Raw genomic sequence first — 71123 nt, 5'->3', positions numbered from 1 at the left:
AGTAGTAAATTTTTGGCAAGTTTTTACTTAAATTGCAATTAGTTAACATACAGCGTAATATTAGTTTCAGGTGTAGAATTTAGTGATTTGTCACTTCCATACAACACCTAGTGCTCATCACAAGTGCCCTCCTTAATACGCATCACCCATTTAACCCTCAAGTAGTAAATGTTTAAAGCACCATGATAGGTCAAGAAAGAAACCACCAAAAAAAAAAGAAACATTTTGGCCATTCTTGGCCATTCTTTTTAGAGCATACCCACACACAACAGACACACACACACACACACACACACACACACACACACTGCAACCAATTTTTGTTAAGCCTACAAGTGAGATGTGCTTGGGCACCCCTTGGACTCTGATAGGAACTACTTTGCTTGATATCTTCTCTGTGGGTTTCCATTACTGGACACCATCCTAGAGATTCAAGGGCTTGTCTGGTCCCCAAATCCTGGGAACCTTGCCAACACAAGGGTCAACTCTCTTCAACACCTGTGACTCCCGTGTAGTTATATTTCATTGCAATTTCCCATGTGTGTGTCTACCTTGTGTGATTCATTTTATTGAATGAATGAATGAATGAATAGAGTGATCAACAAATCAAAGAATGAAAGAATCAAAGAAAGAGTATTGAGCCAGCGTAATGACTGCTGAGTTTTCTCCCCCTGCAGCGGGGCCTGGTAGGAGTGCCAATCTGCCGGTATTGAATCAGACTGTGTTGCACCATGCCGAGCTGGGACAGGTAGCCAGACCAATCGTGTCAAGATCCATCTTTTCAGAGACTGTTGGATGGATGCGTAAGAGCATGGGCTTTAGAGCCAGACAGACAGGGTTCAAATCCCAGCAGCCCTGCCACTTTCTGTGACTTTGGGCAAATCACATGTCCCTTCTAACACTCAGCATATCCATAAAATGGGAGTGGGAAATACCTTGTGGGATTTTTAAAAATTATTTTATATAATGTGTATTTTAAAGTTGGCAATTCCTGGCAGCCATTGCTAGTCTTGTTTTCATCCCTAGACACACACAGAAATCGTAAGGCAGCCACTACGGGAGGAAATAGCTTTCAAGGTCATAAGAGCTTTCATCTGTGCTACTTGGCCCATGAGATGTTTTTCATGTACTGGCTTGTGTGGTTAACTGATGGGAAAGAAGTAGAACAACGGGCAGAACATTCAATAAACATTTACTGAACTGAACGGAATCCAGGTCCCTCCCCTGCTCCCTGTTTCCATTCAAGGCAAAGACGTCCCCACTTCCCAGCCCCTTGCCCACCCACCCATCTCCCCCATTCTATACCATCAGCTATGTGTCCTGCTGGTTTTGTCTTCTATTTTGGATTTGGTCGCCAAACACTGACTGAGCTACAGCATGGCTGGCACGGTGCTGGTCACTGTGTCTCATAGGGAGCAAGCTAGAAGAGGGTGCTGCCCTTACAAAACTCATAGTCTGGTGAAAGAAAATAGACCCAAATAAATACATACCAAATACACACATTTCATTGCATACTAGGGTCAGGGTTCCAGCAGGACAAGACGGGGCAGGAGATGCATCAACAATGTATTGGAGGAGACAAGACTCTCCTGAGAAAAGGGTTGAGACATGCAGTATGAAGAGGAGCTGGCCAGGCAACAAAAGCATGAGAAGGGCTTTGACAGCAACAGAAACAGCACATACAAAGGCCCTGAGGTAGAAAAGAATTCCTTGGGTGTGGCAGGAATAGGGTGAACAAGGCAGACGTGGCCTAACAGCACCTCACATTTACTGAGCACTTAGGATGTGCCAGACACCATGAGGGATTGACTCAATCCTCATAACAATCTTACAAGAAAGGGTTTTTTTTTTTTCTTTTCGCCATCATTTTATAGGTAAAGAAGCTGAGATCCAGAGAGAGAGAGGCAAATCCAGACTTAGGTGACTGGCCCAAGACCACCCAGACAGTCAGCAGTGGAGCCTGGTTTCTGTCTCAGTAGCCTTGCTGCAGAGCTCTGTCTAACCTGGAGCTGCCTCCCACAGAGGCTGCAGCAGTGTCCCAGGGAACCCTCCATACCATGTTAGGGAGCCTATGTTTTCTTTGTTCCTTATATTTGAACCCTCATTCTTCTACTTGCCAAGTGGGTGGTTTTAGACAAGGTACTCAACCAACTTTATATCATTTCACAAGTATTTTTGTATACATACCATGTGCCAGGCATAGCGGTGAGGGTGGGAGAAGGGACATAGAGGTGAGCAAAAGCAGGTACGGATCCTGCCATCAAAGTACTCACTTGAGGAAAAGAGGTTAATCACATAGTCAAATGAAGACAAGGACTCTGAAGGCAAGAGGCACAGTTCTGGGAGGAGCTACAATAAGGGGTTCACTGGGTCCAGCAAGGAATCTACTTGAGCTGAGACTGGCAGGACACATAGAAAATACCCAAGGAAAGTAAGAAGGTTGAAGTCAAAACAGGGTTGCCAGATAAAATACAGGGTACCCAGTTACATTTGAATTTCACATAAACAACCAATGTTGCATGGTGCGTACTTACACTAAAATTTTTTTCATTGTTTATCTGATATTCAAATTTAGCTGCACTTTTTGTTTTTGTTTCGTTTTGTTTTGTTTGAGTGTCTGGCAGCTCGAGGTACAAAGGGTATTCAGGACAGCATGTGCAAAGCCATGGTTGCAGGAGGAAGTACAGTATCAGCAAGAAACATTGGGAAGACCAGAATGACTGGGCATAGAGAGCCTCTGCTTTCTCATCCATAAAATGTGGTTGTAATAGTACATAAATCACAGAATTGTTAATATGTAAGTGCTTAGCATGGTGTCTGGAGCATAGTTAGCACACATTAAAGGTCATGTGCTCTCATGCTACCTTCTTCTCCTCCTTTCCCTCCTCTTCCCCTTCCTTCTTTCTCTTCTTTACCATCATTGTCTCAATCTCTTTTTCTACCACCTCCAACCACTTCTAGATCCCCATCACTGGACTCTGGCAGTTGCCTCCTAACTGTCTTTATTTAAGAAAGATAGTGATTAGATTCTAATAAAAATTCTGATTAGAAAACCTTGGAAGTGATGGGGTAACTGGTGAAGGGCACTAAGGAGAGCGCTTGATAGGATGAGCATTGAGTGTTATGCTATATGTTGGCAAATTGAATTTAAATAGAAAAAAGACGAAGAAAGAGAGTGAAGAAAGCTAAAAAAAGAAAGAAAGAAAAAGAAAACTCTGGAAGTGAATATTTTGTTTAGTGTCAGCTTAAGCTATTCCATGACAATGTCCATGCTAGTAGGTATAATCATATTTGCAAATATTGGAAGACAATGGTTCATGACCAAAAATAGCTGTTATAGAAAGGCCACATATGGTGCCTGGGTGGCTCAGTCAGCTAGGTGTCCAACTCTTGATCTCAACTCAGGTCTTGATCTCAGGATCATTAGGCTCAAGCTCCTTGTTGTATTTCATGCTGAGTGTGGAGCCTACTTTAAAAAAAAAGTTGGGGATCCCTGGGTGGCTCAGCAGGGAGCTCCCTGGTTGGCTTAGCAGTTTGGCGCCTGCCTTTGGCCCAGGGTGCAGTCCTGGAGTTTCAGGATTGAGTCCCAGGTCGGGTTCCTGGCATGGAGCCTGCTTCTCCTTCCTCCTGTGTCTCTGCCTCTCTCTCTCTCTCTCTCTCTCTGTCTATCATAAATAAATAACTAAACAAATCTTTTAAAAAAAAGTCATGTATGATCAGGATATGGATTCAGCTACTATAGCAGAGCCCCAGGATAAACATCTGTTTCTCCCTCATGTATGTAGACTAGAAGGCAGCTGCCATGGTGCAAGCTTCTCTCATTCTGTCTGTCATCTCTCTGATGTTGCTATATAGTCTGTCCCTAATCATTCCAATATCTGATGTTTCTGTGGGTCTATTTCTATGATCTGTTATTTCTGCAAATTATCCCTCATGGAGTCTTGTTTCCTTGTTTGCTTGATTATGTTAGTTAAATGAATAAGCAAATGCTCCTAGGGAGTCCACCAACATTTGTATTCCAACCAGCAGGAAGGGAAGAAAGGGTGCCAGGGAGGGCACAGCCCTCCACCTAGGGGCACAACTCAGAGTTTACACAAGTCACATTCATACCTTCATCAAATTGACACAGCTAGTTGCAAGGAATGCTGAGAAATGTAGTCTTCACTTTGGCGGTGGCGTGTGCTCAGCCAAAACGTCAGGCTTCTATCACCACAGAAAGAGAAGAGTAGCGGATATAAGAACACACCAGCTGTCTGCCAACAGCCAAGATTCAGAAGTCACTCAAAATAGACTCAGCTGGCACATCCTTCCGCTTGGGCTCTGCTCTAGCTATGAGGAATGAGGACGCTGGACCCAGAGTGGCTGGGAAGGCAGAGATGCTGGGGAGTAGCAAAACATAGAAACAAATCTTAGGATAATTAGGACAAGCAGCTAAATGTGATATTCAATGCCAGCCATAATGAAAGAGCAAGTTTTCCACTGCACTTGATCGTAAATTCAAAACAGCTTCAATGAAGGAGAAACAGCTTGAAAAACTTCTGTGAATATAAATATATTCATAGAAGATATGTACACAGAGAGAGAGAAAAGAGAGAGATTGAGAGCGAGAGGCTTCAGCTTAGCCTAGCCCTGAAAGAACATCAGAATTGGATTATGTCACATAACAAGGGACACAGTTGATTCTAATGAGAAAAGTTACCACATTGTACTGATGTGTTTGTAGTTCTCTTAAAACTGATCCTTATTTTATGTCTGTATTTATGTCTGCCAGTTACTGAGTAGTTGAACATTTGTGTTGCTATTTAAATGAAAGCAAGCCCATGTGTAATCTTTTCTCTCCTTTGCTCCATGAAGTTTTAATGAGTGCCCCCTCTCCCCTGGGTACAGCTCCGGGCAGGCCAGGCAAGGACGTAGACTTGGCAAGGATGTTGCAGACTCAGCTTTCTCCCCCCAGGATGTGTGTACCGTCCCCACAAGGTGTAATCACTACAACTACCTCCTCATTTGTAGCAGCAAATGGACTTATAAGAAAAACACGGGGGATCCCTGGGTGGCGCAGTGGTTTGGCGCCTGCCTTTGGCCCAGGGCGCGATCCTGGAGACCTGGGATCGAATCCCACATCGGGCTCCCGGTGCATGGAGCCTGCTTCTCCCTCTGCCTGTGTCTCTGCCTCTCTCTCTCTCTGTGACTATCATAAATAAAAAAAATTTAAAAAAAAAATTAAAAAAAAAAAAAAGAAAAACACGGATTCTGGAGAAAGGCAGGCTGGGGTTCTAATTCTTCCTCCCCAGCTTCCTATTTGTGTAGCCTTGGGTAAGGAGCTTGTCACTTTGCATGTGAAGATTTCAAGAGACCTGGAAGCCAGCAGATGGCATGGTGTAGACAATGAGAGCAACAGGCTTGGAGACCAGGTGGACCTAGTGTTCTGATACCACTAGGGTGACCAACCACTCTGGTTTGCCCAGAAATGAAGGTTTCTAGGGCTGCAGAAATCTTCATGCTAAACCCAGGATAGCCCCAGGCAAATGGACAGTTGGTGACCTGCCTACTGGGTGATTCTGGGCAGGGCAAGTTACACAATGCCTCTGAACCTCGATTTCCTCAAATATGAAAATGGTAATAAAAATGTCAACCTTGCAGGAAATAGAAAAAGTGCCTTGTGCAGAGTAACCACCATCATGATTACTAATAGTGTTAACATCCCCTCTTCCGGTGCTCCTATGACCAACACCCTAAGCTTACCAAGACAGTTCGGACAACCCTGCCAGCCCATTTTAAAGGAGCCACAGTGATGCGCCTTCTCCCTTATGCATTGTTTCTCCAGCGAGAGGGCTGGGGAGGCTCACAGTTCCAGGAGTCCCCCAAATCAGGGGCCTGAGTCCTGATGTCCCCCTTGCACAGCTCAGCCCTCAGGTCAGTTATAGACTTTACCTCCAGCTCCTTGTTTGTTCCAGACATTGCTGGGCTCTGCAGCTCCAAGACAACCCCAAGGACGACCTTGTCCAACCTCATCTTAATTGAATTCAAAAGTCCTTCCTAAAATTAATTACCAAGAAAAAGGAGGCCAGATACAGCTAGTGTTTCTTTGTCAAAGGAAAAATAATTCACCATTCATTCCAAGTAAAATTGCTTCATAACCCAATGATTTCATCTGGCCTCCCAGGCTCCCAGAAGACACTGGAAGTCCTTAGGATACCACGAAGTGCAGCGCCCCTATCCTGCCTCAGAGAGGTGTGAATTTGCAGGAATGTGGAAGCCTCTCCAACCTTCTCGGTTCTGTCACAGATTGCCTTCCTTCTTTCCAGACCCAACCTCCAGACTTTAGAATGGGAAACATGCACATTGATTGCAAATTTGATCCATTTGTGGAGACAGAGAGGGTGGTTCTAAAGGAAAAAATGCCAGAGAAGCCTTTGTTTTTTTTTTTCTTAAAGAAGGAAATACATGCATATTGACTCTATAGGAAGCCTATCTTGGAGTTGAACCTATGCTCTGATTCCCCACCTGAAGAAAGTTTTACATGTCAGACTGGAGCCACCTTCTAGAAGTTACCAGAATATTGCCCCTGCCCTAGCTGATGCCACCTGAACTGTAACAAGATGGCAGCCACAGCCCCAGGAGAGAGTCCAGGCAGAGGGACACACTTCCAGGAGACCCTCTTTCTGGGTCTCTCTTAGGAGGAGGCTGTCTCCCACTTGTGTCTCATGGACCAGGAAGACCTCCTAGGTCCATGTCTAAACCAATCATGGACAAGAGGCTCAAAGCAGTATGATCAATTTTGATCAATCAAGATCCCAGCCTTGTGGTTTGGCTGGAGGCAGCCTCTCTAGAAGTCCATGGCTGTAAAAAAAAAGGTTCTATTGGGTTTCTGTTGGGAAAGCAGAAGTTAGGTGTTAGATATTAATAAGAGAGCACAGTCCTCCAGGGCTTGCCATGTGCCAGACTCTTTTTTTCTCACACAGCCTATAGGTGGCACAGTAGTCATGCTCAACACCTGATCCCCACCCCCTTATCCAGCCCTGGAGTCCCCATGCATCCATGGCTTGCTGCATTTCTCTCCTGAAGGTGTTCTCTGGTCCACACACCAGGCAAGCAGGTAGTTCTGGGCATTAACACCTGGAGTTGGAGGATAAATCCCCCAGCTTCTTGCCCAACATGGGACAACTCTAGTGTGTGTTCTGTACACTCTCTTAAAGACCGTATAAGGTCTGACTCCTGGGTGGGTCAGCAGTTGAGCGTCTGCCTTTGGCTCAGGGTGTGACCCTGGGGTCCAGGATCACAGAAGCAGCAGAAGTGAGACTTGAACCCAGGCCTCTGGTTATCCTGCATACCAGCCTCATGAACCTGGGCACCCAGGTGGAGCCTCAGAAGATGCCACCTCAACCCACATGAAACAGTTCATGGTGGTACCCAGCACAAAAGAGATGCTTCCAAGGGCTCGGCCAAGGACTTGAGTCTGGAGAAGACCTAAAGACATCACCCCTGCTTGTTTTCCCTGAACTCAGGCCCTATACCCCCGAAAGGGACAATGCAACAAGAAGACTCGGCCGAGGGACACTTGGGTGGCTCAGCGGTTGAGCATCCACCTTTGGCTTAAGGCGTGATCCTGGCTACAGAGTCCTGCATCCGGCTCCCTGCATGAGCCTATTTCTCCCTCTGTTTGTGTCTCTGCCTCTCTCTCTCTCTCTTTCATAAATAAATAAATATCTTTAATTTAAAAAAAGATCATATAAATTATTTGAATCAAATCTATGTGTGAGGGGGTCTGCTTTGGGAAAACCAACCTAGTTATTGGACAACTTTATTACTGTCCCCACTGTGTGAATGGGCCTGCCAGATATGGAGGCCACCAGATTTGGGGATCCACCATGAACCCAGTGGTGATAAGTGGCAGTAGAGCTGGACCCTCACTACTCTGTTCTTCCACTGCATCATATTAGGGAATTTTGCCCATCAACCGTCATAATGTGGTACTAACACTGCTAAATGACCACAACAAAGAAATGTCATCCCCTGCACATGGATCCACAGTTCTACACAAATCATAAAGCCCTTGCCCACCCATTATCTCCTCTGAGCCTCACACCATTCTATGACACAGGCATAGACATTTATTTCCTACCATTCTGCCCATGGGGACCTAGAGACCTTGGGATGTCAGGTGAGTTCTCCAAGGCTGTGCAGGTAGGAAGAGGTAGAACTGGGACTGGAATGCAAGTCCCCAACTTCATCATGATTGACCAGAGGCTTTAGGTGGCACTGGCGTGAGAGCCCATTGTTATGAGAAACTAATCCTGGATAAAATTTTCCCAGGAATAGGGAGCCCCACCCATGGAGAGTCAACAGTGGTGAGTGACTTTCATAAACATGAGTCAGTGTCAGAGAAGGAGTCCTCTCTCCTGAGGTCTTCCTTCAACTGGCCAAGTCAGAAGGACCAGCCCTGTTGCCAGGGAAGCCACGCCAGGTCAGATTCTCTAGCATGCCTGGGAAATTGGGAGCCCATAGTCTCAGCGGCGTGGTTCATTAGGCAGAGGGAGTCTTGGCCTCCCAGTGGATCCTGAGCCAGTATTCTGTGTCTGCATCCTTCTGGGAGAACCTTGAATCAAATCTGATAGGAGTCCCTGCCCCAAAGGGACTGTTAAGTCAGGAAACAGTAGGATGTGCAGGCCTGTGGAGGGCTGGAGCTGGCAGGGTGTTTGCAATCAGCAGGGCCAACACTCTTAGTCACAGATCAGGAAAATGGGGCCCAGAGAGGCCAAGTGAGTTACTCAAGGACCCATCACTCTGTGAATTAGAGAAAGCCAGGAGTCAAATCTGCACATCCTGGCTCCCAACACAACTGCCTTCTCTCTACTCACGATTTTGCATTTAAAAGGAAAATAGTTATTTCTCAGGCTTGAGCCATTTTGTCTTCACAGCATTCCTGTAAGGATGGTAGGGAAGGGACTCTGCCCCTGTTTCCTAAGAGAGGAAACTGCAAACCAGAGTCACTTTGCTGGGATCACTCACAGACCATCAGCCCCTGGTGGCAACAATGGATGCCAGCATGATGGGAAGACGAGGGAAGAGAGAAATAGAGACTGGCCACGGCGTGAGTCCCTAACTTTCACTGACCTGGCCAGGGCTTCCAGCAGTCTCCCAGAGTCCCAAAGGTCGGCCAACATTTTAGGAAGAAGACCAATCTTCTTCCAATCAGCCATTTAGTGTCCAGGTTCCAAGGAACTAAACCTGTCCCACTTCCAGAAACCTAATCTTTTGGGTAGCTAATCTTAAAGAATCTTAGAAGCTGTTCATCAGCACATCCCACCATCTCCTGACGTTTCTGCCCACCTCACCCCCCTCCTACAAATGTACCTGCAATATGGGGCCAAAGAGAAGAGCTGTCCAAAGATCTTCCCTGCTGAGACATCACTGAGATTTCCCCCAGTGTCTCCCCCATTCTGTCTCTAGCTCGTGTCCCTCCATGACAACCCATATGGCAAGGATGCCATGTTCCATGTTCTGTGATGGCCCAAGGTTTTCAGCTGGTGGCTGGGAAACACTTGGTTTGGGTTCTCAGAGATCCGAGATCCTCAAATGGAAACTGAGGCCTGATTGTGTCTGGGCGAGAAACTGGGAAGCAAGGGGTGGAAGTCTGCTCCCTTCCCAGGGGATGCCAGCCCTGCCCCATCTCTGTTAGTCCTCCATTCAATCACTCAAAGAATATCTGCGGTTGCCCCCTGCAGACCCTCCCGGGTGGTGCAGGAATGCGTCCTGTTCTCTGAGGTAAAGAAGTTCACAGCTAGAAAGGAAAGAAGACACAGGACACGGGCCCAGAGCAGTGAGGAGGGGGCCCTGGCCGAGATATATGCTTGCATCTCCTAAGTCCACTTGGGAGCTGGCAAGGTCAGGGAGGGCTTCTCAGTAGAAGTGATCTGAGCCGAAGAACATCACTCTTGTGTGTTGACGAAGTAGGAACAGGAGTGGAGCAAAATCTCATCCTACCACCTCCTATCCGAAGAGGAAGAAGAGGAGTCAGAAGGGGAAGAAGATAGGGAAGGATGTGAAGGATTTGAACAAAGTAGCAAAAGTACAGAGGGGTGCTCTCTTCTGGAGTCTAGAGTGTTCTAGAGTACTAGAGCCTAGAATGTTCTAGAACCCAGAAAATTGAAGAAATCTTGGTAAGGGGGTGGGGCTGGAAAAGATGGCAGGAACCAGGTGGGGTCTACTGAGGAACGTGGATGTCCTCCAAGGGGGTGGCAGCGGAGGCCGGCAGGTGGAGAAGGGGTCAGGGTTGGAGTCAATGAGGCCCCAGGGGCATCCGGTCTTCCAGGGCACCTCCTCTGGGCTGTTCGAGGTCCCTGCATGTATGTTCTCACTCTGTCCTCCCACGGGCCTGGGAGGCAGAGCCCACTGTTGTCCCCATTCTATAGATGTCGAAGCTGGCGCTTAGAGAAGCCCGTTAATGTGCCCAGCACTGGGAGCAGACAGCCCAGAGCCCACCCCCTGGAGGAGCACCCGATGCCCTGCAGGCCTTCACCTCAGGCCGACCCTGCCCTGCAGCCCAGTTTCAACCTGGCCCCGAACAAACACTTCCTCACTTGCTTCCCAAACTCCCATCAGCATCTGACAACAACAGTAAGAGAAAGGCCCAGAGGATCTGATGCACGCTTCGAGGGATGCCAAGATCTTAATGTTACCCAGCTGTGCAGAGGGCCTGGCCGGGGACCCAGCCCGGGCAACCGGAGGCCCATGACTCAGATGGGTGGGTGGGAGCAGCTGAGTCAGGGCCCGTGACAGCGAGCTGCCATGTGCCCAGGAGCTCCCTGCGGGAAGGAGCGGGTGCCAGGAAGTGCTCGGGCACCCCGGATGTGCTGGGCTGCCTCTGCCATGCCTCACTGCCTTTTGCTAACCCCCTCGCTTGAACACTGATCCTTTCTACCCTCCAAGAGCTTCCTGTCTTGGGTGTCCCCCGCGAATCTCTGGGCAGCCCTGAGTGGCAGCTGGCAGGCACAACTCTGACCAAGACCTCCTTGTTGCTGCCAAGGAAGTAAATCCAGAAGGAGCTGCTCAGGAAGCTGGATCCTCAAGGACATTTGTCTCTCAAGACCTCTGGGACACCAGGGCTTAATTCAAAAAGTCATCTTCTTTAGCAAGACGGTCTCCTGAGAACCTCCAAGGTAATCAGATAAAGGGAGTATATCCGAGCCCTCTGCCCAGTCTCTTTCCTTCTTTTCCACCAGTTTTCTGGCCACTGGATGCTTTGTGCATCATTTAAACTATAGCTCGGGACATCTGGGTGGCTCAGTGGTTGAGTGTCTGCCTTCGGCTCAGGGTGTGATCCCAGGGTCTTGGGATCGAGTCCCACATCAGGTTCCCAGCCTGCTTCTCCCTCTGCCTATGTCTCTGCCTCTTTCTCTGTGTCTCTCATGAATAAATACATAAAATATATTTAAAAAAAAATAAAATAAACTGTGGCTCAAGTTGGTTCCCTTTGTCTGGGTCCCCCAAAGCACAGGAACCAGGCAGATGTACATCAGGAGAGAAGAGACATATCCCAGTCTGCACACTATACCTCAGTTCCAGAGAGCTGCTCTGCAGACACACACTCCAGGTCACAGATCTCCCCAGGCCCTGCCCTGAGCCCCTCAGAAGGTTCCTAGCCTGATGGGTTCAGAGGCCCAGGGAAGTATGTGGGGGCAGAGGCAGTGAGAGCCCAGGACACCTGAGAGTGGAGAAGTGGACACTTGGGAGTTTGCTTGATTTGAGGCAGGATCTGTAGGGCCGGGCATGTGTAGCCACGGGGTGGGGTTGGCAGCAGCTGCAGAGGTAGGAGCAGAGGGCACCCAGACTCCAGGACAGGGTGGGGAGGTGGGCCAGGGCTGCAGACCCGTATCCAAGCAGAGACCTCTGTGTCAACCAGCCCCTCTTCCACCCTCTTCCACCTCACAGGGGTGGTCGTGGGATCTCCCTGCCTGTCTAGTGCCTGACCTCATCAGCCAAAGTGACACATCCAAGGAGGGTCCTTGAGACCTATCTGAGCCGGCCACAGTCCTCCTCAGGATTTATCAGATGAGAGTGGGAGGCAGGAGACCACGTCCTCTGGATCTCAGAGCTCCAGGGCTGTGTCTCCTCAGCAACCCCAGTAGAAGACAACAGACCCACAGTGCACAAAGAGAGATACACAAAGTCAAGGAGAGACCTGGAAGTTCTGGCTGTGGCTGTCTGTCCAGCATCTCCACTCTGCTCTTCCTCTATGTGATGCCTTTAGCCAGTGGTGTTCCTGTTGGACTTAATTCAGCTGGTAAGTTTGGTGTCTGGTACCTACAACCAAAGACAGGCCAGGATCGAGTGTCCCCAGCATTACACAGACCTCACATTTGCTTGTCTTTCTCAACCCCCCTCCCCAAGACTAAGCTCAGAGGATTTGGAGCCCAACTCATCAGAGGTACAATGTTTATCGCACTTACCAATTAATCCAGGTTTTGTGGCCCATGTTGACCCAACCCGGCAGGGATTCTAGAAGGTGGCAATGACCAAAATCAGGGGGATGGCAACATCCACTTTATTTCCAAGCAGGTGAGTGGCCAAAAGGTGGGGCAGAAAGGAACGGTTCCCACCCAGTAAGAGGCAAATAATTCACGAACATTTCTCCATTCATTTCACAAATATTTCGTGTCCCTACATACCAGGGACTGTTCATGGTGCAAAAGGTATAGCGTTTGATGAGATACACAGGGTCTTACCATCAAGGCTTACATTGTGGGAGCCCACAGATAGTGAAAAACCCAGCAAATAAAGCTATCCTGTGGCCCATGATGACAAGGGCCGTGAGGACAAGTGAAGCCGCGTGGGAGGTGGGTTTCAGATGGTGGGTGGAGCAGACCCCCGGGGTGGGGTGGGGGGTGGGGCATTTGAGCAAAGGCCCAACTGAAGAGAGAGAGGGATCTGTGCCACTCAACCCTGCTCCAGCCTTGCCAGGTAGGAAGCTAGCTCCACTGGACAGTCAAAGGGGCCCATGGCTGGGACCTTTCTGGGAAGAGCCCAGGGTCCCCCAGCTTGTGTGCAGGGAGGCAGGATTCAAAGCCAAGCACACCTGAGTTCAAAGTACACGCTGCTTCAAAGGAAACTTCAGGCCCTCCTGGAGCTCAGGGCCAGGTTCACAGAGAAGAGGCGAAGTGGTAGGTCTGCGGTGGAAGCCTCCTGCCGACTACCACCAGGAGCTGCAAGGGGGCAGGCCATGCAGGAGCAGCGGAAGCCCCTGCTCCGTCACGCAGCCTCCAGCCCATGGCCAACCCTCATCCCTCTGCTGAGGGTGGCATGTCCAATGGGAGTCAGATGTCAGAAGTGGCAGGAGGTCCTGACACCCCAGGGTCCCAGAGCCTGCAATGTGGGAAGACAGCATCTTGTCCCCTGGCCCACCCTGCCTGCATGGGCACAGAGGTTTTAGCTACTTTTCCTCGTCGAGCGAGGAAATAGGGATGGGGTGAGTTACTGGAGCTGAGAGGGATCCTCTTGGTCTTAGGCAAGATGAGCTGGAGGGAGTTGTGGAAATGGGGGTGTAGGGGTGGCCAACAGAGTAATGGAGACACTGCCTCTGCAGGCAGAAGATTCCAGATTGGGGCTAAGGTCCCCAACAGAAACCTCCGGATGCCTGAGAACCCAGGACATAGCTGGAAGGTGCACAGACTCACCTACCGGGAAGGTGGCGGGGGTGGGGGTGGAGGGGATGGCAGCGTCAGGAAAGGCTGCAAAGCTGTCAGCTTCCCTGTGAGTCCGGGCGCGGCCCCCTATGGCCCTCCCCCCAGTGCACTGACAGGGCACAGCGGTACAGCCAATTCGGTGAAATCCAAAAGCTGAAACTGGCAATCCCTCCCTGAATCCATATCCAACTGACCCAATTACTGGGGAGAGGCTGGCAGTGAATCCCAGGTAAGACACCTGGGGGCCGAATCCCAGCTCAGCCCCAGACCGACTCCACTGTGCTGCCATTAGCGAATCATTCCTTAGCTCTCCTTTCCCGTGGGAACGCGTGATCGGATGGGCCTCGCAGGGCTGTCCTGAGCTCACAGGGCCCCCGGCTGAGAGTACTCCGACATGTGTCATACCCAGAGCGAGGCAATGGGATGATTGTCATGGTTAAACCCACGAGGGGTGGAGCTCAGATTCCTATAGATCTCCCTCTGCACATCTACAGGGGGGGCGGCTTTCTCCTGCAGCCGGATGCCTGGTAAAAACACTGACCCCAAAATGAAACATGATTCTCCAAAGTGGACTCAGAGGACGATGGCTTTTGCAGAGGTCTCCAGCCTGTGTCACAGCCCACAGAGTCCCAGGCCCCATTGGGACCTGGGGACATCATTGCAGACAGCAAAGCTCCTGCGGCAATGGCAGTGTGTCTACCTTGGAAGAACACACAGCCGGGGGCGGGGGCACCTGCGTGCTGATCCCAGCTCTGGTGGCCTTGGGGAAATCAACTCTCCTCCATGGCTCTGGTCTCTCCATTTCTCCTATGGGCACATGACAGACTTTGAGGCCCAGGCAGGTAACATCAAGAGGCAGAGAGCACCCAGGGTGTAAGACATGGACGTTGGACCAGTTAGCAGTCTAGCCTCATGTAAAGGGGCGGAGGATCCTGCTTCACCTTCTCCCTGCCAAACGGAAATGCTACCAAATCTTCCTGCTCTTTTGGGGGGGCGGGGGGACAGAGGGAGAGAGAGAGAGTCTTAAGCAGGCTTCACCTCCAGAGCATGAGCCTGTCGTGGGATTCCATCTCACGACCCTGAGATCATGACCTGAGCAGAAATCAAGAGTCGGATACTTCACCAACTGAGCCACCTGGGTGCCCTTCCTGCTTTTTCAAAAAAAAGCCTAAAATTCAGGTTTTTTATGCAATGGCTCCAACTTTTAAATGTTAGCAGCTTAAGTCTGTGATTTGAGTGCTTTTTGTTTTGTTTTGCTTTGCAGAAAACACTATATGCTTCAGATCAGGCATTTCCTTGGAGGAAGAGCCATAGGCTACAATCCTGCAGGGTCCTGTGAGCCCTGCCTCCTGGGTAGGGTCGTAGAGTGGGGGGTCTCTGGCAGCTGTTTGGAGGGCAGGGGAAGGACAGGTACAAACTCAAACACCCCCAGGGGCCAGGCAGATTCCAGCAGTGAATTGATCCTGTTTCACTAGTGCCTGGAGCCTCCACATCCCTGATGCTTTTCCTCATCCTGCCCACAGCTCTATACTGGGCCCTTGGCAGTGGAATTTGCTCCCTGCAGAACGGAATGTTATATGCTCACAGCCCTCTCAGGTGCCCGGATGAGAGAAGGACTAGTCTGGATGCCTCCCAGACTTGTCCCCTTACTGGCTATGTCACATGATCTTTCTGTGCCTCAGTGTCCTCATCCGTAACTTCAGACAGCTGCCAGACTGGATGACTCATGATTACATCGAACTCATCCAGCCAAGGTGGCTCAGCAAACAGCTACTCTGAGCCTGAATTTAAACGATAGTATCCACAAAACAACGACATTCTCTGGAAAGGAACGACGGGCAATCTTTAGATGGTGATTGTTGATTTTCTGAGCAACGCCTTGGCATGCTGTGCCCCACCCCCTGCTTGGCCTGCACCCTGCACCCTGCGCCGGCCCTTCCATTTGGCTGGTGGACGTGAGAGGATGAAGGAACAGGATCGATTCTCCTGGGGTCGGGATTGAGGGATCAATGTGGCCACTCTGCCATCACAGGTAAGTCACTCTCCATCCCTGGGCTATTTCCACGCCTACATGAGAGGGTTCCTCCTGGGGCCTCCATGGTTCCTACCAGCTTCTCCAGGCCAGGGGTCCACAGTGACCCCTACCTTTGCGGGTCAAAGGCAAGTTCTTCTGCACACTCTCTACAACACTTTATCTTAATTAAGCATAAAAATTAGGAAATTCCAAGCTAAGCTTTCCTGAATTGTGTGGGTAGGAGAAATGTTTAAATCTCCTTTTTTGGCTGAGTCTTTGCAAGGCAAGCGTTTCCAAATGTTTGGCCCAGTCCCTCTGTCTGAGCCTCCCCCTCACTGCCTGTCCTCAGGAGGAAGGCTCCAAAGATAAGGGGGGAGGGCCAGGCTTCAACCAACCAGAAAGCTGCCCAGCTGACCGTGGATGACCCATTGGCTAGGTCTCCCCAACACCTGGATGACTGACTGTTATTCTGGACTTCCTTTGCGCCAGATGTGTTTGGCAGCTGCCCACAGTCCATCAGAGGTTTTGGGTTTGGAAAACTGGAGATTAGCAAACAAAGGCAGAGTGAGAAGGGTGAGGCCTGGTTAGAAAATATTGAAATTCACCCTGGTTTCCTTCCAACCCAAAGAACAGGCTGTTCCAGGGGTTCGAGGGACTATACAAGAGTGAGAGAGTAGGCCCTGGTAGCTGGATGGAAGCCGCTTGGCCGCCATTTTGTAAAATTAATAAAACCCATCAGTTCTCCCTTTCCTAGGCCTGCTCACCTGGAGAAACAGAATCTGAGGTGGACAGTGTAGGGGAAAGACCCCAGCTTTGGGGTCAGATCACCTGCGTTTGGAACCCAACTTTGTTACTTACTAGTTGGACGATATGGACAAGTCACTTAGTCCTCGGTGTGAGGATTAAAAAGATCAGCATGGTTGACTGTGCAAATGGACCTCACTGGCAGCGTAAAACAGAGCTCCGGGAACTACCACCCAAGAGTATCAGAAGCTCAGTTGAAAGAAAAACATAGCCTTGATAGAAGAGTGCCTGGAGACAATGTCTAACTGCTCTTTCTAAATTTGATCCCACTCTGCTCCCCATCACAAAAGGTGCTACTTGTCTTTCATGCTGGTGTCACGCCATTTGCCTGCATGAGGGGAGCCATAAGGAACAGCCTGCTGCGGTGACTGTGAGGATATTGTGGAGTACATTGCTCACTGTTTCACACCCCATCATCCTTCCGAGGTCCCATAGGAGATGTTTCTCTCCACTTCAGAACCAGAAATGGTTGTGTTACCCAGCCCCATAGTGGCTTCCAAGCTGCCCCTCTAGCTCTACCTGGTGGCCACCAAGCCTCATGTGCTCTGCACTGGCCGATAGGTCAGAAGAATCTTTAGCTTGCTGCCAGGTCCCCTGAACTTCACTGCCCACGTTCTGTGGACCAGCTGCACCCTGGCTGCCTTTGATTTGTTTACTTTTATTTCCTATTTCAGCTGAAATTTTCTTTCTCCGCTTTCTGTTAACCAAGTTAACAGATTTTGAGTGTTTGTAAGTCACTCTAGATCTTCTGATGATAAAGTTGAAGTTGGATTGTTAGCTTATAACTACAAAATGGGGGATCAAGAAATCAACATGGAACATGCCACGTGGCGGGTGGTCCCCAACACGTGCTACAACAAGCTTTACTCCCTGTCCCCCTCTTTTATACAACAGCAGCCACACTGACTGGCTGATGAGCTCTTGAAATGCTTTTCCTTCCATAAATCAGGGATCTAGTAGCCCTTGAGGGATGTCCTATTCATGTCCACTGACTTCATTTCCCTGGTTTCACATGGCGTCATCCTCAGATGTTGCAGTGGATGTAGTCTTCATCTCTGGCTTCTCTAGGTGATACTTTGTCCATCAGAAAGCATCTGCAAAAATACATCTGGCTGGTCATCTGCTCTGTCTCTGGTTTTACTCTTTTCACAGAAAGGTGGCCAGTGGGGTCCCCCAGGAGGAGGGTCTGCAGTTAGCTGAGGAAGGGCCTGAAATGAGCCGGGAAGCCCCACTTTCATGACATTCTGGGGAGAGTGTGATGGGGTCACCTGTGAAATTCTGGGAGAGTCATCTATCTTAGCCCGCCTCCTCACCCATCACACTGCCCACCCCCCAGTGGGAGGGCTGGAGGGATGGAAGAATCAAGGATATAAAGGGTGCCCATCAGTAAATATTTATAGAACACCTACCATGTGCCAGGTCACTAGGGATCCAGCAGTGAACAAGACAGGCCCAGTTCCTGCCCTCATAGAGCTTATGCTCTAAAGGGGGTTGAGGGGAGCAGACCTTACATAAATAAGTAACCTAGAAAAATAATGGTCATGAGAACTATGCAGAGAATTAAGATGGGTTGACTGATGACAGTGACTGAGTGCATGGATCAGAGTCTCAAGCATCGAAAAGAGATGGGTCAGAAGGATAACCAGAAAGGAGCATCCAGATGTGGCTCAGATTGAGAAGAGGTCACCAGAGTGGAAGGATTCACAGCCCGGGTGGGAGGAAGGGCCACTGGCCTAGATGCTAAAGTCATTTTCTCTCATCTGGAGAGGTGGAAAGCAGTTACGGCCCAGTTTGAAGGATGGAAAATGTCAGTGACATACTGTTGTGATTTGCAGCTGCACATAACGCAGCAGCCTCGAGACAGCTTCTTGGATACCCCGTCTGCCCAGCTCCAAACAGAACTTTGAAAAACCTGCCTACTGTGCGCGAAGCCCATCATCCCACCTGCTGCTGCCAAACAGCTGTCAGCTGGTAACAGAACCAAATGTTTCCACTAGTCAGAACATCCAGCCCTTTCCTCAAGTGGAGGGAAAAGCAAATCTTGATTTCAGCCCAGAAAGGGATGGACACGTTGGAGGCCAGATATGCAGACAGTTGTTTGATTACCTGGCCATCGTCCGTTTACAAATAGAGAAATCGACTTAGGACGCTAACTTTGAAAGTTGGATATATTCACATGTGCAACTCTAAAACATGAGCTTACGGTTCAAGAAAATCATACTCCACACTTGCTTGAATTTTTGTCTGAGTGAAGAAAAAGGTATGCACGTAAGGTCAAGTGACAGCCCCAAAATGAACATACAGAAATCAACAGTTAGGTTACTGGCTTTTCTCTCTCTGGCTCTGCTACTCACTAGCTTTGTGACCCTAGAATAGTCACTTCAGTCCTCTGGGAACAATGAGCTCCCCCTTCCCCTCACCCACTGAAAGGTTGCTTTGTCGATCATTCAAGTCAAAGAGATTTTAGAGTGCTTTGCAAACTGTGGGGTGCCAAGGAATAAAAGTGATTTTTAGTTGATGACTAGAACCAACTTTTAAGTCAAAGCATTTTCACTGTCCAAGTTCAAGCCCTCTTGCAGCTTCTGTCCTGTTTTCTAGTTATCGTTTCATTAGTTTTACGTCATTTTAGGATTTCTGGGACAAAAATTGAAGGTGTTTATGAAGATGCTGGTTTAAAAGATAAGAGATACCAACTAATACTTATTCAAAGATAAACTATGGGAAATACTGGTGGTGTCTGGCCAGATCCCATGCACCAGGGTAGGTGCCTGTCCCCCTTACTGCTGTAATGGTGGCTGCTAATGACTCTCAGCTGCCCCTTCCCTGGACAACTGCCCTCCAATTTTTGGAATATAAATGAGGAGTTACACCCTGTCCCCATGCTGGCCAGGGTCTGCCTGTAGCCAATTTCTGACTAATATGTGTAAACAAAGTCTTGTCCACCTTGCCTCAAAATGAGACACCCCAGAGCCCCCATGGGATTAAATTAAGGATAGACTTTAGCTGAACCCGTTTCTTTGCCAAACAGCATCCCTTGACCCTGTCTTTTCTCTCACTCTTAAGGACTTCATCTGAAAGCATTCCCTTACTATATCAATTTACTAATGTCCCTTTCTCATGGTCTGATCCTGGGAAATCCAGGCCAACATATTTGATACTGGAACTTATCCTAGGAAACAGATCCTCAGGACAGAATCTGGAGTTGGGTCCCATTGCCAGCCAGATGGTGATGAGAACCCCATCCCTGGTGGTAGGGGCACTCCCTGGCATGTTGTAGCTGTGCAGTTGCTGAGAATTTCATCTGTGTTCATTGGGACAATACACAGGTTAGGAGATACATTAGCCTGTGCCATGTCTCTAAAGTTTGGGAGGTAAAGGAGAAATAGCAGCTATAACATCTGAGCAATTGAGAGGCTGTGGCTGATGATGAGCTGAAGGGAGAAAATGACAGGCTCGAACTGATTAATCTTGCATTAAAAGCCAAATGTGGGAGTCAGAGCATCCCCTTGGCAGTATTTCAGAGACTTTCATCTCTGCTGCGAGAGGGTGGACTGTGCTGAAGATTGCACACAAGACTTAATTATCAGGTGGCAGGACAACAGGAAATGTTGAATCCTCAGCCTGGGTGAATCTCCTATGCCAATGTCAGGGCAAGGGAAATGTACACTCTTGACACTTGGACTGAAGGCACCTGCACAGGTGCAACCAAGAACTTTAAAGTTCCCTTGAGAATAGTGCTCAGATACCCAATATTTGGGTTATATGAAGCACCAGGCCAGCTATGGGCTACCCAGGAGCCACTTACCTTTCATGTAAGCCAAGCCAAAGTAGGTGAGCTCTCCAAGGTTGATGAAGGACATGACAGCACTGAAGATTGTTCCTGCTGTTGACATAATGTCACATTTCACCTTCAGACACTGCCCACTCAACAGCACCACACAGAGGTCCCTGAGAGCTAAATAGAATTTCCCTTTTTTGGTCTGAAAACAATAAATAGTATTGATTGTAACAACAACAACAAAATTCCCTTGACTCCTCTGACCCTGAATGGCCCATTCCCCTCATCAAAAGGGCATAGGAGTCCCTGTTGGAAAACTATGCAGGAATCCTCAGGTGGATTACTCTTCCAAATCTTTCCCACTTCCTCTTCCAGCCATCAGATCAATGAGATTAATCTCAGCATGACCCAACTAGGGAAGTGCTAAGTCTTCTAAGGGAGGAGGGGGGTAATATGTTTTAGGAACATACAATATATATATGTATAGTAGCAGGCAGGTGAAAGTCTCATTGGGAGTAGATCTGAAGGTACTGGATCAAGGAGGTGGAATATAAAGCTGGGTAGGGAGGATTTTGTTGACATGGGGGCACTCTTCTATTATGTAGGATTTAATGTCTTGACAAAGGGCCCCCAAAATTATTCTAATATGCTGTTCTTAGAAGTACGACCTCATTATATGAAGTAGAGATTCCAGACTGTGGTGGGAGATTCTAGAAGAAGAGATCAAAAGACTAACAGAAGTGAGCACACTATAATGGGTCTATATATCAGACTAGAAATCTCAATGCCTGGCTGTGCTCTTTGGAAAGGCTCAGAGGACCCTGCAATGATCAATGCCCTGGTACGAGAGGTGGAAGCATCACTGAGAAGTTCCACAGTCATGGTAATCTAGAGCTGATGGTAGGACATGATGTTATAACCTCGGCCACTTAGTTGCAAGGGGGATGATAACAAATAGCAGAGGAGAGGTGGCACCATTAAACTGTCAGAAACAAGGTGTGGATAATTCAACAGGCAACCAGGGGAATCCCTGAGTCGCTCAGTGGTTTGGCGCCTGCCTTTGGCTCAGGGCGTGATCCTGGAGTTCCAGGATCGAGTCCCATGTCGGCCTCCCTGCATGGAGCCTGCTTCTCCCTCTGCCTGTGTCTCTGCCTCTCTCTCTCTCCCCACCCCTGGCCCCATCTTAAATAAATAAATAAATTACTAAAAACAAAACAAAACAAAACAAAAAAACAGGCCACCAAAGTTTCCTATATCTGTGGATATATCTAATAAGACATGGTATTCCTAAGGCAAGATAGGAAGCCCAAAAAGGCAACAGTTAACAAATTAATATATTATCAAGCAGAAAGATGAGCAGAAGGCTGATGTCAGCCACTATGGCTTATGAAAAGTCACAATCCCTAGCTCTTTTTTAAGAATTCTGAAGAATCCATTTCTTAAAAAAGAGCTTGAGTCCCCATGAAGAAGGACCCTGCCACACCACAGCAAGGGTAAACAGAAATGACTTACCAAGACCTTCTCAAAAAGAACCTGTGGCCATTTGCATGGCTAATCTTACACAGGGCAAAAAGAAATACCCATATCTTTTGAGGATTGTTAGAAACATGGTCCCAGGTGACACTGCAAAGTGCCGAAGTCTTGTCATGGCTCCTCTACAAGGATAGAGGCATATGGGAGTCAGGTCAGGCTTCTGGAAAAACTGGATGGATCATGGTAAACAGTAGTAGATGACCACAAATTTGACCAACTTTAATTTCTCCAGTTGCAGCTGCTCGGGACATTGCATCTTTACTGGAGCAGATTTAATCTAGCTTCTGATATGTGGATTGTAGCTACTGACGTGCAGGTTTTTGATATCTCTTGGGGAAAGAGATCAGAAACAGTACACATTTACATGGGTTGGACAACAGATACATTCACTGCTTTCCCCAGATATAGGCTAATTCCCACTTTCTGTCACAACGTAAGTCGAACACACTTCAGAATCTGCACATGTCTCAGAATGTCACATTGATCCTCCATACTGATGGCACCCTTTTGTTGGACTCAATGCCCTGTTAAAATACATGAACTCCAAAGGTAAGGACCACCATATAGATGAAGTCTTCAGAGGTCCGGTGGTCTAGCGTATGCTGGGACATCCCTTAAAGTAAAGGACAAACTACTACACTTTGTACTTCCTGCCACTAGGAAAGAAGCTCATGACTTCTCTATGACTGATAGAACACTTTGGATTTTAGAGTCAGCATATTTGACACTTGGCAATACTGCATCTCCTACTTATCAGGTGACATAAAAGGCTGCTAGCCTTGAGTGGGACCCTGAGCAAGGAACAGCTCAGCAGCAGTTCCAAGCCGTGGCACAAGTGGCCTTGCTGCTTGGGCTGTATGGACCAGGGATCTGTGGTTCTAGGTGTACTATAGTAGGAAAAGACACCGTGTGAGGTCCCTGTCAAACTGCAATAGCAGAGTCACAGTGCAGATCCCAAGAACTCTGGAGCAAGACCACACTATCCACAGAACACCCGAGACCATTTGGAAAGTAGGTCCTAGAATGTCCGTGGGCCCTGGCGGAGAGTGTCTGACCTCAGAAAATCAAGTGACCATGCAGCAAAAGTGCCTGTCACATGCTGAGTGCTGTCAGAGCCATGGAGCCATGGAGTCAGGGGTGCATAACAGCAATCCTTCATAAGATGGAAGTGGTACATCTGAGACTGGTTAAGCAAGTCCAGAGGATACAAGTAAGCTGAACAAACAGGCAGCACAGACAGACACCCATGGCACTCTTAGCTCACATTTCTTATTCATGGGTATTCCCTAAGACTGATGGAGGAGAGAACACTTGAGCATGGTCCACGGATAGGTCAGTTGGGTGCATTGCTGTGAGCAAATGCTTGACTCAAAGATGGCCCTGAAAGATAGATGTGCATCAGCTCATCTACTTGGTTTGAAAAGACAGGTGGGCTGAGGTAAGGGTATATGTAGACTCATGGGCAGTGTCAGTGGTTTGTCTGACTGGTCAGTTTCCTGATGTGCACCATGGGAAAAATCATCCTATGATTGTTGTGGCTGTTGCTTGACACAGTCCATGCCCTCAAGGAACTCATCATCGAGTGAAGGAGATGCACATATGAACAGACAAATGCAATGCAGTATAAAAGGTGCTAGAGTGCAGCCCCGGTGGCTCAGGGGTTTAGCGTCGCCTTTAGCCCAAGCTGTGATGCTGGAGACCCAGGATCGAGTCCCACGTGGGGCTCCCTGCATGGAGCCTGCTTCTCCCTCTGCCTGTGTCTCTGCCTCTCTCTCTCTCTCTCTCTCTCTCTCATAAATAAATAAAGTGAAAGGGAATATAAAGGAAGGGAAAAGAAATGTTGGGAAATATCAGGAAGGGAGACAGAACATAAAGACTCCTAACTCGGGGAAACGAACTAGGGGTGGTGGAAGGGGAGGAGGGCGGGTGTTGGAGGGGAATGGGTGACGGGCACTGAGGTGGACACTTGACGGGATGAGCACTGGGTGTTTTTCTGTATGTTGGTAAATTGAACACCAATAAAAATTAATTAAAAATAAATAAATAAATAAATAAATAAATAAATAAATAAATAAAATAAATAAAATAAAATCTTTAAAAAAAAAAGTGCTAGAACTGTAGGCGAAGCACAGTGGAGGCCCAAACAAGGAGTGGCAAGCCCTGCCTGAGGGGGTCAGGGAAGGTTCTCTGGGAGATGACACTGAGCCTAAGTTTACCAGATGGACAGGAAGAAGGAGCATTCCAGACAAGTGGAAGAGCACATGCCAATGTACTGAGGCATGAAACTATTTTCAAAGCATTGTAAGCTGTTCAGCATGGGTAGAAGGCAAAAGAGAAGAGGTGTGCATAATGGAGTGGGGGAAGAAAAGAGAGGAAATTATGCCAGACATTGGGACAGGCCACCCAATCATAAAAGACCTTTTAGATCATGCTCGGGATGAAGAACCATGCCTCTGTGGAGATGAAGATACTTTGAAAGGAAGTGAAGGGAAGTACCTGTAACCTGAATAAAACTGGTCTTCTTTGTTCTCTCCTTATTCTTACTACAAAGGTTAGTGAAATTATCACCTGCCCCATTTCCTCACCCACTCTCAGGTCTGCCACCTACAGTTATGAGGTCTGAGAACCACCTCCCTCTGCACTCAGTCCATGAAGATGGAGCCACACCACACCTGTAGATGTGGCACTGTTACCTAAATCCCATAAGGGCACCATATGGGCTCAGGAGGCCTTATGTGGCCCATGTCCCCAAGCTCCCCTGCATAGTATCCCTGGGATTTGGTGAGGACTCACCACCCCCCACCCCAGGTCTGAGGGTAGAACTTGATCAGACAAAGCCAGTTGAGGAATTCTTACCCCCTTCCAGTCATACTTACTAGCTAGAGGTGCCAAGTGGTTTGAGTTAGCACTGTCACAATTAGGTATGGGACCCCCATTTGGTGGCTGAGAGAAAAGAAGACTTTTATCTCCTCCAGATGCAAAAGAGAAAACATTTAGCTCCAGGAGCTTCTGGTGCCACCTGGCTTCTCTGAAGGAAGCCAATCTTGGAACAAAGCCAACAAATGGAACTCAGAGCAGGGCAGACAAGGAGAATTACAGAGAAATTGAGCTTTAGTCTGATGATATATGAACTCTAGACTGAACAACCCCGAAGTCTGCTCTACCTCTGAGCTCCAATTACTGAGCTAATGCATCCCACCCTTACAGGTAAGTCAGTTGGAAATGAGCTTTCTGACGTTTCCAACATAACTGGGGGTTCACTTTTATAGGACCTCCTCAGAATCACAAAATCACCAAGAGAAGAACAAATCAGACTCCAATTCACTGAATTAGCAGTGTCAGTCTTTTATAAAAATTCTGAAGGAGCAACAAAAGGGAGTTTAGTTGCACAAATAGAATAAGACACGCTCTTTGCTCTTCTGCCCCCAAATCCAGTGATAGTTGCTATTCTCCTTTCCTCCCACCTCCTCTCCCCTGGTCCAGCTTTCCCGTACACCCCGCTCCTCACCCTGGGTGGCCAAAGAGGAGCCTGACAGGTGCCAGGGCAAGTCAGAGCCCTTAGAAGGCAGGGCAGACAGAAGGATAAGAAATGCCAGTAATTTTAGATTTCATCCTGATCTCTGCCACACTCTACAAAGGATCCTCATCAAGGCAAGAGCAACTTTGCAAACCCACCATTTACTTAAAGGAAAAGTATAAAGAGGAAACAATCATGGGTTTCATCGGTCATCCTCTGTTGCCAACATCAGTCAGAATCCCGTCTTTCATCACGACATTCCCCAAGTTCAAGGCAGAACTGGATAATGATACATGTGAGGTCAGGGGTTACACACATAGTGCCCTGGCTGACCCAAGGACATAGTGAGTCAAGTGATCACCATGACCCCTGAAGACACAAGTCAGGAGAAAGGGTTCTGGATGTGAACTATGTGGATTCAAACCTGGCTCTGTCATCTTTAGCCATGACCTTGGATAAGTTACGTAGCCTATCTGGATCTTAGTTGCCTTGCCTATAAAGTGGGAACAATGATAATATCTATCTGGGTTTTTTTTTAAAAGATTTTATTTATTTATTTATTTATTCATGGGAGACACACACAGAGAGAGAGGCAGAGACACAAGCAGAGGGAAAAGCAGGCTCCATGCAGGGAGCCCAACGCGGGACTCAATCCCAGGACTCCAGGAACATGCCCTGAGCTGAAGGCAGACACTAAACCGCTGAGCCACCCAGGCATCCCTATCTGGTTGATATGAGAATCAATGAGTTAATGACCGTAAATGGCTTAAACAGTTCCCAGCACACAGTGAATCCTCAGTCAACATAACTACAATTCACTAAAATTCTGGTTTGTGGCTCTTGGACATTGACACAGTAGTGGGTGGAGAACAAGATAGCCCCATCAGCTAGTACTAAGATGAGATCTGAGGTCGCCCTTCTACCACTGCCTTAGTTAGCGTGCCCTCAAAAGCATAGCCTAAGACAGGGCTTGGGGGCAGGTAGTTCATTTAGGGGGTGTCAGGAAACAGGGCATAGTAGAACAGGGAAGATGGAAAAGCCAACATAAACATTATCAAAGTGGGAGATGGGGATGCCATTCCTCTGGGACCTCCTGAGAAGCATGTAGAAGGCCTCTGTATTGAAGTGAATAGTGTTCTCCCGAAATTTGTGCCTACCCAGAACCTCAGAACATGACCTTATTTGGAAATAGGTCTTTACAGATGTAATCACTTAAGATGAGGTCATGATGGATCAGGGTAGCCCCTAAATCCAATGACAAGCATCCTTTAGAAAGGTCATGTAAAAGTGCATGGAGAGAAGAAGGCCATGTGAAGACAGAGTGGTCAGAGTGGTGAATCTAGAAGCCAAGAAACACCGATGACTGCCGAGTCACAAGAAATAAAGAGAGGCATGAGATGATTCCTCCCTCAGTGCCTCCAGAAGGAATCAACCCTGCCCACACCCTGATCTCAAACTTTGAGCCTCAAGAACTGCAAACAATAAATTTCTATTGTTTTAAGCCACCCAGTTTGTGGTAATTTGGGAACCAAAGGGAACTAATACAGCCTCCCATAACTGCCCGCCCACAGGGCAGGAGCCAGGGCATCTTGGCACAAGCCCCCAGTCCCCCTGGTTGAGTGGGGTTGATAGTTTTCCTGCACTTCAGGGATATACTTGCAGAAGGGCCAAAGGAGGTACCAGGACATTAGAGAAGTCCCCAGCACAGATGCAGAAGGATTCAGAGAGCTGACTTGAGCAGGAACACCTCAGAGGGGGACGAATCTGAGCTGGCAAAAAGCTGGGAGCTGTGGTCAAAAATCTGAGGGGCCCCAGGGGACATGATGGGAGATACAGAGAGGTCTGCTAGAGCCACCACCATGGCTGAGGGGGTGTGAGGGAGCTGTCTCTCCATGTTTACTCACACTTCCTGCTGTGAGCTTTCCCAGATTGTCCAGGGTTACTTTCATTCATTCATTCATCCATCCAGCACACATTCCCTAAGCTCCGGCTTTGCATTAGGCCTGGCAATAGACTGACGGCTAGATCTGGCCCCTGGACTCCATGAGCTCCTGGTCCAGTGAGGGACACACTCAGGTCTTCATTAAACAATGGGGTAAGCTCAGTGAAGGCTGGAAGCAGAGGAGGTCATGGGAGCATGGAAGGCAGACTGTGCTTGGCCAGGTCTGGCTGTAGGCAGGGAGGGGTGGAGGAGAGGGCAGTGGGGCTTCCTGAAGAAGACTGAAGGCAGGGAAAGAGCATTTGACAGCACAGAGGGTTTGGTGTGGGAGCGGGGAGTGCAGAAGGACAGCCAGCAGGTAAGTGGGGTGTCCTGGGATCTGCTGTCCCCCTAGCAACCCTGCTTGCCCACCCTTCCACAAACAGCAGCCTCTCTGACCTCATGCAGTGCCCTCCCCCTACTCCAGAGGTGGTTCTGGGGCTTGAATCCTGGCACCCTACCCCCTTGGCTATGGGGTGGGGGCCAGGGACAAACAGGTGACCCAGGCTGGGCCAATAAAGAAAGCCCTTGCCTGAGACTTCATCTAGGTCTGCCAGAGATAATCTCTCTCTGCGTCTCTCTCTCTCTCTCTCTCTCTCTCTCTCCCTTTTACCTTACTTGGCTGGTACTGGCAGTGGCCTATAACTCTGCTTTTCCCCACCAAGCTGGCAGCTCATGGACACAAGTAGAGGATCGAATCGAGACAGGAGAAAGGCAGAGGAGAGAGAGAAAGATGTTGCCTGGTCCTGTCTGGGGCCAGTTTCACTCCTGACCTTCCCAGGCTCGGGTCTACTCCTCTTTTATGTAAGTTGGTGTTGAGCTTCAGACCCTTAAAACAGAGGAATTTTTTAAGTGAGAGTTTTATGGGTTGGATTGTGGCCCCAAAATGTATGGTGACCCAAGACCTCAGAGTGTGACCTTATTTGAATGTTTTTACAGATATAATTAAGATGAGAATCTTGAGATCAGTGGACCCTAAATCCAATGACAGTGATGCTCCACCAATGCTGGGCTCAGGTGCCTGGATCGTGCCCCCATGTGTACCAGCCAGAAGTGCCAGGAATCAACACTGCATGAGTTAACTTTTGACCAATGGGGTCATGAGCCCATGGAAAGTAGCTCTGCTATCTCCTCCCTGGAAAATCACTGACATGATTCCCACAGAATAGATGGAGGCAGTCGGTCGGGTAAACAGTCCCACATGGTGGGGCCAGACCATCCTTCACCCAGCTTCATTCACTGTCCCCCACAGCTGCCCCCTGGGACACATGCCCTGACAGAGTGCTCACACAGAAGCCTAGGTCTCAGGCTCTGTTTCCTGGGAATCCAGCACACACGGCTATAAAGCAAAGACTGTGGTTCATCCATCTCTACATCCCACTGCAAATGTTCTCCATGGAGAAAGCCAGCCAATAACCACATCTGAAATAAGTCCTGATGATGCCATTTTAACAAGTGACCCCCAAGTGCAGTGACTCTAAGAGGGGCCTATCGTTCCTGGGACAGTAAGATGAAGGGAATTGTATTCAGCAGAACTTCTCTCAAGGTTAGTGTGGCTGGAAAGAATCCCAAGAGGAGCCACACATACTAAGGAATAAGACACACACACACACACAAGCACACACACCCGGCAAAGGTAGGTGTGAGGATCAGTGGAAGATTGTAAACCCTAACCTAAGTCGGGAGGGCCCAGTTAGCTGCAGGTGTTTTGTTTTATTTACCTTGCGAAGCCTGCAAGTGTGGACCAGAGTGGAATTGTTTTGACAGCCAAGGAGATGAGGCAAGACCTGGGATCCTTTTCCATGTCTCCTTCCTCTCTGCATAAACACAAAGTCACTACCTAGAGAACACCAGTTTGAAGGGTAAATTGTCAGCCTGCTCCAGGCTGCCACACATTTTGACTCTCTTCACAGAGATGCTTCCCCCTTAATGTCCTGTAGCATAGTTGACACACAACTAAAAGTTCCTATTCAGAGTTTTCCCTAGAGGCCAAAAGGGAATAAATATGGAGAGAAACATAAAAGTCCAGTATCTCAGCAGGCCATGCCATCTCTCCTCCCTCACCTACCCCAGGTCCCACTCCAAGGTCCAGCTTCCCAGCCAAGGACCCAGCTCTCTCTCTCTCTCTCTCTCACACACACACACACACACACACACACCAGAAAGAGGCAGAGCACAGAATTCACAGAGTCGCTCCTTGCAGTAGCTCAAGGAAGCAAGTGCCATCGGTTCTTTGTCCAGAGCAGGAAACAGGATTGGAAGATGAGTGCACCTTGCCCCGCATTCACTGTAGTGGGCACCGAAGCCATAGTTTGGTTCAGCCTGTCCAGACTGCAGAAACCTCGCTGCCTCCCTATCAGAAGGGAAAAAATAAGCGCACACAACTTTTTTGGCCTCGCTGCCCTGCACCCTTCTCATGTCACCACTTAATATTCAAATGTGGAGAATTTCCACACTGGAGAATAAAATAGTCAGAAGATTTTCCCTAGAAGGCCTCGGAGCCTGGTTTCTCACAAATGGCCCCAAGGATGGAAAAAGTCTCCCAAATTGAGACTGGCAGGAAAGCGGGGCCCACTTTGTCTGATATTTCTTCTCTCCTTTCTTGGCACCCGTAGGCTTAGCTCACGCCAATGGAAAGTTCCCAAGTGCCAAACAGTTCTCAGATAATCTGCACGCAAAAAAAAAAAAAAAAAGAAAAAGAAAAAGAAGAAAGAAAGAAAGAAAGAGAGAGAGAAAAAGAAAGGGAAAAAAGAAAGAGAGAAAGAAAGAAAGAAAAAATAAAGCCTTTCAACTAGAACAACTCATGAGGGATGAAGGTGGGGCTTCAGTCAAAACATATATTTTTTCAGATTCCTGACATCTTTTTCACGTCATTCAGGAGGTTTGCACCCAGCCTCAGGCCTGTACCAAGAGTGGGGTGCACCAGAACCTGGATTTGGGGGCTCCAGAGAGTCCCAGGCCTGGGCTTGGAAATGCCGCATGATAAAGTTGGAGGCTACCTAGGAGCACTGCAGAGGAAGCATCACTGCTTGCTCCTGTCCAAACTGTGTCCAGGAGAAGATATGGGCAACCAAGATAATCAGATTAAGATCATCAGACCAAGAAGAGGGTGGTGACTGTGGGACAGAGTGGGAGCTTAGACCCAGGAAAGAGAGAGAGACACAGAGACAGAAAGACAGAGAATAACCCACAAAAGGTTCCCAGCTCATAAAGACAAACTCGTATATAATGCTCTATTCGTAGAGATTACATTCACTAGGTATACACTAATCTCTGTAACACTCTATTCATTTTTAATCCTACACCATGCAATGTCATGTTAACAATCACATTAGTATATTCACTTAGCTGATAACTGGTACTCACCTGTGCATCAGGCATTGTGTAGAAAGGAGACTTCCACAGTGAGTGTCATAGCCCCAGTCCCTGTCTGCAGGGGCTCTTATTCTGACAGCAGAGATGAGCATTAAAAATAACAGTGTTGTAACAGAGCCACACAGAGGTGAAGGAGCTGCAAAAGTGCATGTTTGTTTGGCATTGGTGTTTTTATAATACATGTTCACCCACGCTCACGTTTAATCTTCTAAACAAACCTGCATGGTCGGTATGACTGTGTTATAACCAGTAGTTGATCCACATGAGAGATGGGCAAACAGGCTCAGAGAAGTTAGGGAGCTGGCTAGAAACCAGGCATGCCTTACCCCAGGTCTGAGAGTGTTCCCTCAATGCAGTGTGGGGTTCCTCCACTCACAGGTGTTCTGGTAGAGGAGCAGGCCTTAGGCAGCTGGGGCTGACCAACCCCCCATCATCAGAAGCTGCCTGCCTGTCATGCCCTTACTTGAATTTCCTCCTGAGGAACTCATTGGTTGAGCAAGATCTTCCAAGCTGACCTCTGAACATCCTTGCCAACCCCGGGCTTAGCGTTACTCCAACCATTCCCACCCTGGTCAGGAGAGATGGATCAGTAAACATAATTCAGCCATGTTACACCTTATGTCAAAGTCCTCAAACTCAAAACAGGCTCCTGTGAAGCAGATGCTTTTTCAGAGTAGCTTGTCTGACTTTACCCTCTACTCCCAGAACCTTATCTTCCAATGTTATCGGCAGGCAGGATTTCTGGCAAAAGTGAACTACCTGGGATTGCACATCTTGGGGCAGGTTGTACCTGTTTATACTCCCATGGAACTGGGTGTTGGAGAGAGCTCAGTTTTAATCTGTCTTCACCACTTTAAGGCTGTGTGACCTTTGCCAAATCATTTTGTCCTCTGGGCCTTGGTTCTGATAAATCACTTGTCCAACGGGGATACCTACAGCTAGTGGAGTGTTCTGGGCTTATGGGGGGGCATACATGCCATGTGCTCGGCATGGTGTCTGGTGCTCCTTAACTTCCTTCCTCTTCTTCCCCTCTCCCCTAACATCCTCAATGGCCCAAACCATGCTTGCTCTTTCATCTCCAGCTCTTAGAATGGGACCAGGCATGGAGGATGCACAAAGATAATTTCTCTTCTTTTATTAAAGTGGGTTTTAATATAGAGGGAATGTACCCCAATATAATAAAGACCATATATGACAAACCCACAGCTAACATCAAACTCAACAATGCAAAAAGAGAAAGCTTTTCCTCTAAAATCAGGAACTAGACAAAGATGCCCAGTCTTGCCACTTTTGTTCAACAGAGTATTGCTCAAGTTCTAGCCAGAGATATTAGTAAAAAAAAAAAAGGAATAAAATACATCCAAATCGGAATGAAAATGACATATTTGCAGATGACATATTATATATGGAAAACTATATAGACTCTATCAAAAAACTCTTAGAACTAATGAATTCAATAAGGTTGTAGGATACAAAATTAATATACAAAATTTATTTTTCTATATACCAATAATAATGAACTATTAGAAAGAGAAATGTTTTTAAAAAAACAATCCTATTTACAATTGTATCAAAAAAATACCTAGAAATAAGTTTAGTCAAGGAGGTGAAAGACCTATATAGACTGAAAACTGTAAGACTTTGATGAAAGAAAGTGAAGATGACACAAATGAATGGAAATATATTCCATACTTATGGATTGAAAGAATTAATATTGCTAAAAATGTCCATACTATACCCAAAGCAATCTACAGATTCAATATAATCCCTACCAAAATTCCAATAGCATTTTCACAGAAATAGAACAAATAATCCTATGGCAAATCGCCAAAGCAATCTTGAAAAAGAACAGAGCTGAGGAGTATCACACGCCTTGATTTCAAACTATATTACAAAGCTACTGTAACTAAAACAATATGGTATTAGCACCAAAACAGACACATGGATCAATGGAACAGAATAAAGAACTCAAAAATAAACCCACACATATGTGGACAATTAATTTATGACAAAGAAACCAAGAATATGCAATATGGAAAGGACACTCTCTTCAATAAGTGGTGTTGGGAGAACAGGACAGCAATATGCAAAGGAATGAAACTGGACTTCTATCTATACCACATAGAAAATATATTAAAGACTTGAACATAAGACCTGAAACCATAAAACTCTGAGAAGAAAACAGGTGCTAATATGCCTCACTTTTGTCTTAGTGAGAATAGTTTGAATTTAACACCAAAAATAAAGCAAAAATAAGCAAGTAGGACTATTTCAAACGAAAAAGCTTCTAGACAGCAAAGGAAACTATCAACAAGTTAAAAAATAACCTACTGCACGGGAGAAAAATGTTTTCAAATTATATATATGATAGGGGGTTAAAATCCAAAATATATAAAGAACTCATACAAGTTAATAGCAAAAAAACCCAAACAATCCAGTTTTAAAATGGGCAGAGGATCTGAATAGATATTTCTCCAAAGAAGACATACAGATGGCCAACAGGCATATGAAGATGTTCAACATCACTAACCATCAAGGAAATGCAAATCAAATCCACAATGAGACATCACCTCACACCTGTTAGAATGGCTATCATCCCAAAGACAAGAAATAACAAGCATTGGTGAGGTTATGGAGAAAGGGAACCCCTGTACCCTTTTGGTGGGAATGTAAACTGGTACAGCCACTATTAAAAACAGTATGACAGTACTTCAAAAAATTAAAAATAGAACTATCGTATGATCCAGCAATTCCCAATTCTGGGAATTTAAACACTAAATAGAAAACATTATCTAGGGATCCCTGGGTGGCGCAGCGGTTTAGCGCCTGCCTTTGGCCCAGGGCGCGATCCTGGAGACCCGGGATCAAATCCCACATCGGGCTCCCGGTGCATGGAGCCTGCTTCTCCCTCTGCCTATGTCTCTGCCTCTCTCTCTCTCTCTGTGACTATCATAAATAAAAAAAAAAAAAGAAAACATTATCTGCACCCCATGTTCCTTGCAGAATTATTTACAATAGCCAAGACAACCTAAATGTCCATCAATGGATAAATAGATAAAGAAATTCTGATGTGTGTGTGTGTGTATGAATATTATTCAGCCATAAAAAATAATGAAATCTTGCCATTTGTGACAACATGATAGACCTTGAGAGCATTATGCTAAATAAGTCAGAAAAGGACAAATATTATGTGATCTCTCTAGTACGTGGAATCTTAAAAAAAATGCTCAGAGATACAGAGAACAGATTGGTGGGAATCAGGGTTAGGAGAAACAGGAGAGGCAGTCAAAGAAAGAAAAAGAAAGAAGAAAGAAAGAAAGAAAGAAAGAAAGAAAGAAAGAAAGAAAGAAAGAAAGAAAGAAAGAAAGAAAAAAAGAAAAGAAGGAAGGAAGGAAGGAAGGAAGGAAGAAAGAAAGAAGAAAGAAAGAAAGAAAGAAAGAAAGAAAGAAAGAAAGAAAGAAAGAAAGAAAGAGGGCACCTGGGTGGCTTAGTCAGTTAGGTATCTGCTTTTGACTCAGATCATGACCCCAGGGTCCTGGGATCCAGCACTGAGTCAGCTCCCCGCTTAGTGGAAAATCTGCTTCTCCCTCTCCCTCTGCCCCTCGCCCCTGTTCATGTGCACTCTTTTTTATCTCAGATAAATAAATAAAATCTTTTAAAAAGGGGGGGATAAATATAGTAATTTTTATTATTACTATAAACCTCCAGATTTTCCCCCTCACTAATGTTTGCACTGCAGTTAGTCTTAATTTTAAAAGAAAGCTGTCCATTAATTTATTTTAAAAATAAAAATAAAGTAGGTCTGTTCTCTTCTAGCCTCACTCTCTATCTTGTGGGCTGTATGAGGCTAAAACTGCATGAGATTTCACCACAATTGCCCTGGCCCATGGAAAGATCTGTGATGGTATATTTCTAGGTCTCAGAGATCCACAACCAAAGAAAATGGAAGCATGCTGGAGATTGAGGTCAATAAACCCTCTTCTAGTTTGGGTTCAAATTCCAGCTCCACAGTTTGTCAGCCACATGACTTTGGCAGGTCACTATTCTTTTCTGGTCCTCAGTTTCTCAATAACAGAGTTGGGTCTCTGAAGAACTTTCCAACCCTGACATTTTCTGAGGTCAAGAACAGGCCAAGAGGCTTTGCTGAGCCCTACGTCATGTCTTGTGTCATGTCTCCTGTCACTGGGGGGCCAAAAGCTGATTTTGGAGCCATGATTCTTCACCAGGACTGTGTTACCTGAATCACTCATAGAACCTTGTCTAACTGCCTATGACTAGGCCTCATCTCAAGAAAGGTAGCTTTAGAATAGAGACACACATACTCTACAATGAAAAAGACAGGCCCTACAAGAACTCAGGCAAGCCTGAAGTGGAAAGGAACATGAAGCCAAGGTTGTTGTGGGGGTCTCCAAAAACCATGCTATATTTCACAGGGGAGCCAGTTCTTTATACATTGGAGAATCTTGACATACTCCAAGCTGATACTTTCATTTTTTAAAACTTTTTCTAACAGCATAGTGTAGCTTCCTGTGGCTGTGATAACAAATTACCTACAAATGTGTTGGTTTTAAGCAACAGAAATTTAGCCTCTTCTGAGGGCCAGAAGTTCAAATTCATGGTATTGGCAGGATCATTCTTCTTTCAGAGGTTCTAAGAGAGGATCGATTCTTCCTTGATTCTTGCAGCTTCTGGTGGTTGTGGGCATTCCTGAGCTTATAGCTGCATGACTCCAATCTCTGTATTCTAGTAGGACACTTGTCTTTGGCTATAGGGCCCATACAGATCATCCAGGATGATTTCCTCATCTTGAGATCCTTAACTTAATTGCATCTGCAAAAACTATCTTTCCAAATAAGATCACATTCATAGGTTACAGGGATTAGAACATGGACATATCCTTTGGATTCCCTTGTCAACTCTCTACACTGCAGTTTTGAATTTTCAACTACCTTTGTATTTTACATAATGGAATTATGTAGAACTTCCCTTTCTTCATCTATGAAGCAGTGCTTATTAGCTTCTGAACTGATATGAGACAGTGGCTACAAAGTGCTTGGTTAATTTAAGTGATGGGAAAATGGTTATTGCTATTATTATTAGCTTTATTATCATTGGTAACTTTATTACTATGTAAACACCTCAAAAAAGTTTCTATTTCCATGTAAACAATACAGATTAAGTGCACACATTTATTTTCCCTAAAAATGACAGGAATTTAAAGAGACATTAATACACACCAGCAAAGAAAGTAAGAATCAAGAGATGTCAATAAAATCTTAAAAGATCATAAGCAGATGGACAAGTGGCACAGAACTTATCAGAGCAGACTCAGGTGAATCCAAGCTTTAAAGAAGAACATCTACAAGTGAGCCAGCCATGCCCAGAACCAGAGGGCAATAGCTCAGAATTAGAGGCCCAGGTGCCCAGGTGCCCAGGTGCCCCTAGAGACAGAACAAGAAATGGATGTGAGCACAGAAGGACTAGTGGAAAGTATCCTCACATGCAGCAAATGTTCCTCTCCTGTTCTAGTATACCACTGGAACTGTCTTCTCTAGAGAGATAGGCCCAAGTAGGCTCTGGTCTATCCAGACACCAGATACATCTGCAGGAGATGCCACAGTACCTGGATGAAAACAGCATTAGAAGAAATTCTGCACTCACAATGGTAAAACGTCTGGGCATCTTGGTCTACTCAACTCCCAGAAAGCAAGTGCCCAGGTTCTGCCTTTAATACCCTCCCCAGGAAAGAAACTGGAGGGATCCTCTTTGGGAAATCCACTGTGGGTAAAACCCCACAGAATCTGTGATTTGGGCTGCCCCAGTGAAAAAGGCAGATCATGGTCTTGTTGCCCAACTGGGTAGCCCACCTGTCCACATGCCCAGCCCATGCCCACAGAGCTTCTGGTCAAAATTTCTGTACAAAGATTGTCAGCCATTTGGGGAATACCTCTTAACATGAAAGAGAAAAACTACAGGCAAAACAAAACAAAACAAAACAGAACAAAACAAAACTTGGAGAGAAGGAAAGACAATGAAAAGCAGCAAAAGAAAAAAGTTTAGTCTATAATTCTCTTCAGAGAGAGAAAATATTGCATTTGTTAAGTGAGAACAGTATGCTATTAAAAAGGTGACATTCAGAAAACACAGAAGAGGTCTTGAGTACAACAGAAATAAAAACATCAAAGAAAAGAATTAAAGATAAACTAGAAATCTCCAATAACACTGTAGAATATGGGAGAAAAAATTAATACAAAGATTAATACAAAGATTTAGACTAATACAAATCTAAGTAATCTAACGTCCAAATGGTAAGACACAACAAGAATTCTAAAATCCAACCAAATAACAATTGAGGGCACTTTCTTACAACCAAAAGCCATAGGATTCTTGATTGAAAGGATTTACCTGGGGCCCAACACAAATATAAAAAAAGAACCACACCAAGGTACGTGATAGTGAAATTCAAAAGCAACGGGGATAAGGAAAGGATCCCAAAAGCCTACATAGAAATAAAATAGCAATTGGAATGACATCATACTATCAATGGCTAGAAGTGAGGAGACTACAGAGACATGGTTCCAAGGTTGAAGGAAGTGCAATTCTACCTTCAAGCAAACTATCACTGAAATGTGAGACCAGATGAAGGCGGTGCTAAAAATGCAAGATTTTGAAACTTTAACTCCCCAGCACCTTGCCTCAGAAAGCTACTGAAAGAGATGTTCCACCAAGACAGGACACAAATAAAAAAGAAAGCCATGGAACCCAGAAAATCAGGGATCCACCCCAGGAGAGGTGCAAAGGGAATTTCCTGGATGATGGAGAAGAGACATTCAAGGCTGACAGCTATGCAGTGACTTAGAGGGCAACTAGTGGTAGGAGAGCAGTGTTCCTCAGGAAATGACTCCAAGGTGGGGGGGGGGGGGGCGGGGGAGGATCTGAGCGATTACTTGGTATGTGCAAATTTGCCCAGAATAGTTTCTGTGTCTGAGAGAATAAGGATATGAATTAATGAAGGCAAGTAGGAAACTAAGTGAAACAAAGGCAATTGCCAACTCCAGGAAAAAGAAAAAGTTATATACGACAGGAAATGCAATTAAAGTTAGTATGCTGTGTGGAATTATTATTAGTGTATTAGTGAACATTGCATGGTCATAATAATAAACATAGAATATTGATTTAACAAAAAGACAAAACTATAACTGGAATGGTGAGAAGTAACTGGGGGAACTAGCATAAAAGCAAATTTTTATCTTTGTAATAGAAAGTCTATTGATGATGTTTAATGCAGAAAAATCAAGGATTATTAGTGTAGAGATGCTATTTAGAAAGAGGTAAGAAAATGCCAGAAGAAATAACAAAAAGTTGAAAATAGTTGCATCTGGGCAGAAAAATTGAAGTGGGCAAGAATAGGTTGGAAGTTGTTTTTTTTTTTTTTTTTTCATTATAACAAGCCTTTTAGAACAATTTGACCTTTAAAACAATAATAAACTTACTTCCTTAATAAAAATTCAAAATTAAATCTAAAAACAAGTTTTAAAAATTGATAACCCCTGGAGAGAAGAGTGAAATAATGCTCTATACTCTATGTATCTCCAGTTTACTTTATAGTGAGAAAGTGTTTAAGCGTAGCTTATATTAAAACAAAAATTAATGTTTTCGTGGTTAACAAAATGATCTCAAATTTGAAGCTGGGACTTGACTGTTGGGACAGGGCTAGCATCTGAGGACAAAGGGGAAAAGTTGGACCAGCAGGACGTGCAGGACTTGGAGCAACAGAGGAATGGGGGGGGGGGGGATTCCCAGCTGGGAAAAGACATGGTGTATTTGGCTCAAAACAAGAAACCCACACAGAGATTTTGGTTTGAAGCTTTGGAAAACATTTGTTTTCATTCCTCATAAAAAATGGATGACGAACGGAATTATTTGAAATGAGATTTTAACAAGAAAAAAACTAATAACATTTCATTAGCATTCTCTTACCAGCTCATTATTAACAAGTCCAAAGGCTGATTTTAGGAGTTTCTGTTTGTTTATAATCTCCAGTGAAAACTATCAATGCCAGGAGAGGGGTTGGGGTTTGTTTGTTTTTTGTTTGCTTTTTCAAAAAACATTCTTCTTATTATAAACATTTTACTTGATTTGTATTTTTGCCACTACTTACAGAATGCTCTCTGAGCTTATTAACTTGTTAAAAAGGCATTTAAGCTGGTGTGGGTAGAGAGAAGGGACACGTACATTAGAGTCCCACAAAATGTAATATGAATTCCAGATTCTGCTTATTAACTGTGTGATCTGAGCAACTGACTTACCCACCCTAGGCTCCAGTATTCCCTGGACAAAAAGGATGGGATGCCCTATTATTAAATATTAAATTAAGGAACAGGAGTGAGGAACCTAGCAGTGCTCCACAAAGTAATCTTCCTTTCCCCCAACGACATATACAGAAAAGTTCTCAAACACTGAAGATTTACATGACTCATCAGAATTTCATCAGAGTTGGATTTCTTACATTCACCTGCATTTGGAGTATTCTGGGAAATCCTCGTCAGTAATTATGACACAGGCATCATAGTCTGATAGGGCCTGGGGAAAACTTTGGTGCCAGCCTCAAAGTTTCATGGCTGGGGCCTGGTCTAGCACTAGTGATATCTTAAGGCTCCAGATGATCCAAGTTGTTAAAAAAAAAAAAGTCAGAAGTTGTAGTGCAGAAGGCAGATCCAAGGAGAAGCAGTGCAGTGTGCAAACGTGTTGGAAATATAGCGCAGGTCCAGGAATCCAGACTCCGAGGCTAATGGAAGCCCACTCCTTACTGTGCAGCCTCAGGAAAAAAAAATCCTCAACCTTTCTGAGCCTTGGCTTTCTCATTTGGCAAAGAAAATCCTAACCCCTGCTTTGTCAGGCTCACGGATTTGTGTTTTGGGTCTCCAAGATGAGAGTGCTAGTGTCTATGTGTCTCCTCTCCCAGCATTTCCCCTGTTTCTCCCACTGTGGCTGCTGCGGGGTGAGGCTGGGAGGGCAGGAGACAGCAGGAGCCTTGGGTTTTCTGGCTTCTGAGTCCCAGGGGTCTGATAGGAGTGCTCGACAGGCTTATGGAGGCCTCAGTCTCTATCACTATTCCAAGCACGTGCCCTGCACCAACTCACTAAATCCTCTAATGGTTCTAGGAGACAAGAATTGTTATAACACCATTATACAGATAGAAAAACTGATAAGACCCAGAGTGGGGGGAGGGGGGGAATGTGCCCAAGATCACATGGCCAGTTAGTGAGGGACCAGCATTTGCACCCCAGCCTTCTGGTTCCAGAGAATGGTATCCTCACCCATCCCCTGCTCAGGAAACCCTGTCACCTTGAGTCTGTCCCTTCTTTGAGTCTTGGGGTGTCCTGCGTCTGCTTGGGATGGGTAAATAGCAAGACAGGAGCAGAAGCCGGCAGGCCCACTGGAAATGGAATGGCTCTTTCTTCATTTACCATCTTCCTCCAGTCTAGGTTCCTGGGCTTGCCAGGGCCAGCTGCCAGATCAGAGGCTACTGGTTGTCTGTGCCTATCTTCCTACCTCCTGGGCACCCAGGTCCCCTGGGGTCTCCTCTGAGAAATGGGCAGCAGGACAACAAGGACCAGGAGCTCAGCATCCAAGGGGTCCAGTTTGCCATCCAGCTGCTCTACTGGGACCTGAGGGGCCTAGAGCCCCACACAGAACCTCTCAGAGCCTTGGGCTTCTCTTGTGTATGAAATCGGGCAATTCTTCATTTAGCTAATAAATATTGAAGCCCTACTGTGTGCTGAGCGCTATGCTGGGAATCCAGTGGGAAACTACAGAGTCACTCTCCTCCTGGTGCTAAGCATCATGTGAGAGAGAAACAGAACATATAAACATATAAGCACATCCTCTGCTGTCAAGTAGTGTTTTCTATGAAGAGAAATCAAGCCAGGTTAGGAGTGAGCAGAAAGTGGTATCTCAGACAAGAGTAACAGGAGCAGCTTCTCTGAGACACCAGAGCAGAAACATGAGAGAGAGAGAGAAGCATACAAATACCCAGGGGAAAATCGTTCTAGGTGAGAGCAAGCGCAAAGGCCCTGGGGCACAGGAAGTGTGCTGTGCATGAGCTTGAGACACAGCCAGAAGGCCACAGGAGATACCATGGCATGAGCGGTTGGGAAAATCACAGGCGGCAGGGGAGTCATATCATGTAGGGGCTAATGGGCTGGAATAAGGACCCTGCATGGGAAGCCATTGAGAGTTCAGATCTGGGGAGTGAAGTGTTCAGATTTAAGTTTCTAACAGTTCCCTCCAATCAGCAAGAAAGAGGGTCTTAGAAACCATATCAAGACTCGCTGAAGTAAGGGGAACATTTGGCCAAAGAAGAGACCTGGCTGGGTGGCAAGACCATGGAGCCTGGTCTCCAGAGTCAGACAGACTTGGGTTTGAGCCCCAGCAACTACATGGAAAAGTCATGTGACCTCAGGGCAGTTCCTTGACTTCCTTGAGCCTCCGTTTCCCCATCTATAGAATGGGTCGTCAAGAAGTTCGGTGAAATAGCAGAACAAAACACAGTGTCAGACACACGGCACATTGTCCCAGACAACACTGCCGGAGAGACCATTTTGCTTCCAGGACCTCAAGTGGCTCTCCCAGAAGCCTGGCAGAGTGGACGCCCAGAGCCGAAACGGCACCTACTCGTTCAAGAAAATGAGCACTCGGAGAGGAAAGTCGGCTGCCCGAGGCCACCCGGTCAGGAAGCAGCAGAAGTGAGACTTGAACCTAGGCCTCTGGTTCTCCTGTGCACCAGCCTCATGAACCTGGCACCCAGGTGGAGCCTCAGAAGATGCCACCTCAGCCCACATGAAACAGAGTTCATGGTGGTGCCCAGCATGAACGAGGTGCTTCCAAGGGCTCGGCCAAGGACTTGAGTCTGCAGAAGACCGAATGACATCACCCCTGCTTGTTTTCTCTGAACTCAGCCCCCGTGTCCCCCAAACGGACAATGCAACAAGAAGACTAGGCTGAGGGACACTTGGGTGGCTCAGCGGTTGAGTGTCCGCCTTCAGCTCAGGGCGTGATCCTGGCTTCCTGCATCGGGCTCCCTGCTTGGAGCCTGCTTCTCCCTCCGCCTGTATCTGCCTCTCTCTCTGTGTCTCTCATGAATAAATAAATAAAATATTTTTTAAAAAAAGAAGAAGAAAAAGAAGAAGGAGGAGGAGGAGGAGGGGGAGGAGGACTTGGCTGAACAGGAAGGCTTCACGTGGAACACACCAGAAAGAGCCCCGGACCTGAACTTGCATCCTCCCCAGTGGCTCAGCTCCCTCTGTGCTGAAGCGTCTGCCTTCTCTGTGCTTCAACCTCCTGCTCTCAGAGCTGGACTTCCCCTTCCGGTGGAAGAGGGCTAATAACAGCTCCACAGGCAGCAGTGACCTTATGTTATGGGTGATTATTGAATAGCATAATGAATGTTACCTATTAAAATGATTATTTCACATGTATTTGTGTCATATTTAGTTAGTACTGTCTCCCCTTAGACGCTAGGCTCCATGAGGACACAGGTTCTGTCTTTATCCCTCCTCACCAGTGCATTTCCAGTACTGGCCCAGTTCCTCGTATATATTTGGTGCTCAATAAATACTTGCAAGAGGAGTTAAGAGTACCTGGTGCATTGTGGGTATGATACATGCTAAGTAAGTGGATGGATGGAGAGAAAGATGGATTTGCTGTTTCACAAGGTAGTGAGCCTCCCATTCCTGGAAATCCTCAAAGAAGCAGAGGAGCAGATTTAATGTTGGCTTCAAGCATTCATTCATTCATTCATTCATTCATTCAGCAGTCATCATTGGTCATCCACAATGTGTCAGCTCCCAGGGTATGCACGGCAGTCACAGCAGTGAACATTCCAGGGGAGCGATCAGACAAGAGAGGAATAGATGATGTCTGGGGGTGACGGGTGCTAGGAGGGAAAAGAATGTGAAGCAGAGTTACAGAGGGGCACAGCCATCTCTTAAGAAGTATGAAAAAGAGATGTTCAGATGATTCTCTTCAAGGACCAAGAAGAGGCTCAGGATTCTGGAGGATTCCAGAATCTCTTCCTGCTGGAATATGCCTTGTTCCCTCTATGGTTTCAGAAAGAAAACTGGTGAGGGAGTCCCTTCCCCGTGGATTGGTGAAGAAAGAGGTTTTGGACTGAGTCGGACAAAGCAACCTGAGTGCCTGACCTCACTCTTTCACCTCTGTGTGTGACACCAAGACTGTCGCTAACTCTCTCTGGCCCTCGGTGTCCTCCTCTTCCCATCAGGACGTGCAGCAATGGCTTGCCATCCGTGTGCCTGACTAGCTCTCTGATTCTAAGCAGGGGACTCCCAGGGTCCCCACTACAGACACATCATCCCTGAACCAGGCAGCAGTTCCTGCTGGCCTGCTGCCAAGAGTCCCTCCTCGTAAAGCTGGGGTTCATGGGGAAAGAGGCGTCCGATTTTACAAAGACTTGTTTATTAGCTGAGAGGTTGCTCTTACCTGTGCCCAGACCCCTGGAGGTTCAGCTCTGCTGACCGGGTCAGCGGCGGCACATGAACCTCTAGAAAGAAATACCCAGAAGCCATCTAGTACTTGGGGGCAGGAACAGCTAATGTAATTTACGGGACACAGAGCCAAAGGAAAATACACAGCCCCCAGTTCAAAAAGCAAGGCTTGGGGGGGGGGGGGTGCTGTTAAAGGTACTCGGTACTCACGTATAAAACTTTTCCTTTCCTGTGGTCTTCCTCTTGACCTGCCCTGGGCTTTGCTACTGCTATTTAGTGTTGCTTTCCCTTGCACTCTCACAAAGATCCTGGCAGGTGAGTGTAGACCCTCCCAGCTACCTGAGGGTCTCAATCTGTGATTTGGCATGCAAGGACGCAGGCCATCAAGCTGCCGGGCTCCCCGTCTGCCAGCCATCAGATCTAACAGTGGTGGGAAGTTCAAGTCAGGCACCCCCTCTCCCCTCCGACCCACTGCCCCAACCCATCGCAGATGGGTGACCCCTCGGGAGAATTGCAATCTCTGTACCAGGATTTACTAGGCACCTGGATGATGGGTGAGCAAGAGGCTTACCGCCACCAAGTTGCCAAGTGAACATGTGCCACAGCCATGCCTAATCTCTAAATGCCATGGGGGTGGGAGGGTGTACCCAGCAATGACTCACCAGGGAGCAGGGAAACATGCAAACAAGAACTGTCCCATGGAGGCAGCTGGTGGCAGCTCCAAGCCCCCGGAGCATTAGATGTTATTTATAAAACATAAATTCAAAGCTAAACTTACTAAGCAGAATCAGACCCGAGGCTGAGGCGGGTCCCTGTGTGACTGTCCTGGTACAGGCCCATGAAGCCAACCCAGTGAAATTAGAATGGGACCTGCAGCTCACCAGGTGGGGTCGGGGGAGGAGCTTCATCTAGTGAACACCTTCCAAGACCTTCTCAATCCCGGTGAGCCTGGCCAGCGCTGTGCTGGACCTACCTGGCTACAGATGCAGACCAGAGCAGGGCATCTTCCCAGATGGAAGCAAGGACTCCAGCAGCTTTAGAATCCCGCTGAGGAGGAGCAGATTTTACACAAGGAAATGAAGACCTCCCCCCCAAGATTCATGAGTACCTCCAAACTGTAGATTTTCAGAAACCAACACTTCCTGGCCCTTTCCAGAGGTCCTAAGGTAGTGATGTCCCTCCCTCTGCTCCATTGCTCTGCTACTTCCAGCAGGCCCTGGAACCTTTCCTGTGGCCCATCCCTAAACAGATGTGCCTGTGGGATGCAGACACAGATCTAAGAACTCTCCTGAAGCCAGTTCATCTGGAATCAGCTGGGGTGTCATAGATCGATTGCGGTCTGTCTTTTCACTCCAGATTTACCCCCTTGTCCACTGCGTAACCAGTTCCCCCACACCATCGGGCCACAGTTCCCTCATCTGAAAAATGGGCAGTGAGAACCTGCCCCTACAGGCTGCTAGATGATGAAGATCAGAGAAGAACAGATTTGCAAATCAGTTTAGAAGCAGAGATGTTCTTTATCAAAATAAATCATGCCAGTGACTTTCCACGGCTGAAGGATGGTAACAGCCTCACAATTCTGCCCAAGACATTGATTGGGGGCCTTTGCACTTGCTGGTGCCTTGGCCTGAAAGCCCTTTATTCAATGTAACGTCTCCTGTGTCCCCCCCACAGGGAGCACCTCCCCTCCCCACCCAGTCACATCTTCTGATCGTGCACCGCTGGGCCTGGGAGCCTCCTCTTCCCTTTCATTCCCAGTCCAGAGGCGTCCACTCTCATCTGGAGCTGCTCAGGGATAGGCACTTTGTCTTGTCACAACATTGTCCCCAGTACCGTGCTCAGCCAGCCTGGCACAGTAATAATTTGTTAAATGAGCCAGTGTTCTAGAATCTCTACCGGCCACTTTACAACTTTTAACTCAATAAAGCATATTAATCATATTGGATATAAAAGAAAAGAGAAGAAAAAGAAAATTAGGGACGCCTGGATGGATCAGTGGTTGAGCATCTGCCTTTGGCTCAGGTCACAATCCCGGGATCCTGGAATCGAGTCCAGCATCAGGTTTCCCTTGGGAGCCTGCTTCTCCTTCTGCCTATGTCTCTGTCTCTCTCTCTCTCTCTCTGTGTGTGTCTCTCATGAATAAATAAATAAAATCTTTTAAAAAAAGGAGGGGGAAATTAGTTGGAGAAGAAGTCAATTGGAAAAGGACAAACATTATATGGTCTCATTCATTTGGGGAATATAAAAATTAGTGAAAGGGAATAAAGGGAAAGGAGAGAAAATGAGTGAAAATATCAGTGAGGGTGACAAAACATGAGAGACACCTAACTCTGAGAAATGAACAAGGGGTAGTGGAAGGGGAGGTGGGTGGGGTTTGGGGTGCCTGGGTGATGGGTACTGAGGGGGGCACTTGGTGGGATGAGCACTGGGTGTTATGCTAAATGCTGGCAAATTGAACTCCAATAAAAAAAAATAAAAAAAAAAAAGGAAGAATGAGAAACCCCCCCTTTGCTGGGTCCTCCCATCCTATCTCCACCCCCATCTTCACCCCACCCCACCCCCTGCTGTCAGGAGACTTCCTGGAGTCAGACTCAGGGTCCACTTCCTAGAAGTGGAGGTCAGGGTGCAGGGGCAGCTCCACATCCCTGACACACCAGGTTCACCTGTCCCAAGCCCTCACCAGCAAAGCTGGTAGTAGTTACTGGGTCAGGAATTTCCTGACCAGGCCACCTGACCCAGGGGCTGCCAACCCAAGCCCAGAACAGCCAATTTTCCACTGGGAGGAGCCTTAGATCTCTGCGCCTGGAGGCCCAGCCTCTCAAGGGACTTTTAGGAGACAAGAAGTGCTCTGGGAAGGTTCCCAGGGCGCCTCCTTGTGTCTGGGCCGCAGGCACCGCGTGGTAACGATTCCCCCTCAACCCCCATCTCTTGAATCTCTTCCTGGAGATCCCTGAGCAGGGAAAACTGGGGATCTCTTCCAGGAGTCCAGGTTCCCGAGGGCTCACCCAGAAGCTGCTGGGTGACCTTGGGCACGTCACTTGACATCTCTGAACCACAACTGACTGTCTGTGAAAGGGAATAAAGAGAATGTTTGCCTTTAAAGGCCATGCTGTGAATCAAGGGAGAGTACAAATGTTGGACGCCTGGCACAGAGGCTGGCTCAGAGTGAGCGTTCATTTAGCGGATGAAGACCTCGCTTCCCCCCCTCAAGACCATACTAGGTGCTGGCATAAAAAAATTTGAAATCTGTCAAACCACAGCCAGCCTTCAGAGAGCTCTCAGGAGGAGGGGACACTGACAGATGTACTCGTGCAAGAATGGAAGTCCACCCAAACTCGCCCCACTGCCAAGGCTCAGCTGGCTCTGGGGCTGGTGCAGCAGAGTTCTGGGGACCCCCAGCTGGCACCCAGATGCAGGGTCTGGAGAAGAGAAGAGAAACATTGTTGGGGCCCCGGGGGCTGCTTCACCCTGAGCTTACCCTCCCACCTGCACCTTCTTCGGTGGTGTGGGAGGGAGAGGGTCACGGAAGAGAAGAGGCCAAGGAAAAAGCTTCTCTGGTCCAAGCCACCATCACCGCTCCTGCCAGGGGCGGGCGGAGATGTCTCCCACCTCGCCCCCACCATGCTCCTTATTAAAGCTGAGCAGAGCTTCTGAAAACCAAAGTCGGCCGTGGGGATCCTGTTCCCGAGGCCAGTTCCAGCCTCAGAGGCTTTGCACTTGGCCCTGTCCCCGGGAGGTTCTTCCCTTGTTGGACCTCCCGGCTCCTCCTCACCCTTTGCGTCCCAGCCCACACACTGCTCCTCCGGTCAGGGGGCCACTCGGACTACCCCCGCTGTGCTCCCTGTCCTCATCCCGTCATTTTCTCCCTCGCGAGTGCGAATCTCTATCTGAAATTCATATTTATTTGTTAGTATGTGGGTTCAATTGCCGTTGAATGAATTAATGAAAGAACACTGTGCTGAAATCAGGGATGCGGGCTCTGCCCAGACTTTCTGCACAACCTTGGCCAAATCCCACTATCCCTTCGAGCCCCAGTCTTTTCATCTGTAAATGAGTTCATGACCCCATTGGTGACGAAGGCACATCTGTAAGCCGGCATCCAGCCGGTTTCTGCACTCCCGCCTGGGTTTAGGGATGCGAGCAGCGCCCAGGGCAAGGCGACCTGTTCAGTCTTGACTGGTTGGAAGGGTTTCTGCCAAGTGCTGCTGCCTGCCCGTCAAAGCTTCCAAGCGCCCTCGTGGGCATGTGGATGAATTTCTGCCTTCACGCCTCTGGAGTCAGCAGCCGTGATTGGTGCACACAGATCTGGTCGTAGACACCCATGTGACCTTTGGCGAATCACTCACCCACTCTGTGCCTTGGTTTCCTCACTGGTAATGTGAGGTAATGAGGGTGCCTCAGTCATAGAGGATTAAAGGAGGAATCTCTTTTAATTTTGTGTCCACAGTGGCCATAGCCTTCCTTCCTTTGATCACCCTCGCAGGACAAGAACACACCTGGGCTTCAGCCCCACCCATCCCTCCAGCCTCAGGCCACGCCCCCATCTGCCGCCGGGCCCCACCCCTGCCGCTGCACTCTGAGGATCAGAACCTTCTGGCTGGAGGGCCACTGGGGAACCACCAGCAAAGGGCCTGCAGGTGGCCGTGCTGCCCCTGTGCTCTGTGCTCTGGAGTTCTCAGGGCACATTCCAGGTGGGGTGAGCCACAGCTTCTCTGCACCGGCCTGGAAATGATTCCATTCCTCAGGTCAGGAATCCGAAGCTGCGAGAGGCTAGGTGACAGAGCTGAGCAAAGCCTGCCTGGGTCAGGAGCTCTGCTCCTGCTCTCACCACTTCTGGGACCTTGCTTGAGTCACTCATCTCCCTATGCCTCCGTTTCCTCAGCTGTGAAGTGGTGCATGCAAGCCTGGTAGGGTGGATTTACTGGCAAAATCCCCATGGACCAGGAGTGGTCCTGAAGCAGGCAAGGGCTCAGCACACATCAGTTGTGGTCACATTATAGCAGGGACAGGTCTACTCTATGCCTGGGAAACCAGGTGGCATAACAGACTGCTTGCCTGAAACAGTGGCTTCCATTTGGTGTGGCCCTGACAGTAGCTGTTTCTTTGGTGATGGAGCCTCAGCTGCCACTGGGGGATTGAAGGGTGTCCTCAGAGAGAAAACAGGGTATCCTTTTAAAATAACATCCCAAAGGACCAGAGTCCAGCCTACTCTCAGGGCAGCTCATCTGAGTGGAGACAAAGGGCCAGGACTCTGCGAGGATGGCCACAGGTCCGGAGGGGAAGACGGGAACTGGCCCGGTGCAGGGGAGGCACGGAGGTGGAGGTCTCGGGGACCGCAGGGTGGCGACTGCACCCTACCCAGCCCAGGGTCAACACCGCAAATGCAGCCCGCAAATGCACGCCCTGCCGGGACCCGATGCTGGCAGGGACTTCCAGACACACCGCAGCCCTGCGTGTGGGTCAGAACCCGCTTTCCACGGGTGGGCTAGGAGGCAGCCTCCCACCCCCAGCTACCATCCTGCTTCTGCGCCGCCTGGAGCCAGCCTCCTCGCCTGTAAATGGGGCAGCAAAGGCTGCCACTCGGGGCTGCCACTCCACCAGCGCAGTCTCAGGTCGGGGGCAATCCCTCTGTCCGCCCCCAGTCAGGACCTGAATTATGGACGGGCTTTGAATTCGCCTTAACTACCGCTAAAAACCTATCTTTACTGCCCCCTGTCGTGATGCTCTGGGCCCTGTGAGCCAGGCGTTAGGGGAAGATTATGAAGCCTTGGAGAGGCGCGGCGACTTGCTAGAGATCACCACCCAGATGGCACAATCTGATCCCAGCCCCTGTGTTTGAGCTGTGGGCCTGATCATCTTTTGGAGTCCCCAGGAAGGTGTGTGGGCACACGTGCACATGCCCACATATACGTCTTTGAAATTCATCTCTTTTAAGTACTCATTATCCCATGTATAATGCTGCAAATGCCAAGCATCTCACAAAGCATTTCATTTTATATGCATAGTAATAGGAAGAGACTATTACCACGGTTCTACACTTTATATATGGGGAAAGTGAGACTCAGAGAGATTCAGTAACTTGCCCAAGGTCACACAGCTAATAAGTACCAAAACCAGGACTCATAAGACCAGATGGTCTGACTGCAGGCTAGCCATCCATCACTGTCCTATCGGTGGGATAGCTAGCTGCTTCTCAGAGGACCTCCTTCTCAGTGGGGGAGTTGGGTGCTGTTGGGGGGCGGGTAGTGCTGAGTGACTGGATGGACATTCTGGATCTTGGCCTGGGTTCAGCCCAGCAAGAGCACGGGTGGGATCTGATTCCAAGGAAGGCCTTCTAAAACTCTGCAGAGACAGGAGAAGGAGGGGTGCTGAAGGGGGTGGGAGTGGAGGGGGGTGGTCCCAGGGGAGGAGCCCCAGGAGGAAAAAGGAAAGCAGAAGTTACCAGAGGGTTCTTGTAAGGGAGCTCAGGCCAGGCACCCATTGTGCTCTGAGCTGTGCATTCTGCTTCCCTGTCCAAGTCTGAGTGGCTTCAAGTGACTTTGGTAGGCCTCTGCCTAGAGTCTCTTGCTGTGGCTGGATGTCCATAATTTCTCAGGGTTTTAAAAAACATTTATTTACTTATTTATTTATGTATTTATTTATTTATTTATGAGAGACACACAGAGAGAAGCAGAGACACAGGCAGAGGGAGAAACCGGTTCCATGCAGGAAGCCTGATGCAGACTCAATCCCCAGGACTGGGATCACTCCCTGAGCCCAAGGCAGATGCTCAACCAACCGCTAAGCCACCCAGGCATCCCAGTTTCTCAGGGTTTACCTCTTCATTCAATGCCTATCTCTAGATCTCTCCCCACCAAGATTATGTGTGTCTCCCAGTGTCACCAGCTTCTGGGTGGCAGGACTTCAGGAGGGACATTGAAGGGTGATGCCTTGACATTGCATGTTTGCCCTTATAAATCGGAGCTGTGTGTTTATGGAGATGTGTGTGTTGATTGTGGGTGTTGGGTGTGTATTGGCATGTGTGTGATGTGTGTGTGTTAGTTTCGTGTGTACAGTGTGCAGCTTATGTTGATTTTGTATGATTGGGTGTCTGTTGGCTGTACGGGTACGTGTGCCACGTTGCATTTCCTTGAGACGTGTTGTTTGGGTGTGTGACTTTGTTGGCTACGCGTGCATGTGCTTCGGGTGTACGGTTGGTGGTGTGTGCTGGTTGTGTGTGTTGAGCGTGTGTCTTGCACTGTTGTGTTAGATGTGTGTGTTGCAGTGTGTGTTGGTGCGTTGTGCATGCGACGAGGACGAGGACGAGGACGAGGAGGACGACGAGGACGCGCGAACCGAAGGGGCCTGTCTGGGAGGGCGCCTGCTCGGGCGTCCTGCTTCTGCGCGGCGCGGAGCGGGGCTGTAGGCCCGCGGGGCCGCGGGAGGGCGCTGCGCAGGAGGCAGGCCCGGGTGAGCCGAGGGTCCTCCAGGCCTGGAGCAGGGGTCCAGGCGTGGGAGGCCGGAGTGGAAGCTGTCGAGTGCGGCGGGAGGAAATCCGCGGGTGTGGAGTGGGGACTGCGGGTGCTCTGGAGAGTGGACACTTGGCGGTCGTGGGCAGGGGGCACAGGGGTTCCCAGGAGCGGCCGGAGCCGGGCTGGGGGAGTGTCCCGGCGGGGCGGCGCTGCGAGCCGCTGGGAGGGCGGGGACGGAGCCGGGGAGGCCGCGCGGCCCCGGGGGCCCGGCCAGGCCGGCGCCAGCCGCCAAGTTGAAAGGCGGCCGCAGCCTCTCCGCGCTGTTTCCCATTGCGCCCCCGAGGGCTCCAGGCGAGGCGCGGGCCGGGCTCACCTCCGGGCCGCGGGTCACGAAGGCGGGCATCCTTCAGTGGGGACCCCGCCGGCCTCGCGGCCGCGTAGGATTCGCACTCGAGGTCCCCCGCCTCCTGAGTAACTGTCTCCACGGGGCCCCCTGCGCGCCCTGGGCCTTCAGCCCGGGGTCAAGAGCGGAGAATTGAGCCTTAACACCGGGCGCTCCGGGCCGCACCCCAGCCGGGCAGATCCGCGGCCGCCCGGCGCCCCCACCCCCGCCCCGCCCCGCCCCGCCCCGCCCCGCGCGGAGCCCGAGCGCCCCCGGCCCCTGCCGCGCAGCCACCCCTCCGACCCCGGCTTCCACGCCACGGACCTTGGGCCTTTTCGGTCCAGCCTGCGTGGGCAGAAGCTGAGCTTGCAGATTAAGCCTTGCCTCCTCCCCAAACAAAACGAAAATGCCTTCCCGGACAGCTCGCGGGGCAGGGGAGATGCCCCTTTGGTTCCCCGAGGGACGGGGCTTGTTCGTGCGTGGTCAGAGCACGAAGGAGTTAAATTCGTGGAGCTGGGGCCGGTTTCGCAGCAATACGCGCGCTCCGTGGGCCTCCTCCAGCCCCAAAAAGCCGTTCAGGCACTAGGTGACCCGCAACGACAGAGGGCTGGGCAGTGTGGGCAAGGGGTGCGTCCCCGCGTGTATTCTGCCTTCGAATCTCTGTCCCCCGCCCCCCCTTATGGGCTGTGTGACTCTGGGAAATCATGTAACCTCTCTGGACCGCCAGATACTCCTTAAAAGAACAAAAAATCCTATGAGGTTGTTGGGAGGCGCGGGGGAGGCGGCTGGCCCAGGAATTCCTCTGGGCGCCGTAGGTGGTGACTCGGAGTGAATGATCCGGTGTTTCCTGCCAAAGGAGGAAACTGATCCGTAAAGGACCAGGCCTGGGAACCCCCTGCCCACTCTGCCCTCGCCTGATAAACGAGAAGCTGAGTTCGGAGGACCCGGCTGAGACCGAAGCGTGCCACCAGCCCTAGTGGAATCTGGCCCGGAGTCTTCACCGCCCCGCAGGGCGCCGCTCCGATCCAGCAAACATTTATTGGGCACCTTCTGTGTACATGCTGCATTGAGAAAGGGAATTCGAAAACAAAAAGGAGGAAGGAAAGAGCTAGACGAAAAGAAACAAAAATGGGAAAACTCGGGGTGGGGGATGTCACAGGAGTGGAGGGAAACCCGGACCCAAGGCGGCAACGCGGGCGGAGGCGCGCTGGAGCGAGGGTCCCCGGGGCCGGCGACCTCCTCCACCGGGCTGAGGTGCTGGGTGGGGGGAAGGGGCGCGCCCGCCTCGCCTGCAGCTACCGCCTCTTTGGAGCCGCGGCGCGTCTGCAGAGCGCGAGCCGTTGCTCATTACTGCAATTATGTTGCTCTGAGTTTGCCTCGACCCTAAATTGCCAAACTTGGAGGAGGCAGGAGGCCCGGGAGTCCGAACCAGAGGAGACACCTGATCCTGCCCCCACCATTTCCCTACCCGCGCTGGATTAAAAGACTCCAGGGCTGCGGGGAATGAGAAAATTCAGACCCATCCCTATTCCCCGGGCGCCCTCTCCCGCGGGGATTCGTTGGCACATTCCAAGATCCTGGGAGCGAGGAAGAATTCCCGGGCCCATTTCGCAGATGAGAAAACTGAGGAACGGATACCTGGAATATCTTCCCCACCCAAAGTCAGGCGGTCAGTAGGCGGCAGGGCTGGGGTGAACCGCCTCGGCTTGTCGGACTTCAAGTCCGATGCTATCCCCAGGACAGGAGAATCTCCGGGGGGCGTTCCAGAAAGGAACCCGGAACGTTTGTCCCGCGCTCCGTCACCGTCGGGCTGCTTAGTTTGTATAGGGGGAAAACAACTCCTTTCTGCGTCTGCCAGAAGCAGCGATGTGCCTCAGCCCTCGAGCGCCTTTAAAGGACTACGTGACTCTGAGAGCTTTTTGCATCTAACTCCTCTCTCGTGGGGACGAAGAGGCCCGGATCCGGGTTCCGATCGCGCATCTGGGAGCCCAGGAGTCTGTCTGTCTGGAGCCGCGGGGCCGCACTCCACAGCAAGCTTGCTTTCTTTTCTTGAGGAGGGGAATTATTATTACGTGTTGGGACTGCAGCCCGGGCCTCCGGGATGGGACGTTCGGAGCTACGGAGACTGGAGGATCCATCGAGGAGACCGAGGGTACCCCGGAACTTGCAGGCGCCGGCGCAGAGCCCATCCCCCGGGGTGCGTGCGCGCGGGGCTGCGCTCTCTTGGAATTCCTAGGCAGAGCTCCGGTCCCCCGGGGCTAGAAGCCGCTTGGTGCGCCCCAGACCCTTTCTTTCCACCCTGCGCCTCGGCCTCTAGCTGTGGAGACGTCCACCCTCCCCAAGTCCAAAGCCAGGTACTTGGAGTTCTAACAATCCTTGGCCTGCTGGCTTCCAGTGTTAACAGCTCTTCGCGCGGCAAAGGCTGCCTGAGGCTGTCCCGCGTGGAGTTTGGAGGCGCCGGCCAGTGCGGGACCGAGGCAAGGCCCCGGAGGGGGGGGCACGCAGATCTGGGGAGAATGAAGCCAGGGCCCCCAATTCAAAAGGGAACAGAGCGGTGCCTGGAACATAGTAGGCTCTGTTTACCAAGAGATCATTTTCTGCCATCAACATCCTTGCAGAATTCCAACCCCAGGAGGCTAAACTTGGCGCCCGTTCAAATATATTCTCCTGGAAGCCCGAATTTAACCTACTATATAAAAGAAAAACCAACTTTGTGAGCGTTTGGAGGCAGGGGCTCATGCAAAGGACACGCCAAGGTGGGAAGTGTACTGTCGCCTTGGGTTTTCAGTAAAGTGTTGTTTTTAGGGGTCGTAATAGGGGGTGTGAAGGCGTTCACATTATGGCAGCTCAAAATTAGATCCACAAACCGGCGCCTACACCAGCGCAGCGATTTAGAGAAGCAAAGCAATGCCTCCGCCCCCCACCTGGCCTCCTGTGGGAAAAACAGGTTTGCGGGGGTGGGAATTGTCTGGATTAGCTGTCTGCAGTCATCAAACCATTTGGGTGATTCGCTTTGTTTTCATAGACAGGTTAAAAGGGAAGAAAAAAGAAAGAGTCGGTTATGGGTCGCCTGAGCAAGTGTCGATTTCAGCTTAAAGTGAATTGGAAAATTGAGCCTAATTATCCCAGGTAATTGCTTCAATTCTCCACTTGACTTTGCTAACGCAGATCTGTCCTGCGTGTTCAAAAAGACACCCCCCCCTCCCCGAATATCCTGAATATCCTGTTGTCACCTTTGAAAGGTGCAAGTGTAAAACTACCATCATGCTGAAAAGCAATTGTATATGTGAACAGAAGGCAAGAAGTAAAAATTCAAATAAAAGCCTAAATCAATAAAGAGATCTTTTTTTGTAGCTTAAAATTAATTTATTTAACAAATATAGCTATAATATAAATGATAATAAAATTTCAAATATACAGTATATTACACACAATCCCTTCCAAAGGGATTCTTGAGAGTCACACAAATGTACTGTTAAATAGAAACAGGAGTTTTAAATTTTATTTTACAATTTTTTTCTGGTACTGGTGAGAGAGGTACCTTCAACCTACCTTGGCAACGCATCTGTGTATCCCCCCTCCCCCCACCGAAAGCAGACGCTTTGCTGTTGAAATTCTCTTAAATTTTCCCATGGATGGACCGGGGTTTCCATCTCCCGGGCATGCTCTTCTCTCTGGGTTTTTTTTTTTTTTTCCTCCAACTGTTCTTATTTTCCAAAATCTTCAAACGTGCCTTTTTCAGTGCTTCTCCCGCCTGGTGTCAGGACAGGATGCAGCCTCGAGCGCTGGTCGGACCACTGACTCTGCTGAGGACCGCTGGGAAGTCAACACCTCTCTAACCCCAGTCCCTCCATCTGTAATACAAAGGGTAGATCTAGATTCTAGAAGAGCGTTAAGGGCCCCTTCCAGCCACTTTTCGGGGGAGGGGATCAGACAACGGAGAGTGAACGCAGGGAGCAGCCGAGGATAAACCGGAGCAGCGTGGGAGTTACAGGGAGAAGGAGCCGGGCGCTGCCGACCAGGGGAGCTCGCCGGGGAGGGCTCCTGCGGCTTGCAGGAGCCCGGGGCTGGAGCAATCAGCTGGTACCACAGGTAGGCGGCCCTGGGACCCTCTAAGTCAGGTGGTACATGCTGTAGCCCACGTGGGCTGTGTAGAGTCCCACGGGCGCCACCGGCAGCGCGGCGCGCTGGAAGGGGCCGGAGGCACCGTAGAGCGAGGCGCCCGCCGCCGCCGCCACCGCCGCGGGGCCGCCGAGCGGGAAGGAGAGGCCGAAGGCAGCGGGTGGCAGCATGGGCTTCGCGGCCATCTTCAGCTTTTCCAGCTCGGCCTCCTGCAGTCTCTTGGCCTTGGCGCGGCGGTTCTGGAACCAGATCTTCACCTGCGTCTCGGTGAGGCTGAGCGAGCTGGAGAACTCGGCGCGCTCGGCGATGGACAGGTACTGCTTCTGGCGGAACTTGCGCTCCAGCGCCAGCAGCTGCGCGGTGGTGAAGGGCGTCCTCGGCTTGCGGTTGGTCTTGTGCTTGCGCAGGGTGCAGGCCGGGGGGCTCAGCCGCCCTGGGTGGGGGGGACACCGAGAGAAAGGCAGCGGGTTAGGAGAGCGGCGCGGGAGTGTCATCTGCCCACAGGTAAGAGTGGTCAATATCAATACCGGCCATTCATTTTCGTGAAGCACCTCGGATGCCAGGCGCTGGGAGGTGACACTTGGAAAAGATTTTCTCCAGTTGCCACACCCCGCGGGGTAGACGTTCCTGTCTACTTCTTGCAAATGAGGATACAAGGATTCCAGGTGAAATGTTCAGGGCCCAAACTTAACTGGGAAGGGATGGGATGCCTTAATGCTAGGTGGCAGCTTAGGGGGTCCCCTCCTCCGACCGAGGCCGTATGTGTAAGTGTAGGATCGGTAGGTGTTAATGAGGTTGCTGAAACCTGCGGGAAAGGCCCTGCACCCAACCCAGCATCACTGAATCCAGTATTGTGGGTTGGCTCAACGCTTTTTATCTGTGCTCATCGAATGTTCAGCGCTAGGCTAGGCCGTTGCGTGGCATCCAACCCAGATCTCCAAATTCCACTCTTTCCCTTGGAACAGCATGTTCCTACAAGGTTCTAAGGGCAGTCCCAGGGGACCCAGAGGCAGAGCAAGGCTCCGCGGTCAGGCCATCAGGAAGGTGGCACCACTGCCATATCTCAAATATATGAAGTGCTGGTGGGGGTGGAGGGACTTCTGATGGTCTGTTGTCTCTTGGGTCCCTCTCACCCTCAGTGCCTTGGTCCTCTGGTCACACACAAATGGGAGTAGGTGGGAGGGAGACTGAGATCACTTCTGCTCAACCTGTGTCTCCATTGGCAGAGGACAAAGGTGCCAGGCTTTTCCTTATGGCTTCAAAATAAACCTCAGGGATGCGCCGTTGCCAGAGCACCAAGACAGAAGGCTCCCACAGGTCCGAGACTGAGTCCTCTGGGCCCGGTCAACCCCTGCCACACCCGGCAGCCATGGTCAGATATAACGTAGAACAAATTATTTCCAGGGCAACGGGGATCGCAGAGACTCTGGGGTCCTGGGGAAGCCCCTAACTGAATTCCCAAGTCCTGAAAAGCTGCTTTCCCTACCCAGCAGCCTCCCTTGGGAAAAATGAAATCAAGCCCAGAATGTTTCACCATGCGGGTTTTGCCTAAGCATGCATTTTTTTCGTTTGTGTGTGTGTGTGTGTGCTTTAATGATCCTTTGGGCTCACAGACCACCAGGATATGAGTCAAACGAAACCTCGTGTTAACATCCCCCTTCTTCCCAGCTCCAGGCCATTCACAGCCGGGAAGCAGTTGGCCCCCAACCCGCTTTCCGCCCGGCCGCCTGAGGGGCGGGCGCCCAGGGAAACGTCACTCCCTGCGGTAGCGACAGCACAGCCCTGGGCCACTTCTCCAGCCATTAGGCCTAGGGAGGGGCTGGCCTTTCAAAGACGTTTAATCCCCAGATAAAAATCATTCCTCAGCATCACGCCATTGAATTCGGGTTGCTATTATGCCGCGCAAAATAATCGGAGGAAACGAGGAAAACTTGGGAATTTCCCGTGCTCCTGAAATATCTCCGAGCGCGTTTGCTGGGCAAGAGGAGCCGGGGGGCCGCGAGGCCTTGGAACGACCCCGAACGCGCCTGGGACTGCTGGAGTCCGCTTCAGGGGCCGGGTCGGCGAGGTTAGGGCGCTTCCCCACCGCCGGGGAGGGGGCGCCTCCCACTAATTGACTTGGTGCCCCGCCCCCTCCGCTGGAACCTGAGCGCCCCCTCCCACTGGAGGGCCCAGCCCCGCGAGCACTAAGTATCTGCCCGAAACTTGAAGGGGGAACTTTGCAAGAGGTTCAGAACCTCTGGGCAAAGAGATACTTGAATGCGGGGGGGAGGGGGGGACAGTCTTCTACTACGAGAAAGTGAAACTCTGTGCGCAGGGAAGACGTCCGCACCACTCGCACCCACCCGTAGGGATGACGGCGGAGTAACAGGGCTTAGGGGCAGATGGGGAAGTGGGGACTCCTGGGGTCCTTTGGTGAGGGCTGAAGGAGACGGTGCGCGGACACCTGGTCCTACAAGTTGACTCCCACCCGCAGCGTCCCCTCCGGGCCAAGGCGAGGGGCCCGCGAGAGCGGCCCGAGAGCTGGGTTTCAGCCAGGCCTCCGTGCCCCCAGCTGATGGGAGAGGGGAGAGGGGTAGAGCCGTGCCTCCCCGCCAAGCGAGCCGCAGCTCGGGCTCCAGGTACCGCCGCAGGTACGCGCCGCTGGAGACTAGCAGGCGCCGGCGCGCGGCCTGGCGCCCTCGGGCCCCGCGCCCCCGCCCGGCCCCCTCCCCCGCCGACCGGGCTCTGGCTACTTACTGGCCGGGGGCGGGGAGAAGCGGGGGTTCTGCATCCACGGGGTCCTCTCGGGCTTCTCGGGGCTCTCGGCTTTGACCAACGCATCCTCTGGCAGCTTGAGAAGTCCTCCCACCGAGAAAGGGCCCAGCGGCCGCGGCGAAGACGGCGCGTCCGGGGCTCCCAGAGAGCCGGGCCGGGCGCCCAGGGGCTGCGCGGACCCGCCCGCCGCCTGTGCGCCCTCGGAGGCCACCAGGGCGCTCTCCTTGGCCCCGGGCTTCCTGTGGTCGGCCATGAGCGCCTCCACGCTGAAGGGCAGCAGGGAAGGGGACACTTTGGGCTTGGCCCCCTCCTCGTCCGCGCCCATGGCGGCCGCCGTGGCCGCGCTGGCGCTGGGGGCCTGGCCCCCGCCTCCCCCCGCCGGCTTGCCGAAGGCGGAGTCCTCCACTTTGACACCGAGTGGCAAAGAAGTCATGTCAGCAGCCGGGGCCATGCAGAGCCGGGCCCCCCCTCCAGCCGCAGCACGGGCCAGCCGCCGCGCATGGGCTTCGGGCGGGCGGGGAGCGCGGCCGGCCGGTCGGAGCGCCCGGGGCCCTGGCCGGGCGGGCCCTGGCGCGCGCGCCTCCCGCCCCTCCCCAGAAGGCCAGCTCCGGCGCTCGGGGCCTGGTCGGGCGCGGGCGGCGGCGCAGGCCGAGCTCCCGGGCGCGCTCGCCGGCTCCGGGTCGGGCCGCAGCTCCCCAGAGAACTTGTTAATAAGGCGAGGCCCGCGCGGCGGCGGCCAATCAGCGCGCGAGGGGGCGGGCCCGGCGCCAGCCATTGGGCCGCGCTCGTGCGCACTGGCCCCGGGGCGCCCTGGGCCGCGGGGCGCGCGGGACGGGGCCGGGCCCCGGAGGGCGGGGGGGCGGGGGGCGCGGGAGAAACTTTCTCGGGCGCTGCAGCGGGGGCCGCCCGTCTCTCCCGCGGCCCCGGCCGGGCTCCAGTTTTCTCTGCTCCCGGGGGACTTCGCTTCTGCCCACCGCCCCCTCCCACGCCTCCTGGTTTCCTCTACTGCTTCCCCGGTTCTCTACCGAGGCGCCCCTTACCTTGCTCTGCAGTCGGCGGCCGCGTGGGCTGCTCTGTCCCCTCCGCTACCTGCCTCCCCTCTTCTCTACCACGATCACTTCGGAGGAGTCATTTCGTCCGTGTTTCTCTTATAGGTTAAAAAATCCGCATGGTCGCTTTACTCTAGTAGAAAGACAGTTAATTTCTTTTTTTTTTTTTTTTTTACACACCCTTATTTTCTTCCTGTTTCAATCTTCCAAACTTTACCTCTGCGTAAAAAAAAAAAAAAAAAAAAAAAAAAGTGGGCCTTTGTCTCTTTCTAAGCGCTGGACTGAAGTTTGCCTAAAAGAAGCCACTCTCCTGTGGCGCTAGGGATGCTAAGGATAAAAATACATAATATTATCCGGGGTCGGTAATAGATTTTTCATTCATGATGTGTATTTTTTCCCCCGCTGTGAGCTTCCCCGGGAGGATTACAACACCTATAGCGGCGACCAGCTGGGGGAAAGGAGCCGCCGGGTCCTTTTGATATAGAACTTATTGAAATAAAACCAGCAGAAACGTCAACAAAACACTGGTCTGGCCTTAACGTGACCTCGGAGCGTCCGCGGAAACAAAAACACGTCCCTGTCTCTGCGTCCAGGATGGTACAGGAGTGGGGAGGCGCATTTGTGGGAGGGGGCAGGGGGAAAGGAAGACTGTTCCCGGGATGGATCCTTGGTAGCTGGGCTTGAGAACTCTTATTTTGCCAGTTTCGGAGGAAACGTGATTTTTTTTTTTTTCCTGCTTTAAAAAAAAATGGAGGAAAAGGAGTTGAAAGTATGGGGAGACTCGAGATCTATGCAAAGTCGGGTCGGGGCTCGGGGGTTTTCTGCGCCAACTCTTTATGGCCTCTTATCCCGGGGCCCAGGCCGGCGGCTCCCGGGGAGCCCGCGGCGGTGATTGGCGGCTCACCGGGACCGACCATTGATGGCTGCGGGGTTCTAATCTCCAGGAAACACAAGGGGCTGCCGCGGCCATTTAGGGGTAATTATCCGAGCGCGGAGGGACAGCGAATTCCCTCGCCTTTTAACTGGGCCCAATAAAAGCTGTAGATTAGGGGCGTCCAGATTAAGGAAAATGAATTGCTAGAGCGGGAACTTTATTACCCTGACGGCGTCCGGGGTCTGGCGGGAGGGGTCGGGCTGCGGACGCCAGGGTGATCGGCAGCCTTACATCTGCCCATAGGCCCCAGAGCTACGTGCAGGCCTTGGGGCGGGTTCAGGAATACTCGCATCTGTGACATCTACCCCGCGTCTCCAGATTCCTTACTCACCCGAGACTGCAACGCAAGCGTGGGGCAGGGTTCGGGGCCTCCAGGTCCGGTGGGGCCCAGCTGGAGGCGCGGTGAACCCACCCGGCCTCTCTTAAACTCCCTGGACCCCTGGAGGGGTGGGGGTTAGGGACAGGATGAATAGAGAGTTCTTCCACCAGGCAGCGAAACCGAGGCCCGGGAACTACGCCTGGGGGTGCAAGAGAGGAGGCCGTACAACCCATATTAGGGCTGACCGAACAGATGCTCAGGAAGGCTGTAGGCCGAACCCCCTGCTAGCAGCCCGGCCCAGGACAGCGGACTTTTATTGCCTGCATTTTTAATTTATCTGTCGCTGTAACACCCCACAGCCAACCAAGCTGGAATCTCGCTCTGCACCGGGGTTATAGGGGGAGAGGAAACCAACCGAGAGCCCTTGGCTTTTTAGGTCATTGTGTCAAAAGCGAGCAGCGTGTCTCTCTGCCGGGGGCTTGCTTTGTTCTACTCCCATCTCCCATCTCAAAATGTTTGACTCTCACATCATTTTGAGAACCTGATGTAACTAAGAGCGTCCTCCGTAGAGGGGAAAAATATGCATCGGTAAAAACAACTTCAGGGGCTCTAGAGCCACTTGGAGTCCGGCAGCCGAGAACCTCTGGCTCGGGGCAGAGCAGGGGCTCGAACCCCAGAGGCGGCCGCGCGGCGCAGAGGGGTCTCAGGGCTGTCACCGGAGGCGGCGCAGCGAGGCCCGGCCAGCCGGGCGGCGGGAGAAGGGCCGCATCGCTAATTGCGGGGATAAACAATCTGTCACGATCCCTCAGCGCGCCTAATAGGCAGACGAGGATGTTGTTTTTAGGCGCCAGCGGCGGCCCGATCAAAGGCAGCAGCCGGCGCAGGGGCCCTTGAAGTCGCGCCCTCGCCTCCTGGGAGCAGACCGCCTGCGCCCGCAGCCCCCGGCCCTGCCGCCCGCCCCTGGGCACCCCGAGCCCGTCCGGAACCCCATGCTATCTTTTGAGGTTCGGTCTGGGTTCGCGTCTGCTAGCGGGGTGCACGCGTTTGCAAGGCGAGAAGAGTGTGTCTGGAGAGGCAAAGGGGTTCAGGGCAGGGCCCACGTGGAGTCCGTGCTCAGAAGAGCGCACGGCTCTCGCGCGGATCTGCCCTTGAGCTGCGGGGCAGAGATGCCCGCGGTCTCCGCGAAGGGTTTTAGGGAAAAGAAACAAAACGTCCCTGCGTCTCTCCGAGCTTGTGGCGCCCGCGGGAGGAGAGGCACAAGTTTTGGGGCGGCGCGAGGGAGCATTCTCCGCGAGTTTTGGGCGTGTGTGTGTGTGTGTGTGTGTGTTTCTTTTTTTTTTCCTTGCCAGGGCCTTTCCGGATTTCCCGGTTGGTGGGTTTCTAATGCTTACAGGGCCGGGGGGCTGCTGCGCCCGTTATCTCGCCGCCGGCACTAACCCCCAGGCGCTTCTACCCCGGCATTTCTAGCTGCCGCCGCGGAGAAAGCCGGGCTGTAATTCATGCCTGGCAAGGGCAGGGCTGGCCCGCGGCAGATAAAGCCCCGGGGCTGGTGCTCGGCTAGCATCCTCGCGCGCGCTCCGCTCCCCTCCCCTCGCGCCTCGCTCCATCCTCCCGGGGTTCGGGGAGTCTTAAAGCACTCTCCGTCCCCCAACAAAGCGGCTCCCGGCGGCGTTTAGGATCCTAAAGACGGACTGCCTGGCGTCCACTCTCTGGGCAACTAAACTGGGGGTGGGTTAGGTCTTTTCCCTCCAAAGTCTATTTTAGGAGGGTGTGCGGCGATGGAGGGAGGGTGGTGTTTTTAAACTCCCCCTTCGTAGGCAGAGACTAGTTTGTTGAGAGATCCTATCTTGCAGAGCGCTGTCACTATCTGGGTATTGCCGCAAGGATTGGAAGAGCCTGCAGGCTAGCCCCTCACTTGGGCATTCGTTGTGGCCTCCGTCGGGTTTTTGTTTACGCCCCCTCCGCCCCCCCCCCCTTTCCAATGCATTTTGTGGCCTCGACCCAGGAATCCCGCGTGCATTTTTAAAAATGTGCAGCTCAGTGGGATCCCCCGGCAATTAGCGAGCCCCAAACAGTCCTCTTTAATAGAATGAATGTGCTATGAAAACCGATTACCCGGAACGATTTATTTTGGTGGGAATTCACCAATCTCCGGGAGGGCGGCGAAGGGAGAGAGAGAGGAGGTATTTTGTCCTGAGGTTGGGGGGGCGGGGGGGGAGAGTTGATGGGTAGACAGAAAGCACGAACTCGGGATCCTCCGACCTGCGGAGGGGGCCTCCCAGCCCCGCGCCTTCCAGTCTTTTGGCCTCTGTCGCCTAGAAGTGAGCGGCTGGGAGTCAGAGGTTTGGGAAACTGTCTGGGAGTCGCTGATGGTCTCCTTCGGGAGGATTTCACAGCTTCCCAGAGAAAAACTCTGAAGAGCTGGGAACTCCAGGGAGTCTTCAGCTCCTGACTGAATATCCACAGCACGGATCCAGATCAAAATGCTTTCTGCTTTCCTGGGACCTGGGCAGAACTTAAGCCTTGTAAGAGTTTAGATAGATGCCCTTCCTTAACGCGAAGTCAAAAAAAAAAAAAAAAAAAGCTACTTGTAAAAAGTGTTTTCTCCTTCTTGCTAATTCCTCCGTCTTAAGTGGGTCCGGCTTGCACGGTGGAACCCCGAGCGCGGTGGGTTTCACCCAGCCGGGAAGACGCAGGCAGATCCGACTCCCCGCTTCCCACCCCCTTCCCGCCCTTCCCCCACTCCGGCTTCCCCTCGCTCGGGCTGGGGCTTCCTTGTGTCTTTAAGTTCGGAAGCGGGTGAGGGGGCCTGGATCCGCGGGGGAGAGAGGGGGCCCCCTTTCAAATGGCCCAAATTAATGTGATCGCGACATGAGGGTGCACTCGGGGAAGATGAAAGCGGAGGCCGGCCGGCTCCTCCTAGAGCTCTATAATTATAGATAATATATCCCATTTCAAAGCAATTAGACCAATCAGGCGTAACGAACCACTTTGCTGCCGACGAATAACAAAGGCGCACGGTTATTTAAGCCTGGAGATGTCAGGCAGACCCCGAGGCTCCGGGGGCCGACCCAACGTCTTCCATCCTGGCTCGGCCCACCCCAGGCCGAGGCCGGCTCGCCCTCCTCCCCGCCGGGCGCTGCGCAGCCCGCGGGGCGCCCCGTTTCAGTTCCGGCCAGGGTTAGGGGATTGGAGGCAGGGGGGAGAGGAGAACTGACTTCTGTTGTTGAGCTGGGTGTCAGGCCTCTCCTTAGAGGTTTCAAAAACTTTATCCGATTTAATCCTCTCTACCCTGAGAGAGAGGCACTATTATAGGCTCCCCCGGCCCCCGCCCCAACGCCTTCCACATGAGAAAACAGTCAGAGAGGTAAAGAGTCTTGTCCAGGGTCACACAGCCGGCTAGTGGTGGCCCAACCCGGGATCTGGACGCAGGTGGGTCTGAACCCCGAAATGCCGAAATGCCGCAGGAAGCGATCTCTCTCACTGCGCTTTCAAGAGACGAAATGAACGCATTGAAATACCGCAGATGCCAGAAGCTTTCGGCGGAACCTCCTCCGAGTCCCGCCCCCAATCCACAAAACGGGTGTTGGGTTCAGCACAGAGTCCACTTCTCTCCTGCTCCTCCCCTCCCCCTGCCTACCACCTACTTGAGAATCTTGAAGACTGTTCAGTTTTTCTATGCATGTATCAAATGCCCAGAATCTCAGGTCTTTGCGAGAAAACAGACACCGACTGCCAGACTTGTCAGCAGCTGAAGGCTGAGGGTCAGTTTTTCTGAGCCTCGGTTTATCCAATTTAAAATGGGCGCACGTTCCCCAGCTCAGAGACAGTGAGATGCGCCCTTGCGGCTCCTGCTCACCAAGCAGTGGCAGGTTCCCCGGGGTGCAAGCACTTGGCATCGAAGGGGGCGCTGGGGCCTTCCTCTGGGTTAATGGATTCCTCCCCTGCAAGAAGATCCAGGGAGGCCCAAGGTACTTATGTTGGTAGGGACCCTCGGATTTCACCCCCAGCTCTGCAAAGCTGGTTAAGGGACCAAGAGAGAGACCCAGACAGGGCAGGGAGGGCCAGGCACAGGGAACAAGAGATGCAGGAAGGCAGAGAAGCCCAGGCAAAGAGAGACTCAGGTCACAGCCATCACACACAGCCAATGCTGACAGCCAGAGCCTCCGTCGATCCAGGAACCTCTGAGAGACTAAATATTAAGTGAAATGGAAAGCGGGTTTGGGGTACTGAGGAAGTCCAAAGCTGACACCAGAAAAGAGAGCAGTGAGGGGAGCCTAGGGAGTGGCCCTTGGAAGCATGGCCCCCCACCTAACATCAGGGAAGAAGCCCCTTCTGGGAGGAGGGGTGGAGAACGCGGTTGGGGGAGCCCACGGCCCCCTCCCACCCCAACTCCCACTTCATTCCTCTTTTCTGTAGTCTCTCTCCCCTGGCTCCCTGGCGTCTGACACTCTTTCCCTTCTCTCATTCTCTCTCTCTCTCTCTCTCTCTCTCTCTCTCTCTCTCCAGATGGGTCTCTGTCTTGGTCTTTTTGAGTGGATCTCCCAGCCTCTAGCTCTTTCTCTCTCTGATCTCTGTCTGTGGTTCTGTCTCTCTCCAGTGCTGTATCTCTATTCTCTCCTGCCTGCCTGTCCCTTTCTCAGATGAAGTCTCTCTCGCATCTCCACCCCCGCCCATGATTCAGTTAGAATTACTGCCCTCAAGTCACTCTGAAGTTAATGCAACTGCCGCCAGTTCTTTCTGCAGATAGCGTCTGATTTCTGGAGCAGCCACTCGCACCTCAAGAGCAAGGGGAAGAGTCCCTCCCTGCCCTGGCTCCTGCCTCTCCTGCCAATGGCCTCAAGCTAGTAATCCCTCCTCTGAGGCTCAGTTTCCACATCTGGACTGTGTGCTGCACCACATATCTTCCTCCTAGGGTCAGGGGGGAGGATAGGAAAGGATTGTGGCAGATATGCTGCCCTGCAGAGAGGCCATTGGCCCTGCTCAGCTCTGGACCCAGCGAGGGACACCTAGACCTCCTAGACCCCATCCCACCTGGCCTTTCCATCCTGGCCTGGCCTGCCCCTTCCAAGGCTAAGACCCCTCCCCCCAGAATCTTGACTCTCTTGCACTTTCTCCACATCAAATCTCAGCTCTCTGGAAAAGACAGCAACCGGCCTCTGCCCTGTACTCCCCTCCCTTCTTCAGGCCTCTGAGATCCTGGAGCCTCCCTTTCCTTGCCTGTGAGCTGGGACTAGGATGTTCACCCCATGAAGTGAGCTGGGGTGCTCCCAGAGTTGCAGCTGCCTTCCTGGGTAGAGTGAAGGGCTGGGGGAAGCAGTGGCTGGGAACCCTCCAGAATGCAGTAAGTGCTCAAACAGTGCGGAGTGGAACACCTGTGTTGCATAGATAGGGATGCTGAGGCCCAGACTGGCACTAAAATGCGGGTCCCTCATTTGCTCATCTTTCCCCACCTCCTGGGGAGGAGACAGTGGCAGGTGGTGGTGGGAACCTGCTCTGAGCACCGACTGTGTGTAGGTGCTTCAAATGCGTTCTGACAGTTACTTCTCACAACAGTCCCCAAGGTGGGCATCCCTCTTTCCAGATGAGAAAACAGATTTGGGGAGTTGAAGTCACACGCTTCAGGCTGAGTAGTCAGGGGAGAGGGGGACTCTCTGGTGTTTCCCCACCCCACCCCCAGCCTCTGGCACGGGGTAGGGGGACCGTGGAAGCTTGGATCCAGTTCTGTTTTCCTCCACCGCCAACGGTTTTGGCGCTGCGTTGTCCACTGCGTGCTCAAGGTGCGTGGCGGGGTCCCCAGAGAGGTTCCGGGTGCGCGCTGAGGGGGCGAGGTCACACTCCTGAGAGCCACTCCTCTCCGGACTTCGGGTCTTGTCCCCGCCTGCCAGTGACCCACCAAGTGGACAGCGCCTACCTGGACCCCGATTCCTGCATCAGGGTAAATAGATCGTGCTTTGCGGTGCTCCCTGAGACTGTATGAGGAGGATCTGAGTCCAAGGAAACTGGAAAACTGAAGAACGGACTGCCAGGATGGGGAATAAGTCCTGTTAATTGTAGTTAACACATACTGACAATTATATCGCCAAGCACTGTTCTGAGCTGGTTGAGTATCTTGACGCTTTTAATCTTGGCAGCAACTCGGGTTTCTTTTTTTTTAAGATTTTATTTATTTATTCATGAGAGACACAGAGAGAGAGCCAGAGACATCGGCAGAGGGAGAAGCAGGCTCCCTTCAGAGAGCCTGGTGTGGGACTCGATCCCAGGGCCCAGGGACCACTACGAGAGCCAAAGGCAGATGCTCAACCACTGAGCCACCCAGGTGCCTCAGCAATTCTGTTTTTGTCCCTAGTTTACATATGGGGAAACAAGTTAAATAGTTTACACAAGCAAACACCAACATAAAGGCACGAAGTGTTTTAAGATTTCTCCTGGCACACCAGGGGATTTTCAATGAGCCCCAAGTACAGATATACCCTACTTTGGAGATCCTTGCCCTCGACTCCCTGACGGGAGAAGGGTAGAGAAGGCTGCAAAGCCTTGCCCATCCACAGGGTATGGTGCTTCAGCTGCCCCTGTTCTGATTCCCCCCACCCTCCCCACCCCCCACTGCTGAGGGCAAGGGTCTAGTTTCCCATAGCAAGCTTGTGTGGGCCCCCAGGGCTAGCACAGGGCCTGGCTTAAAGATGGGATGCTTCAGAGGAGAAATGAATGGGTGACTAGCCGGTGACGGTGACAGATCTTCAGCACCAGCCAGACCCCTAGCCCAGAGCCTGTGCGTGCACGCGCGTGCGCACACACACGTATTGGGCCAGCTGCACTTAGGTAGGAGATAAGGCCAGAGAGCTGAAACTTGGGGTCAAGTATAAAGACAGTCCATCTTAGTGCTGATCAAATAGTTCTTGAATGACGCTTTTAAAAGGACACTGAAGTTACTCCTCAGTGGCTGGCTCTGCCGCCTTTAAATCCCCCCTTTGAACCTGAAGGGGAGTTTTAGCTGCCTCTTCCTCTGAAGATAGGCATCTGAAGCCCAGAGGGATCACACAGCGGCTTGATGTCACCCAGAAAGGCCAGCATGGACTCCCAAGTGCAGCGGTGCGCCCTGGCCCCACAGCCCTCCCCTGGGTGCTGGGGTGCACCAACTGTGGGACCTGCGGCCAGGAGGATGTGGCCCTGGGGCATTCAACTACAGGCCCCACCCTTCTCCTAAGGCCCAATTCTTGTCCCTGAGCCTTTCTGGGGAGGAGGAGAATTCTCCCAACAGCCTCCTCCCCAACCTTTCAGGCAGGAGCCAGCACTCTCCCGGCACCTCCCCAGCGGGTGGTGCGTGCCCCCAACCCCCGTGGGGCATCTCCTTCCCCAGCCGGGGGAGCACGACAGCCCTACCTTCAGGGGACCCTTTCCATCCCTGGGGAGACCTCCTATCTGATGGAAAGGTGGGCCCCTGGCCGCAGCCCAATTAAGTGAAAATAGATCCGGCCTTATCAGGTTCAGGGGTAGTCCCCGGCGGTGGTCCCGCGGCGGCCCCGGAGGGTCGCTGTCTGTTTGATTTTCCTGCTCAGACACACTTGTTTAAACAGACCCCTCAGGGCCTCCAGTAACCGGAGCCAGCGGGGAGCGTGATTGCCAGGTAAGGGGAGGCCGGCTCGGGATGGGGCCGGGGAGGGGAGAGGAGGGGAGAGGTGGGGAGGGGAGAGGAGGGGGGGACGGGAGGGGAGGGGAGCAGGAGACAGGCGGAGGAGTCTCCACAGTCTGCTCCTAGCCCGCGAAGTTACTGACCCTCTCCTGCCTCCCTTTCTCGTTCTGGGTGAGTATTAATTGAATAAGAACACCTCTGAAGCGTTTGGAGCTGTTCCTGACACAGCCCCGAGGGCTGAGTGTGAGAGTCCGGGTGCTTGGCCAGTGTGTTCCTGCCATCACATCCAGCGCCCTCCCCTCGCCCCACCCCACCCCGTCTCGCGGGTACTAATGTGCCCTTTAAAATAGATGAGGAAGGGATGCCTGGGTGGCTCAGCGGTGGAGCATCTGCCTTCGCCTCAGGCTGTGATCCTGGAGTCCCCAGATCAAGTCCCACATCGGGCTCCCTGCATGGAGCCTGCTTCTCCCTCTGCCTGTGTCTCTGCCTCTCCCTGTGTGTGTCTCTCATGAATAAATAAAATCTTTAAAAAATAAAATAAATAAAATAAAATAAAATAAGATGAGGAAGCGGTGGTCCAGAGAGGGACAGTGACTTAGATGGGCCAGTGTCTAGAGCCAGCATCCCAAACCACCCCAAGTGTCCCTCCAGTCCCCACCAGAGCCTGAGCATAGCTCCCAGCTCGGCCTCAGGGCCCTGCACCTGCGCAGGGCAGGGAGGGGCCCAGCCCTGAGGTAGTGGTGCTATGGAGTCAGCAGACTCCTGAGTGGGATCCATCTCCTTCTCCCCACATCTCCCAACCCTACCTCCCTACCACTCCCTCTCCCCTGATACCTGGCAATCCTATAGACACCCTGGCTCCTCGATGTTGTCCAAACACTCCTGCCTTGGGTGCACTGGCTGTTCCCTCTGCCCCTTATTCTCTTCCCTTAGACATCCTCAGAGCTCATCCCTCTATTCCTCCCAGATCTCTGCTGCAATGCCACTTTCTCAGAGCAGGCTCCCTCTACCACCTTCTCTCAGGCACTATAACTCTCCCTTAGTCAGTCCCTTTATCCTGCTGATTTTTCTCCATGGCACACATTGCCATTCGATATTTTATTATTTCTCTTTATTTGTTACGTTTCTCCCCCTTCACATTAAACCCCATAGGGCAAATACTTGCTTTCTTCACGGCTATCTCTCCAGCACCAAGCACATGGCCCAGCACATAGCAGATGCTCAGGAAAGATTTTCAGACTGAAAAAAAAAAAAAATCTCCCACATACTCGCTATGGCTTTAAGAAAGTTGCTGACCTCTTTTATCTCTGTTTTCTTATCTGTAAAATGGGCCTCACCTGTCTGTTGACCCACCTTATGTTGTGAGGAATACACAAGATAAAGCATATGAGGCACTTGGCAGGGTACCTGGCACTGAGGAGGCCAGAGGTAAAACTTGTTTTCTGACTAAAAGAGGTCAGTGGGCTTTCAGGAAGATTCCTGTCATGCAATGGAGTGATGCAACAGGAATGGCCACGGTGATGGATTTCTATAGCACTTCCCTGAAAATACAGCCACCTTTCCATCTCATATGTTACCTGAGCCTTGCAATGACTATCTGAGCTGACCAGGAGATGTTTGAATCTTTTTCTAGGTGGAAAGGCTGAGGCCCAGAGAAGCCAAGACACTTGTCCGGATGCTGCACAGCTGGGGAACTCTTTCCCATTCCCAAGACAACTCACTTGGTCCTGCTTCAAATCCCCATCCAGAGGCTGGCATCTTGTAGGCCAATACCCTCAGACCAGCCCTGGACTGGCATGCATGTTCAAATCATGTGGCTCCTTCTCAGATGCCAAGCAGTTCCCTGAAGGAGGACCCTGGGACCCAGGCAGCCTGTGAGGTGTGGGCCTGGAGGAACGAACACGGTTTGGACATGCCAGGTAGAGGAGAATAAGCCAGTTCAGAAAAGAAGAGCAAATAGAGGCAGGGACGTGGGAAGGGATAGGATGTGCAGGGTGCAGAGGCCAGGGAGGTGAGCCCACGGCTCCACAGCAACCCGGCCTGCCTTCTGGCATTGCCAGACACTCTGGACTTCTGGCCGGAGGGCATTATGGGACAGTGTGGGGCTTCCAGGGTCCATTTCTCAGGCAATAACAGTTATTACAGCTGCCTTCTCAAGCTCTCATTATCCTGTGTTTACAACCTTCCAGAAAAACAAAACCAGCCCAGCACACCCCTCCCCTCTTCACAGGCAGGGTTGTTCATTGTATTTTCTGAGTGCAGACAGAAAAACTCTCCCTGAGACTCTCCTGGGGCTGGGCAGTGATTCATGGAGCCATTGGTCGCCTGCAAACATGTATGGTGGACTTTCTATCCTGAAGGGCAAATTTGGAAGAATTCTTTGGACTGACATGTAGACTTCAGCCTCACCATGCAAAGGCGGCAGTGGAGGGAGAAGGCAGTGATGCTGGCTCTGCATTAAGCACTTTTATGACCTCAGTGAATGTGCCCCTTAAACTCAGGCACCATGAACCCATTTCACAGATGAGAAAACAGGCATTGAGAAGCTGTGTCGAAGGCAAGGGCTTGGTGGCCTGGGTTTGCCTCTGACCTCAGGTATGAGGAGAGTATTAATGGAATAATAATTGCTACCATGAAACTTATTGTGCAAGCTCTGAACTCACCATCTCATTGAATCCTCCTGACCACATGGGGTTTTGCCCTGTGCTCTCCATTTTAGAGGAGACAAAGATGATGCGAAGTGGCCCCAGGCCGCTTAGCTCCTGGAGGGTGAGGGAAGCTGAGAGCCTTGCAAAGGAGCCTCCTCAGAGAGGTTCAGGTGGCCAAAAGGAAGGGAAACAAACATTTTGTGCTGCCTCCCTGCCCCACCCCCACCCTCACCCCCACCCCCCTCTGATTGCTCACACCCCGCAGAGAGACATCAAAGGTGCTGAGGGTAGGTTGCTCTGCTCAACTGGTCTCTGGGGCAGCACTGGTCTCAAATACCAAGCCAGCCCTGGGTCTCAGCTAGGGAGGGAGCCCGATGATGAGGGATGGGGAAAGGAGGAAATAGGGTCCATCAAAGGGGCCCTGCCTCCTGTCTGCCAGATTTGCTGTCCATGTGCAAAGCCCAGGGTGGGATGAGGGTCTTCAAAGAGGAGTCTTCGAGGAGGTCAACCATCCTCTACTGGAGGCCAGGGCTCTCCTGAGCAGACATGCAGGGCTTCCCATGGGAATTTGAAAAATAGAAATCATGCTACAGAACGCCAGGAACCCCATCAACTCTGCTGACGCTTCTCAGACTTAGCGC

The 71123-nt window shown here is 50.7% G+C and overlaps 1 protein-coding gene across 1 annotated transcript; it reads right to left on the bottom strand.

The window, feature by feature from the left end:
- Positions 1-54366: 54366 nt before the first annotated feature.
- Positions 54367-58539, bottom strand: MSX1 (msh homeobox 1). The gene is made up of 2 exons (XM_025998224.2): positions 57882-58539; positions 54367-55575 (listed from the first exon to the last, which is right to left on the bottom strand). Exons 1-2 carry the CDS (start codon positions 58348-58350, stop codon positions 55133-55135), a joined length of 912 nt encoding a protein of 303 aa, XP_025854009.2. The 5' UTR covers positions 58351-58539; the 3' UTR covers positions 54367-55132.
- Positions 58540-71123: the final 12584 nt, after the last annotated feature.

The sequence above is a fragment of the Vulpes vulpes genome, chromosome 14 (genome assembly GCF_048418805.1).
Source record: "Vulpes vulpes isolate BD-2025 chromosome 14, VulVul3, whole genome shotgun sequence".
Lineage (NCBI taxonomy): Eukaryota > Metazoa > Chordata > Mammalia > Carnivora > Canidae > Vulpes > Vulpes vulpes.
Note: the sequence above shows the minus strand (reverse complement) of the source record. Positions and strands in the feature narration are given on the sequence as shown.

Coding starts and splice junctions, on each gene's coding strand:
- MSX1 (XM_025998224.2), bottom strand. CDS start 58,350: ATGGCCCCGGCTGCTGACATGACTTCTTTGCCACTCGGTGTCAAAGTG. Junction 55,576..57,881: donor CTTCTCCCCGCCCCCGGCCA/GTAAGTAGCCAG, acceptor CCCCCCACCCAG/GGCGGCTGAGCCCCCCGGCC.